This window comes from Vigna unguiculata, chromosome 11 (genome assembly GCF_037176805.1).
Source record: "Vigna unguiculata cultivar grain cowpea cultivar isolate G323 ecotype 2 chromosome 11, ASM3717680v1, whole genome shotgun sequence".
NCBI classification, from domain to species: Eukaryota; Viridiplantae; Streptophyta; class Magnoliopsida; order Fabales; family Fabaceae; genus Vigna; species Vigna unguiculata.
Genome location: NC_140802.1, coordinates 4,831,230 through 4,903,318, shown reverse-complemented (window position 1 = coordinate 4,903,318; position 72,089 = coordinate 4,831,230). Strand labels below are relative to the sequence as shown.

General features: G+C 31.4%; 3 protein-coding genes, 1 non-coding gene and 2 pseudogenes across 6 annotated transcripts in view; 4 read left to right on the top strand and 2 right to left on the bottom strand.

The window, feature by feature from the left end:
• The first annotated feature begins 18,489 nt into the window (after positions 1 to 18,489).
• On the top strand, positions 18,490 to 18,573 carry TRNAL-CAA (transfer RNA leucine (anticodon CAA)). The gene has a single exon. It is a non-coding gene; the product is annotated as a tRNA-Leu (tRNA).
• A 2,623-nt stretch (positions 18,574 to 21,196) lies between these two features.
• Positions 21,197 to 39,847, top strand: ABO6 (DEA(D/H)-box RNA helicase family protein). The gene is made up of 19 exons (XM_028054492.2): positions 21,197 to 21,507; positions 21,911 to 22,065; positions 22,207 to 22,294; positions 22,394 to 22,630; positions 23,644 to 23,739; positions 24,505 to 24,693; positions 24,885 to 25,044; positions 25,153 to 25,283; positions 26,434 to 26,604; positions 27,803 to 28,075; positions 29,808 to 30,002; positions 30,477 to 30,680; positions 35,692 to 35,761; positions 35,865 to 36,013; positions 37,460 to 37,768; positions 37,882 to 37,941; positions 38,394 to 38,546; positions 38,651 to 38,761; positions 38,941 to 39,847. Exons 1-19 carry the CDS (start codon positions 21,268 to 21,270, stop codon positions 39,409 to 39,411), a joined length of 3,462 nt encoding a protein of 1,153 aa, XP_027910293.2. The 5' UTR covers positions 21,197 to 21,267; the 3' UTR covers positions 39,412 to 39,847.
• On the bottom strand, positions 31,711 to 32,694 carry LOC146880903 (secreted RxLR effector protein 161 pseudogene; annotated as a pseudogene).
• Positions 39,848 to 41,376: 1,529 nt separating the features above from the next.
• On the top strand, positions 41,377 to 48,399 carry NOL (NYC1-like protein). Of its 2 annotated transcripts, XM_028052958.2 has the most exons (13): positions 41,378 to 41,678; positions 42,375 to 42,443; positions 43,160 to 43,221; positions 43,323 to 43,409; positions 44,235 to 44,302; positions 44,377 to 44,425; positions 44,511 to 44,596; positions 45,131 to 45,188; positions 46,193 to 46,243; positions 47,208 to 47,258; positions 47,330 to 47,371; positions 47,838 to 47,948; positions 48,095 to 48,399. In XM_028052958.2, exons 1-13 carry the CDS (start codon positions 41,414 to 41,416, stop codon positions 48,140 to 48,142), a joined length of 1,047 nt encoding a protein of 348 aa, XP_027908759.1. In that variant the 5' UTR covers positions 41,378 to 41,413; the 3' UTR covers positions 48,143 to 48,399. The 2 variants fall into 2 exon arrangements, with proteins under 2 accessions (XP_085525586.1, XP_027908759.1); XM_085669460.1 differs by lacking the exon at positions 47,838 to 47,948 and having other exon boundaries at positions 41,377 to 41,678.
• Positions 48,400 to 50,312: 1,913 nt separating this feature from the next.
• Positions 50,313 to 56,862, bottom strand: LOC146880902 (uncharacterized; annotated as a pseudogene).
• An 11,585-nt stretch (positions 56,863 to 68,447) lies between these two features.
• The window catches only part of LOC114169569 (putative inactive leucine-rich repeat receptor-like protein kinase At3g03770), a 5,466-nt gene continuing 1,824 nt past the window's right edge, over positions 68,448 to 72,089 (top strand). The window contains exons 1-5 of one of the 2 annotated variants that reach the window (XM_085669139.1): positions 68,448 to 70,240; positions 70,563 to 70,693; positions 71,039 to 71,279; positions 71,496 to 71,698; positions 71,795 to 71,841. In XM_085669139.1, the coding sequence (XP_085525265.1) occupies positions 68,722 to 70,240; positions 70,563 to 70,693; positions 71,039 to 71,279; positions 71,496 to 71,698; positions 71,795 to 71,841 (2,141 nt within the window). In that variant the 5' untranslated portion in view covers positions 68,448 to 68,721. Of the gene's footprint in view, positions 70,241 to 70,562; positions 70,694 to 71,038; positions 71,280 to 71,495; positions 71,699 to 71,767; positions 71,842 to 72,089 lie in introns of both variants that reach the window. The other variant, XM_085669138.1, reaches the window with a different exon arrangement.

The window sequence follows — 72,089 nt, the reverse complement described above, 5'->3', positions numbered from 1 at the left end:
ACCTAGTTAAACTTTAAAATTATTATGGAAAAGAATATATAGAGTAGAAACGACATTTTATATGATTCACATGAGTCAAAAATCTTTTTCAATTTTTTTTTCAAAACTTTTGTCCATTCTAAATAACACAAAGATATCTTTAACACATTTGATTTCAATATTTCTATTTGCTATATTATAAATTCTATTTTCTTAAAAAAAAGCAATTTCTTTCAAGAATTTCATATCATATGAGTCTCATTTTAACATACGCAACAAAAAATTAGTTGTCATGGAAAAACCATTCCAACAAATTCTTCTAGAAATAAAATTTATCATGGTTGGATATGAACGATGTCCTTTATTTAGGCTAAAATCATATTTAGTTTCTTTAAACATGTCACTTTCCACTATATATCTCAAGTTTCCCAATTCTCTATCATCTTCAATTCATTAACTTCTTTCTTCGATATCATTTGAATATCTTCTTCTATATAACATTATCTAATTGTTCTTACTTGAATATCAGTATCTAAAATGATGATTAGAAAGCCAAAATCCAAATCCTTTGTGGATGAAGTTGCACCGTTCGTTCTAAAGTCTCATCATCAAAGACGATCAAGTTTTATCAAACTAGAGACCATTGCAGAAGATGAAAGACAAGAGTTTAATTCATTATCGAAAAGTATTTTTGTTTCTTTCCCTTTATTATTCTCTGGATTGTTATACATTTTGTTGTGCAGAGGAGTGCTTTGATTTGGTGTTCAATCAAATAAATGTAAAGAAATTTTTCAATATTATATGAAATAATAAAGACAAAAATTGTAAATGTAAGAAATACTTTGTTAATTGTGTTCATGATAGTATTGTTGCTTATTCAAATAATTTGTAACTAAAAGAAAAATTAATTAATGACAAATCTACTCATCATAAGCCATACTACATTTTGAAGAAAATTCATACAATGCAGGCAAAGTGGGTCAATCTGTCTCATCTTTGGTCTGTGCAGGATGTGCAACGTTCCTTAGACGGTGAATAATAAATTTCAATTATAACTTAGGATTATTAATGAAATTAAAATTTATATTTAAGTTAATAAAATTGATGTTTGTATTTAATTATAGGCCTAATATGTAAAATTATATTACTTGAAATATGAGTATGTTTTTGGTGATATTTTGTGTTGTACTTATTTATTATTATATGTCAATTGTAGTGGTATTGGTTCCGAGAGTGTTCCTAGACAAAGTGTTTAAGTGTTATTTTTTTATGGTATTGTTTTCCATTTAAATTTAATAGAATATATATATATATATATATATATATATATATATATATATATAAAGTGTATCTTTTAAAATGGGATAGAAACACACATTTTTTAGAGAAGAGAGAAGTGGGAGATATTTATGAATAAACCATATCATTCTGTTATTGTAACGAAGTTGAATAAAGGGTTATCACATTTCTTTAACATGTGGAGATAATTAAAAAAATAACAATCATATTACCATTTTAACAGAAAAAAAATTCGAGATAGAAATTTGATTAAAAAATATAAAATTTTAAACACTCAATACATTAAAAAAAAATTAAATAGGAACTCAATTATCAGTGGGGGATGTTTGTGGTAACAGGGCCGTGGCTCTCCCAAAATATTTTGTTTTTTTTTATATTCTAGGTATTTGATTATTTTTTATATTATAAATATTAGGTAATATATTATAAATTAATGATGATTAAATCAAATTTTTTATTTCTTTTATAAACATAATAATTAATGTTAATAAATAATAAAATATAAAATCAAACATAATAAATAATAAAGAATAAAAAGATTTATCAAGATATTTTTTATTATTTTTTTTCTATTATGGCTTGAGTTTCTCACACATTATTATCATCTCTCATTCTCATATATTTTCTTTTGTTTGTGAAGAGAAAAAGATCTATTTTTTTTGCCCTAATTTCTCCTTATTTTTTTATAACTGAATTTAAGTGTGGTTTGCTTATCATCGAATTTTCTTTTGGTATTTATCTCTCTCAATTTTTTATTAGATTATGATAAATTATTTTTTAGTCTTTTTTTAATAGGTATATTGATGAAGAATAAACGAATAGATTCATTTTTTTAAAAGTCATAGAAGGAAAGCTACCCATGAAGATGAAAACAGAACAAATTCAACTCTTTCAGATATTCATTTTTAGTCTTATTTCTATTTTAGTTATCGTTATACTAAATTATGTATTCATTTTTATTGTATTAGTGATAATAATTAAATGTATAAATTTTGGACGTATTATTTTGACTCCACCAACATTGTTGGTTAACATCCGCCATTGTCAATTAAAAATACTCATAGATAAAGAGAGATTTAAAACCTAGTTAAACTATAAAATCATTACAAAAAGGAATGTGTAGAGTAGAAATGACATTTCATATGGTTCACCGTATGATAGACTTTTTGCTAATTAAAAAAGGGTTAAATATGTTTTTGGTCCCTTAATTTTCAGTGAATTTTGGAATTAGTCCATTTTGAAACTTTGAACCAATTTAATCCTTCATCTTTTGAAATACGTGGATTTAGTCCTTTTAATCAAAATTTGTTAAGTTTATTTGACATTTCAAGCGCGTTTCACAATAGTATTTGACTTAACACTAAAGCAAAAATGTGTCAAACAGTATAAACAACTCAAATACAATCCTAAAATGCGTACGAAACATCAAATAAACCTACCAAAATTTGATTAAAAGGACTAAATTCACGTATTCCGAAAGATGAAGGACTAAATTGGTCCAAAGTTTCAAAATAGACTAATTCCAAAATTCATTGAAAGTTAAGGGACCAAAAACATATTTAACCCATTAAAAAAAAATGAGTCAAAATGCTTTTTCAAATTTTGTAGAAAAATTTTGTTCATTCAAACACAAAGATATCGTTAACATATTTGGTTTCAATATTTCTTTTCGCTATATTTTAAATTCATATTTTTTTCAAAAGCAATTTTTTTCAAGAATTTAATATCATATGAATCTCGTTTTCACATTTGCAACAAAAAATGTAAATGTCATGGAAAAATTATCCCAAAATATTCTTCTAGAAATAAAAATTATCATCGTTGGATATTAATGATATACCTTTTTTAGCCTAAAATTATATTTAGTTTCTTTAAACCTAAAGACGATCAAGTTTTGTCAAACCAAAGACTATTTACAAGAGTTTAATTCATTGTCAAAAAGTGTTTTTGTTTCTTTGCTTTTATTATTCTCTGGATTGTTATACATTTTGTTGTGCAGAAGAGTGGTTTGATTTGGTGTTCAATCAAACAACAATCAAACAAATGTAAAGAAATTTTGCAGTATTATTATGAAATAATAAAGACTAAAATTGTAAATTTAAAAATTGCTTTGTTAATTGTGTTACATATAGTATTGTTGTTTAATCAAATAGTTTGAAACTAAAAGAAAACTTAATTAATGACAAACCTACTCATCATAAGTCTTACTACATTTTGAAGAAAAATCATACAATGCGGGCAACGTGGGGTCAATTAGTCAGTTCTGTCGTTGGCCCGTGTAACGTTCCTTATAAGGTCAATAATAAACTTCTGTTATAATTTATGATTAATAATAATAAAAATTTGTATGTAAGCTAATAAAATTGATTTTTGTATTAGGTTATAGTTTTAATATGTAAAAATATATTACTTGAAATATGAGTATGTTCTTGGTGATATTTTGTGTTGTACTTATTTATTGTTATATGTCAGTTGTGGAGTTGTGGTGGCATTGGTTTTGGGAGTGTTTGATTTTAGTCAAAGTGTTTAAATTCATTAGAAATATATAAAGTGTATCTTTTTTAAAATGGAATAATCACTCATTTAAAAAAATTGGGAGATATATATATAAACCATGTGTTATTCGCCCAAAGGTCAATAAATGCAAGTCAAATAGATGATTATCACATTTCTTTAACATGTGGAAAATATTAAAAGAAATATAGGAGAATAAATTAGCAATCATATTACCATCTTAACATAAAAAATTTAAAGATAGAAATTTGATTGAAAATTATAAAATTTTAAACACTCAATAGATCGAAAAAATTTAATAAGAACTCAATTGGAATTACTCATAGATAAAGAGAGATCTAAGACCTAATTAAACTTTAAAATTATTACAAAAAAAGAATTCGTAGAGTAGAAACAACTTTTGTTGTAATTCACCATATGAGGCAACAAAAATTTTCAAATTTTGTAGAAAAACTTTGTTCATTCTGCAAAACACAAACATATCGTTAACATATTTGGTTTCAATATTTCTTTTCACTATATTTTAATTTCATTTTTTTCAAAAGAAATTTCTTTCAAAAATTTCATATCATATTATTCTCATTTTTTACATATGCAACATAAAAGGTAGGTGTCATGGAAAAACTATTCTAACAAATTCTTCTAGAAATAAAATTTATCATGGTTCAATATTAACGGTGTCCCTATTTTAGTCTAAAATTATATTTAGTTTCTTTATACCTATCACTCTCCACTACATATCTCAAGTTTACAAATTATGTATCATCTTCAATTGATTAACTTCTTTCTTCGATATCATTTTAATATCTTTTTCTATATAACATTCTTTCAGTGTTCTTACTTCTATATGCCAAAAAGCATTTTTGGTTCTTTCCCTTTATTATTCTCTAGACTGTTATACATTCTATTGTGTAAAGGAGTGGTATGATTTGGTGTTCAATCAAACAATTGTTAAGAAATTTTGCAGAATTATATTGGAAAAATAAAGTCCAAAATTGTAAATTTAAAAAATACTTTGTTAATTGTGTTACATACTCTTGCTTATTCAAATAGTTTGTAACTGAAAGAAAACTTAATTAATGAGAAATGTACTCATCATAAGCCATAGTACATTTTGAAGAAATTCATACAATGCGGATGGGTTAGTCTATGAGTTTTGTTGTTGACCCTTGCAGGATGCGCGGCGTTCCTTTTAGGGTGAATAATAAATTTATGTTATAATGTAAGATTAATTATAAAATAAAAATTGGTGTTTAATTTAATAAATTGATGTTTGTATTTGATTATAGTTTTAATATGTAAAAATATATAAATTATATGTGGATATTTTTTTAGTAATATTTTGTGTTACACTTATTTATTTTTATATGTCAAATATGGTGGGATTAGGTATGGGAGTGTTCGACCATAAACAAAGTGTTTAAACGTTATTATTTAAGTGTCATGTTTTCAATGGTATTGTTTATCATTTAAATTCAATAGAAATATATATAAAATGAGTCTTGTTAAGTGGAATAAAGTCAACCATTTTTTTAGAAAAATGGAATATATTTATATATATATATATATATATATATATATATATATATATATATAAAAGCCTTGTCGTTGTGTTATTGGACCAAAGTTGAATAAATGCAAGTCGAATAAATGATTCTTTAAGATGTGGAGACAATTTAAAAAATAACAGAACAACTAATAATCATATTACCATCTTAATAGAAAAAATTTAACGATAGAAATTTGATTAAAAATTTTAAAATTTTAAAGATTGAACAAATTTAATAGGAACTCATGTTAAGAATTTAAGTTTGAGTCTAAGTCCCACATTGGTTAGAAATGAGAAAGTAGAGTACTATATAAGAATAAAGACCCATAAACCCATTGTCTTAAGATTTTGGGTTGAGAGTGGTGTCAATACCTTATGTGGTTGGACTTAGGTCTCAAATAGAAATACTCATAGATCAACATAGATTTAAAACCTAGTTAGACTTTAAAACTATTACAAAAAATAATATGCAGAGTAGAAAAGCCCTTTGTTGTGATTCACCACCACATGGGTCAACAAGCTTTTACAAATTTTGTAGAAAAACATTGTTCATTCTACAAAACACAAAGATATTGTTAACATATCTTGTTTCATTAATTTTTACATTATAATTTTATTTAATTTTTTTCAAAAGGAATTTCTTTCAAGAATTTCATATCACGTGAGTTTGATTTTGACATATGCAACAAAAAAATTGAAGGTGTAATGGAAAAACAATCCCAATAAATTCTTCTAGAAATAAAACTTATCATGGTTGTATTTTAATGGTGTCCCTATTTTAGTCTAAAATTATAATTAGATTCTTTAAACATAACCCTCTCCACTATATATCTCAAGTTTCCCATTTTTCTACCATCTTCATTTTTTTAACTTCTTTCTTCCATATCATTTGAATACCTTCATCTATATAACATTATCTAATTGTTCTTATTTGAATATCATTATCTAAAATGATGATGAGTATGCGAATATCCAAATGCTTTGTGGATGAAGTTGAACCGTTCATTCTAAAGTCTCATCATCAAACACGACCAAGTTTTATCAAATTAGAGACCATTATAGAATATGAAAGACAAGAGCCTAATTCATTTTCGAAAAATATTTTTGTTTCTTTCCCCTTTATTATTCTCTGGAATGTTATACATTATGTTGTTCAAAAGAGTGGTTTGAGTTGGTGTTCAATGAAACAAATGTAAAGAAATTTTGTAGTATTATTATGAAATAATAAAGACTATTGTAAATTTAAAAAATACTTTGTTAATTATGTTACGTATAATATTGTTGTTTATTCATGTTCCTGCAGAGAACAAATAAGATGAGTTAGGCACGAGTGTCACCTTACCATGTAGTCCGCTATCTCTTCAATTGGTCTCTTCCCGGTTGGTACATGTCAGCTTGAACCCAGGAGGGGTTACCTGCAGAAGAGTCTACGAAGCTCAAGTAAGTCAAAGCTCTCAGAGAGTCAAACTAGTGATTAATGAATGCGTACCTTTAATTATTGGGGTTCACGTGTATTTATAGAGCATTAATGATGTCTGATTACCTCATGGGTCGGGCCTTAACTTGGGCTTTGGCTTGGGCCATGAGTGGGCTTGGGTCCTAACCCAGGCCCTTAGGACCTATTGAATGCGGGGGCTTCTATTTTCACTAAGTTTATTGGAGTTGTCGGCCTGGGCTCTAATCTTATCGGGTCTGCTGGAGTAGCCGGCTTGGACCGATTACTTACCTTGACGACTTACATTGGTTATATGAGGTGTAGGTTATTCTTCTAGATATATAGGTTGAAACCGGTACAAGTTAGTCTAACTCAGCCTAGGCTGAATACTTGGCTGCCTTGATATATGCATTGTTTGCTTATTTGGTTGAGTTTGGCTAGGTGTGTGTGTGTGTTTATTTTATTAGCTCACCCTATCTGCTTGTGTTTGGCGACGATCGTGTTCGTTGTACCCGGGAGCAAATGATGTTGCAGGTGGATCTCGTGAGGCTTAGCAGTGGAGTGGGGAAAAAAATCATGGGAACAATTTATAGGGTTTTATCATTTATGGTTTTAAAATAAAGTTGTAAAATTATTATAAGACGGTCTTGGTATTTTATTGACTTTTGAGAAGATTGGAACTTAGAGTTATCTTTATTATGAAATAAATTCATTGAAATTTACCGCATTTTTGGGAAATGGATTTAAATGTGATTTTATTTTCTTATTTTATTTTATATTACTTAAACTTGTAATATCCGGTTGGGATGTTACACCATCGTTGGCCATGCAGGATGTGCGATGTTCCTGGGAGGATCTGTAATAAATTTCTATTATAATTTAGGATAAATTACAAAATTAAAATTATTATGTAAAATTGATGTTTGTATTTGATTATAGTTTTAATATGTAAAATTGTATTACTTGAAATATGAATATTTTTTAGTGATATTTTGTGTTGTACTTATTTATTGTTATATATCAAATGTGGTGATATTTGGTCCGGAAGTGTTCGATGTTGGACAATGTATTTAAATGTTGTTATTTAAGTTTTATGTTTTCAATCGTATTGTGTCCCATTTAATTTCAATAGAAAAATATATGCAAATTGAATAAATAGTTATTACATTTCTTTAACATGCAGAGACAATTAAAAAAAAATAACAAGACAAAATAACAATCATATTACAACGTTAAAGAAAAAAAATCAACTACAGAAATTTGATTGAAAATAAAAAAATTTTAAGCACTCAATGGACTAAAAAAATTTAATTTGAACTCAATCAGAAATACTATTAGATAAAAGAGACATTTAAAACCTTGTTAAACTTTAAAATTATTATAAAAAAGAATGTGTAGATTACAAATGACATTTGATATGATTCACCATATGAGCCCACAAGCTTTTTCAAATTTTGTAGAAAAACTTTCTTGATTCTGCAAATATAACATATTTGCTTTCAGTATTTATTTTCACAATATTTTAATTTTATTTTTTTTCAAATGGAATGTCTTCCTAGAATTTCATATCATATGAGTCTTATTTTGACATATGCAACAGAAAATGTAGGTGTCATGAAAAAACTATCTTAACAAATTCTTCTAGTAATAAAATTTATCATGGTTGGATTTTAACGGTGTCCCTTTTTTAGTCTAAAATTATATTTAGATTCATTTCACCTAACACCATCCACTGTATATCTCAAGTTTCCCAATTCTTTACTATCTTCAATTCATTAACTTCTTTCTTCAATATCATTTGAATACCTTCTTCTATATAACATTCTCTAATTGTTCTTACTTGAATATCATTATATCCAAAATGATGATGAGAATGCCAAAATCCAAATGCTATGCGGATGAAGTTGCACCGTGCGTTCTAAAGTCTTATTATGAAAGACGATCAAGTTTTGTCAAACTAGAGACCATTATAGAAGATGAAAGACAAGACTTTAATTCATTGTTGAAAACTGCTTTTGTTTCTCTTCCTTTATTATTCTCTGGACTATTATATATCTTCTTATGTAGAGGAGTGGTTTGATTTGTTGTTCAATGAAACAAATGTAAAGAATTTTTGTAGCATTATTGTGAAATATTAAAGACTAAAGTTATAAATTTTAAAAAATACTTTGTTTATTGTTGTTCAAATAATATGTAACTAAAAGAAAACTTAATTAATGACAAACCTACTCATCATAAACTATACTACATTTTGAAGAATAATTCATACAATGCGAACAATGTAGGTTAGTCCATCATGTCCCGTCGTTGGCCCGTGCAGGATGTGCGGCGTTCCTGGGAGGGTCTGTAATAAATTTCTATTATAATTTAGGATTAATAAGAAAATTAAAACTAGTATTTAAGTTAATAAAATTGATGTTTGTATTTGATTAAAGTTTTAATATGTAAAATTATATTACTTGAAATATGAGTATGTTTTTAGTGATATTTTTGTGTTGTACTTATTTATTGTTATGTGTCAAATGTTGTGGTATTTGGTTCGAGATTGTTCAACCTAAACAATGTGTTTAAACCTTGTTATTTAAGGCATTACCATTTATAATGAATTAAGTTATATGACGTAACATTTGACTAGCTTCTTACGATTAGAGATGACAAATAAACTCGTCCCCGTGGGTATTGTCCGAATCCGTCCCCGTTTTGACGGGGAATCTCCACATTGACCGGGTATGGGTATGGGTATGAGGAATCCCCAATATTTTCAATTGGGTATGGGGATGGGGATGAATATATCCCCACCATAATACCTGTCCCCGCCATATCTCCATCCTCATTTAAATTATTAAAATATTCACAATTAATTAAGTAACCCTATATATATATATATATATATATATATATATATATATATATATATATATATATTCTTTCTATTTTTTATTTCTTCAAAATATTTGGTTTATCATGAAACTCATTCGCATCTCCAATATATTTTTTATCTTATCATAACCTTTGTGTAGTTATCTTAAAATGATGTATGTCAATTAAAAAAATTTTATGTCTAACATTTGAATATTTTTATTATTTTTTAATATTTTTATTTATTGTATATTTTAAAATGATGTATGTCAATTAAAAAAATTATATCTAACATTTGAATATTTTTATTATTTTTTAATATTTTTATTTATTGTATATTTTCCTTTCACATGAAAATGTTTAATACTCTCAATTTAAGTGTTTAATAGCATAAACATTTCATTTACTAGGTAATATAAAAAAAAATTACTTATTATTATTAATTTTTGTTTCATTTGAAGAATTTTTTTATTTCGCTAAAACAATTTTTGTTATTTCTCAACCATTGAGTATGTATGTTGATATTTGAAAAGTTTTCTTAGATATTTAAGATATTTTTCGTCTTATCATAACCTTAATTATACATTTGTTTTTCTTTGTGCAATTCCTTCCAATAGTCTCCAAATTGTTTATAAGACACACATTTGTTAATATTTTAATATTTTTATTTTTGTTTATTTTCATCATGTAGAATACTATTTCGATAAATTTTATCTAATTATTTTTTATTTTCTAACTCATTACAATCATACTTTAATTTTTCACTATAATTGTATAAATAATTTTTATTTACTACAATATAAAAATTTAATGTAATTGCCATGAATATTTTTTTTTATCACCATCCAACATATATTGGAGTTTAAAAGATACAAGATCTATGATAAAATTTTATTATGTTTATTATTTGTTCTTTGCGTCATTTTTTTATCAACCATTGAGTATATATGTTGATATTTGAAAAGTTTTCTTAAATCTCTAAGATATTTTTCATCTTATCATACCCTTAATTATATATTTGTTTTCCTTTGTGTGATTCCTTCTAATAGTCTCCAAATTGTTTATAAGACACACATTTGTTAATTTTTTAATATTTTTATTTTTTGTTTATTTTCATCATGTAGAATACTATTTCGATAAATTTTATCTAATTATTATTTTTTAACTCATTACAATCATACTTTAATTTTTTCACTATAATTGTATAAATAATTTTTATTTACTACAATGTAAAAATTTAATGTAATTGCCATGAATATTTTTTTACCACCATCCAACATATATTGTGGTTCAAAAAATACAAGATCTATGTTAAAATTTCATTATTATGTTTATTATTTGTTCTTTGCGTCATTTTGATCAAGTGATATATTATAACTTTTATTAGTGTATAAAAAATATATTCATTATAATTTAAAATATTTAAGTAAACAAACATTTAAAATATATTTTAATTTAAATATTTTTTTTATATTTTTTTAAAAATATTTTTTTCCTTTTATATTTTTTTAAAATTATTTTTGAAATTTATCAACTAGGTTTCATTAATGTTTGCAAATTTAATAGATGTTTTGGTTCTTATTAAATTTTATTTAGTATTCTAATCTAAAATGTAAACAATTATAATTTATTTCAAAGTATTTGATATCGAATAAACAACCATACTTCTAATATTGAATATTTGATAATATTATGTTTCCTTTGCCGTAATTTTTTATTATCTTATAAAAATTAATTAAAATTAATATTAAAGTAGTAAGAAAACGGGTACGAAGATGCGTACGAGATTATACCTGTTATCCGGTGGGGATGGGGATGAGATAAAAATTTGATACCCGTTGGATTTGGGTATGGGGATGAGGATGAATTTTTTTTACGAAAATGAGTATGAGATAGTGAAATCTGTCCCGCCCCGCCTCGTTGTCATTCCTACTTACGACGACTGATTCACTTTATTTTGACTAATCTTATATTTGATCAGCAAAAGACATGTTGGTCTGGTCTGATTCGCATAAAAAATACAGGTTAAGTTCTATTATGTAACATTTGTCCCACATAAAGAATTATTTGATTTTGTACTTTTCTTCCTCATGTAAAATACCAAGATTTTAATAAACTTACTTTTATTTTAGTAAATTAGGAGAAATAATAAATTATATAAATCTATTACTTAAAATAAGTACTATTCACAAATTTATTTAGTTAACAGAAAAATTAAATGATAAAAGTTCAATTAAAAAATCTATTTTTTTTAAGTGTTTAATGTATACAAAATTATAGTGAAAATATTCAAATTTAGAATAGATTTAAAATTTAATCAAACTTTATTAATTGATTAAAGGCTTAAATAGTAGTTTGGTCCTAGTTTTCGTTCGATTTTTTCAATGTGGTCCTATTTTTAGTTTTTTTTTTTCAATTTGGTCCTAATATTGGTAAATTTTTTCAATTTGATCCTTTTCGCTAACATGGTTAAAATAGTTAACGGATGTGAACAGTAATCGCCACGTGTCATTTTGTAATTTTTTAAAATTTTAAAATTTTTTTATAAATTTTTTTAAAATTTTTAAAATTTTTAATTTTTTTTATTTAAAAAAAATGTACAAATGCAAGGTCATATCATGCCACGTGTCATTTTTGTGATTATTTATTTATTTTAATTTAATTTTTTTAATTTAAAAAAAAAATTCATGTGTCAAGCTAATATCATGTCACGTGTCAAAGTCAGTTTTTTATATTCAATTTGGTCCCAATATTCGTTAATTGTTTTCAATTTGGTCCTAATTCTTTTTTTTTTTAATTTAACATTTTTGTTCCTCTCCAAATTGAGACAAAATTTAATTTGTATATATTAAAATGCATATTTTTGTTAAATATTTTTAATTTAGAATTAGAGTTAGTTTAAAATTAAAACGAAAAAAAAAACAATAACACCATTAGTTTAAAATTTTAAGAGGTTAAAAATATTTAATTTTAAACCAATTCTAATTTTAAATTAAAAATATTTAATAAAAATATGTATTTTAATAAGAATATCCATATAACATTTATATACAAATTATATTTTGTCTTTGGAGAAGAACAAAAATACTAAATTGAAAAAAAAACTAGGACCAAATTGAAAACAAATAACGAATATTTGGACCAAATTGAATATAAAAATCTGATTTTGACACGTGACATGATATTAGCTTGACACGTGAATTTTTTTTAATTAAAAAAAAAATTAAAGAAAAAATTTAAAATTTAAAAAATAAAAAATCACAAAAATGACACATGACATGATATGAGCTTGAAACGTGTACTTTTTTTTTAAATAAAAAAATTAAAAAAAAATTAAAAAAAAATCAAAAAAATCAAAAAATCACAAAATGACACGTGACATTTATTGTTCACATCCGTTAACTATTTTAACGGTGTTAGCGAAAAGGACCAAATTGAAAAAAAATTTACCAATATTAGGACCAAATTGAAAAAAAAAACAAAAGTATGACCTATTAAAAAAACCGAACGAAAACTAGGACCAAACTATTATTTAACCCTTGATTAAAAGAATCTAAATAATTATAATACTAAACCATATAGTCGCGCTAAGATTAAACAAAAATTCTAATATTCTTGTAATGCAGTAAAGATTCAACTTAGATGTCAATCCAAATAGCAAATTGAATATATTGAAGATTGATTTCTCAACAAAATAAGAATTAGGGTTCTAATGTATAAACACAGAAAATACAAAATCTAAAAGCAAGAGCTAAAAACCGAAAACTAACTACTGAATTTAAGTTGTGAAATTTGAAAAAAGTAGTAAAAACAATAAAAAATATGCAAACATTGTGAAGCTTAATTTATAGACGCAAGAAGAATATTTGATAGAGGATAAATATTTTATTTTAATTTATCTTTTATAAATATTTATATTTATATATATTTGATTAACTCTAGATTGTACTTTTGTATCGATATAAACTTTGTACGAATTCTGCGATGAATCTATAACAATATATAAAGAGGATTTACTTTTTTATGTCCACATTTCATAATATCAATTCTACCCTTTACAATATAATTATTTATTAAATTTTTTAAAATTAATGGTTATTTTTACCTATTTCTATAAAACTATTTATCTTTTTTAATAAATATAAATTTATTTTCTATAAATTTATCATCAACAATTAATTTCTCTATTCATTTCACTTTATTTTTAATAAATATAAATTTATTTTATATATTAATTTAATAACATTACACTATTATCACCTATTGATATACTATCATCTCATATTTAAAAAATTGCGTACACACATGTGCTACGCTAGTAGCATTAATAACAATAAATATAATAACAATATCAACTGTAAGATCCACTTTTATTGAGTGCCCTAATGTTAAGGGCTGCCACATTGTTAGGCCTAAAGGGTTGGCCCATAGGGTGCCAAGGCCCCTAAAGCAGCCAAGGTCCCTCAATTGCAAGTCATTCTGAAAAATCAATGCCCTACCTCACCCATTTTCTCTCCACAAAACTTCTGCTAGGGTTTGGAGATCTACCCAAGTTCAAGTGAGCTCAACCTCCGTCTCCCGTTCACGTAAGTTAGTTCTCGAACCTAGCCTTTCTAAGTTATTTTCGTGGTTTATGTCGGGACTCACTGTGTGAATCCAATCTCCTTTGTCGTGCCACTATCTCAGTTCATAGATTTGTCCTTGGAGCTATTGGTTTCGTTGGCTTAAGAGTCGAAGTCCAATATTAGCCCTTTTTCAGGTAAGGGAAGCTAGGTTCTTTTTCGTGTTTTTGAAATATGTGATTTGTTTTCGTTTCTGTTTTATGCTTAAATGATTGGAAAACGTTAGTTTTGGTATATTTCTGAGTTAGGAGTTCCAATATTCATGAAACTGTGATGTTTGATGTCTTTTCTCGTATTCTGATGCGTCGCACAGTCGCTGGGCGAGTTCCTTGGCTCGTTGGGCGACGGTGTATTTTTATGATATGCGCAGTTTTAGTAAAATTGACTTTCCCGATTCATTAATCGTTGGATTGAGCTCAAATTTTGACCTGTGGTTCATAACATGCTATTTTATGGTTTGACCGGTCGGATCATCGATTAGATGTGTGTAACTCGAGAAATGTGTCACGCAATACTGCAATGATTTTGGTTTCGTGATAATAAATTTTCTTGGGAATTTTGGTGTAAGAATTATGGTTGTAGGTTGTGCTTGATTGTATGGAATTGCAAGTACTTAAACATTGACACTCATTTATTTGGGATGAATATTATTTTGTGATATATGTATTTTTTGGTATGCATTTATAAAGTATGAGATGAATGAATCTGCATGAGTGATGTGATTCATGGATTGTGAATGATGAACTTGGATAAATCTTGGCATGCGATTTCAATGAAATGGTTGGTTATATATGTGGTCATGAATTCGGTATGAACAATAATGTTACATTGATAGCATGGTATTGGTATGAGGTGAAGTTCTATATCCCCGAATTGGGAAGAATGGGATGGTATGAAATCAAGATGGAATATGAATGAGGATGGGTTACAAAGGATGGCGTGAGGTGTTAAATGCATGATCAATATTATTTGTTTGTTTGGAATGTGATTGGTATGTTGTCAGTACGTAAATCCACGAGTCTCTAGGTGAGACTTCCTGGTCGTGCTTCAGTGATCGGGACGTAATTCCATGACCCCTATTAGTGGGTGTCCATGGTGGTGCCCCATCTATATAACTTGGTAAGGATTCAAGGTAAGGATTGCATCTTGACACTCTAAGGAGTCAGTTAGTCTCACTTAGAGCAGACTGACTCTTGTGGTGAGAGTAGCAGGAGGCCTGAAACTCATCAAGGGCTAACCTTGTGTGTGAGGGAATTGATTCATTGTAACACTTGTAACACATAGCTCGGGGGTGAGCAGAGGTATCCACCACAAGTGCAAGCATCTGTTGAATCCGACCAGGTTATATGTATCCGGATGAGTCGAGTCGAGTCTTACTGTATTGATTTGAATGTCATAACATGCTTGGATGATCTGTGTATATTGGACTGTGAAAGTATATCTAATTGCATGATGAAATCTTTTTGGCTCTAGCTTACCCTTTGCTTGTTTGATTGCCTTGTATGTTGTTCTTCTACCTTTGCGATGATCATCAATTTATTGATGGGAGCAGATGCGAGAGGTACTCGTGGTCAATAAGGGAGAGATGATTCCGCTGCATAGTCTACTTGTGATGGACTTCACGTTTTATTTGGGTTTTTCTTTAGGGCTAAGGCCCGTGTATTGTATTATCCCTGAGACTTTATTTCGAATACTGGCTATCTCTTACTCCTTTTGGGTTGTAGGCATTGTAGTGAGCTATAGTATTTTCTTTTAAGTACCTTGGATAACGGTAAGGAGTGACCTTATACTCCGCAACTATGCTCTTTATATTATCTGGTGTAATATTTCATTTAATTATGTTATTATTTAAATGAGATGTTACATCAACAAAGTTAATAGTAATATTATTATTAAATGTAACGATATTATTAATATTAATTATGCTATTAATTAAAATAATACTACTAATAATCATAATAAAAAATAATAATGCTAATAAATAAATAAAATATTAATAATAATCGTAACAAAAATAGTAAATGTAATAATAAGAAGTATAATAATAATAAATATAATAATACTATTATTATAATAAGAAGTAATACAATAATACTATTATTATAATAAGAACAGTACTAATGATAATGATGATAATAATAAATATAATAATACTATTATTAATTAAAATAATAATAGTTAAAAGTTAAGCCTACTTTGATTTTTAATGAAGAACATAAAGATCACAAAAAACTCAATCCATTTTTGGGCTTGTTTTGAATATGGTCATGATCTCTTTAATTATTTATTAATTTATGGTGTAGTGTCCGGTAACATCTATAATAATGTATGATGTTAATTCTTACTTTGCATCTTTCTTCTCATATACAAATACCGGAGATTGTCTTAATAGATATTTTTTTCTATTTTAGATATTTATAATTTCATAAGAGAATAAAAGGTAAATAATTCAAGCACATTCTTCATTAATCACTTTTCAAGTTTTAATAACTTATTACTCTCTTTCGCATTTAAGTGACATAGAATTCATTTAAGTGACTAACATTTTTGTAACAAATTTTCCCATCATAATTAACGATAACACATAATGTTTTTCTTTTGGATTATGTTCGTTAGAGAAAAAAAAAAGATTTATAACAATATGTACGATGTTACAATTTCGATGATGTCATATTTTTTATCATGAAATTCCTCTCCAAACTTTAGGTGGCGATATTTTCAAGTACTATGTGATGAATGATCTTTTGTCAAAAAATAAAAAATTCTTTAACGTCTAAGCAATTTCTATACCATAAAATCAAGACAATCATTTCAAAATGTAAGAATATATATGTTAAATATCAACCTCAATGAGTAAATATTTATAAAAATTATATCTTAATCACATTATTTTAATATATTCTGAATCATATATATATATATATATATATATATATATATATAATTGAAATTTTTATTGGCTTTGCACCAAATTATGAAAACATTTAATTAATCTTCTTTTATGTGGAGAGTCAGCTGAGTATCGAAGAAGATAATCACACTTTCTTTCATCAAAATGTCATTTCAGATTATTCATATCTTTTTTTAATGGCAAACATCGTTTCAACCTAGGTATTATAAGCAAGTACTACATCACCTTAGTAGGTGGACCATCTACGTCTTCCAAACCACTATTTCCATCAATTTTTATTTTTAAACGGTGATAAACCACATGTTGGATACGCCTTCAGTGACGCAAACTCTTTTCTATAAGTATCTCCTTCAACAACTCCAACAATTTTGTGAAAACTTTTATCGGTCCATCAATTTCTTGCTTTTAAACTGAACAATTTCAAAGTTGCTAACAGTTGTGTAAATTTAACACATCTTGCGAATAACTCTTCCTCTAAATCACAATTAAGAGAATCATATAAATGATCTCTTCCAATTTTGTTTTCGCCAACATCACGTATCATGTCCTATAAATGACCACTCATCCATTTGTCTTCATAATTTGTTCCTAGTGACATCGTAGACTAGTGTAATACTTCTCCATGCCAATTCCAAACTGTAAAACTCCTCACTATACCAAAGATTAATAGATGATTACACATTATGCCTAAGTCTTAACGTATTTGATTAAGACAATGAATACAAAGACAAAAATATATCTCATTCACATAAATTGTATGTTCTTGAGCATATATTGTGTTCACAAAGATTCATCCAACTTTGATCGATATTTGTAACAAACTCCATCAGTCTCAAAATTTTAACTCTACCCATTAATATATATATATATATATATATATATATATATATATATTTCTTTCTTCTTCTTCATAATTTGCTAACATGTATACGAAGAAGTTTAACATAAAAATTTTGATAAAATTTTGGAAACATTTTGCATTGGTCTCTGAAGTACACCAAATGAAAGTGACTACTCATGACCATAATCAAGTATTCGGAGAACAACACAAAATGGTATGAATCGAAATATTATCAAATTTATGTATAAACTTCAATGTACACATTTTAGCTAATTATGAAAAATAATTTTTTCAAACTATCTTATCGGACAATTTAAAATTTAATACAAATGATTAAAGTTTAATCATTTGTATTTAATCTCAAACGAAAACTAATATTTGTTTAATGTTTAGCTATAATGCACTTAATTTATAAATTCTTCCAACATATATGATAATGAACTACAAGTTTATTTTAGGATTCACAACCTTATCATAGGTGTCAGGATGGCCGAGTGGTCTAAGGTGCCAGACTCAAGTTCTGGTTTTCGAAAGAGGGTGTGGGTTCAAATCCCACTTTTGACATTTTTGTTTAGACCGATTGGCTCAGAATATTTTAGCCATAAGTTCAAATAAAAATACAATGCATAACATTCATAAATCCTACACAAAGTGCAAATAGCCTATTTAAATAGTATTGAATGACAATTTATAAAGAAATGAAGACTTATTTAAAACTAATTTAGTCAAAATTGATGTTTTAATGTTTTAATCATTTTTTTCAATTTAAAATAAAGTGTAGCAGATACGGGTATCCACGGATACATATACTATGATACCCGTTCCGATAACATGCGGATATAAAAAATACCCGTTATCCATGGGTATTCATTTACAATATTTATTTTCTATCCATTATGGGTTTTATCCACAAATACCCGCAATTAAAGATTTTTTGACATTTATAGCTTGAACCTTCACCTTTTTGTATTTTAGTAAAGCTGATTTGTGGAAGGATGTAAAGGAGGGAAAGTGTGAAGTTATTACTTTTTCATGATCAGGTCTTTCTTTTTCAAGTCCCACATTAGACAGTTAATGGAGGATCTTATTGTTTATAAACCTCTGACAATCTATGTGGATTGTCAAGTTAGGTAGCATTGGCTTGTAACCATAATGGGGGCATTAAGGTGCTGAGACATGCTAGTTTATAGTATAAAAAATATAAAGAGTGCTTGATTTTTCTTGTTTAATGGTTAATGAGAATGAAGACATATTACTTTCTCAAAAGTTGCAAAAATGTTTTACTAGTATGGAACGTGTGGATTGAGGGAACTTATTTAGATGGATGAGGTGCCACCAGTTAAAACTTTGGTTCTTTGAAAATTGTTGTATGGTCATTTACATATTGATTTAGAAGTTAAAAAAGGAGTGATTTTATGCTCAATGTGTTCTTTGTGTGGTAATAATGTTGAATATTTTTCTCATTTGTATTTTAATTGTTTTATTGTTATTATGGGAATGGTTGAAGGAAGTTTTTTAAGATTTGCAGTTTTCTTCTTTGGATTTGGTTGTTCAATTTATGAAGTGTCATTGTAGTCATGTGCTCACAGTGATGAAAGTGACTGCCATATCACTACAATTATTTGGAAGTTTTGGAGGATGAGAAATCATAGATTTCAGGATCTAATTCCAACACTACTACAAATTCTCATATTACATGGGAATTTTCTTGCAAATTTGTTAAAAAAATTTGCAAGAAAAGGTTTTTTTCTGCTATTTTTTCTAAGAATTTTAATTGGCAGGTAATTCCTTCGTGGGTAATTATTTCCTACAAAATTATAAAATTCGTAAGTATTTCTTACAATTCTTTTTGCAAAAAGTGTTTTATACAAAATATTTTGTAAAAAAATTGGCAGCAATTTCCTACAATTTTTTTTTCATAACAAAATTTATAAGTATTTTCTACAAAAAAATTTTCAAAACAAAATTGGCAGGAAATATGAGTTTTTTTAGTAGTGCAATTCCTTTTACTATTTTTTCAAATTAAGGAGTTAAAGTCTATGGCTATTAAAAAAAAATATAAAAAGCATATGAGTAATATTGTCTCTAATTTTTTGGTGCTGAAATTTTTCAATATTCAAATTGGGAAAGATATGGTGGTTTCATTTATGGAAGTAATATGGTACGTTCCATCTGCCAATTGGCTTAAGGTGAATACTAATAATGTAGTTAAGAGTTGTCTTGGTTTGGCTTCATGTATTGGTAGTTTTTAAAGGAAGTCGGAGTGAATATTGGGTAGTTTTCAGTATTTTTAGGATACAAACTTCTATTTTTGTGCCGAATTTATGAAGGTTATTTATGCATTGGAGCATGCTTGGAGGTAGGTGTTAAAGGCTTTGGTTAGTAAGTAATTATTTTTCAATGTGTCATGTTTTTTGGATCAATGAGTGGTTCCTTGGAGTATTAGAGGAAGATGACCCCGGTGCTTGCATTTTTGTAAGCATATCCAGTTCAAAGTTTCTCATGTTTTTCGTGAAGAAAATCATTGTGCCGATAAGTTAGTTCATTTAGCTTTGATTCATATAGAACAATATAAGTGATTTAATGTTGTACCTTTATGTATTCATTTAAAGTTTTGTCATAATAGGTCTAGTTTGTCTATGTTTGTAATTTTTATCATAAGTTTGATACATGTTTTGTATTCTTTTTAATAAATTTACATGTGATGACAAATGATTGTTTGAAGTGTCAACTAACATAACTAAGATATGAAAGTTAATAATATGATCTTATTTGGAGAACACAAATTCACTATGGAAGATTTGCCCCAAAACAAAAAACATAATTCTAAACACTTATTTATTTTAATAAATTCAATAAAAAATTACATTAGTTATTATTTGTAGGTATTTTGACTTGTTGCAACTAATCAAACATTCTATTAAAAATAAAGAAAAGTAAGAAAACTAAGTTTTTATTTATAAAACTAATTGAAATTGATAAATTTAATTAAAGGATGTATTCTATATTAATAAATTAATCTACTTATTTAAATATAATTTTTCTTAAGTTTACCTAATTGCATTAAAAAAAAACCTTTTTTCATTCTATAATCTCGCTCGGGTAGTCCGACCCAACCCTAAAACAACCCAAAACTTAAAACGGTTCGGGTTGATAGAGTCCGACCGGACGAATCTCTCTTCTTCACATTTCAAACTCCATTGCGACACTCTTGCGTTTGAAGAGGTATCAAAGCAACACCGCAATGCCTCTGCAACGATGCGCAATTCAAAGTTTGCAGTGTCTCTGCTCATAGCACGTGCCAAGTCCCTTCAACTTCACCACCACACGTGCCAATGCGTCGCTTCTTCTTCTCCAACCTCAACGCCACTCTTCAGGTTTTTCCCTTCTTCCATACGAAGCGCGAATTCCGTCGCCACCACCCGCCTCTTCTCCAGCTACTATTCCCTCGAACAGTTCTCCGATGATGAATACGACGGTGACTTTGAGAACCAGCAGGTTCTTCTTTTCTCTCTGTCTGTTTTTTCTTTCAAATTTTGTTGTTTATTTGATATGCTTAGATGTTTCACGTGTGGTTTTGGTGAAAATGATTTTATTTTTGTTCAGGTATTTTAAGCTCGCCTTGTCTGGTTATGTTAGTATGTTTTGATAGCATGGATTAAATTGAAAAATAGTACAGTTGCATTTGAAGATATTTTAATGCCTATGAACTGGTTGCGGATATGTTTTCTACAAATATTTTTGTTACAAATGCTGAGGCTTTTCAATCGAAGATGGAATTTGATTAAGGTTCAATTTGGATAAAATGGAATCTATTTTTTTGTATTCAGTAGGTTCTGAAAATCATGGTCAGCTCTGGTACAGGGCCACTATTTCTGAGAAAATGTAATGGTTATTGTAGGTATCGTCTACGGTGGCCAATGTGGACGAGTGGAAATGGAAACTCAGCATGCTGTTACGCAGCGAAAAGGACCAGGAGATTGTATCAAGAGATAAAAAAGATAGGAGGGACTATGAACAGATAGCTAACCTTGCCAAAAGAATGGGGCTATACAGGTAAAATAATACACGTTTATTCATGCCTTTTGAAATGAGAGAAAAAGAAAGACTCATTGACTTTAAAAGATATTCAGACTTTTTAAAGAATCTGTGTCTTTTGTTTTCAATTAATGATTCGTGTTGGTTATCATAATACAGTGAGTTGTTTGGAAAAGTGGTCGTTGCAAGCAAGGTGCCTCTTCCCAACTACCGTCCAGATTTGGATGACAAACGTCCTCAAAGAGAGGTAATAACTTGGCTAAGGACCGGTGGGTAGAAAACTTCAATTTGTACTAGGATTGTTTGTGTCCTAGAAAAATAATTCTCGTACATTCCGCTGTCACAGGTGGTGATTCCACTAAGCTTGCAAAGGAGGGTTGAGGGTTTGCTGCAGGAGTACCTTGATAGACTTCAGTTAAATTCTGCAAAGACAACTGACAGCCTGGATGATGGGAACTCCACCAATCAAGTTAAAGAAATAGACATTGACGAAAATGTTGATTCTTTTGTGGATGAATCTGTCATGGAAAAGGTTCTCCAGAAGAGGAGTTTGAGGATGCGCAATATGCAAAGAACTTGGCAGGTCTTGTTTGATTTCTAGAATTTTCCTGTTAGATTTTGTTTGGTATCACACATGCATGAATTAATCACAATTAAGAGTCTGTGACTGTTGGGTTTACTTTTGTAATTTATTAATTTTCTTTTCTGTTCTAATTTCATAGCGAAATTATTAGTTTGTCTATGTGGTCATTCTAACTTAAAATGAAAATATATGTTTGTCCTTGCATAGATTATATCTTATACACAATTACACACTGAAGATTAAATGGTACGAGGAGGCTAGGTTCCAATTTTTTAGCTTGGCCCACAAGCACTGTTATGTTCTTTGTTGTACAGTCCTTTCTGTAGCATGTTATTTGTCTGCCTTTGCTTTGTTGTATGAGAGAAAAGTAAAAATTTTACTTTTCTTTTGTGATACTAAATGATACTATTGCTGCCAGCTTCCTGGCTTGCAAGCTTGTGTATTGACCATGGAAGAACTTAAATATTAATTGCTATCCAAATTTGAATACTCATGATTTATCTGAAGGCTTACCAATCAGATATTTGCATGTTCTTAATAAAAGCTTGCAAATGAAGTTTGGAGTTGGTTGACGACACACAAGTTTTCTTTCAGCAATCTTACAAACAAATAATTGTATTTTTGTTGTTTTTAAAAATGGCCTACTTCTATGAAAATAAGATATTTTCATGCCATTAAGCACTCTAGAGCCAGATAGTTAAAAAATGGATGTGTACAGATGCACACAGAGAGTCCAGATACAAGCTTGTAGTGTTGCATAGAGCTATGCTGATTCTAGGTATGAGTATGGTACATGTGGTTTCTGTATGTTTTATTGAGTCTGCTTAATGGGCGTCTTACATTATCCCTATATTTTAAGCGAACAAATATTTTTTAGTGAATTAAGATTCTAAAAAATACCATTTATTTTACTTGTGGCTTTTTCTTTGTATTCTTTTCAATGAATCAGAAGGTTCTTGAAATAATTTGCATACTTTTGGCTTTAAACTATATATATTGTACTTTGAGTACAGGAATCACCTGAAGGCAGGAAGATGCTGGAATTCCGGAAGTCTCTACCATCATTTATGGAAAAGCAAGGTTTACTTCAAGCTATAGCACACAATCAGGTATGCTTGCTAATCGTGTTTCAGTATATATGTGCGAGGTAAGCTATGAACACATCTTTAGTACTCTGAACTTCAAAAACCAAACACTGTATGGACTATCCATAATCCCACAAGGTTTTAGGACATCATTATAAAAAATAAACAGAGAACTGAAGAATGAAACTGGACTTTGACACTTAGTATTTTAGTTAGACTCTACCAAGCCGCCATTACCTGCATCTGAAAAGTATGTAAATTTAAGCTGAATTGGACTGAACCAACACTTAAAATACACTAATAGGTCTTTGAAATCTGCATTGCACCCTGTGGAAAAATTTGCAATGAAAGTCATATCAAAATTAGATTGCATTTTTCTTTTTTGGTATTTGAGTTTGTTTTATTTGTCTTTTCATGCCCTGTATCGAACATTTTTTAAAATTGATTTATAGTCTTTCCTTTGTCCCCTTCCTTGAATGATTAGTTTGGTATTTTCATTTGACTTAAAATTAATAGATGCTATGCACTTAATAAAATTTTTCAAAATGATGAGAAGGCTTGTGATGAGTGGCAGATTGCTTTTAACAGCTCTACAACCTTATAATTATGCCATTTTATTGAATTTTACTTGTTGAAATTCAACCCGTCCTTATTCAATCCGTTCTAGTAATTTTCAGATTAACTATGTTATCACTGTCTATGGTTTTCACTATGAATGAACTGAATGTATGAGCTCAGTTGAGGTTATGAATTCATAATTGATACCTTATTTGATGAATAATGATCTAGGTGATAGTTGTATCTGGAGAGACTGGCTGTGGTAAAACCACTCAAATTCCTCAATATGTATTAGAATCACAGATAGAGTCTGGCCGTGGAGCATTTTGTAACATTATTTGCACGCAGCCTCGAAGGATATCTGCCATGGCAGTTTCTGAGAGAGTGTCAGCTGAGCGTGGAGAGCCTCTTGGTGAAACAGTAAGCTCTGCTTTTCTGCAAATGGACCAAAACTCAGATACATGTAATTTTAAAGAAAACTTAGATGCACATATTATTATTCATGAAGAAAATATAGGATTCATAAACTACTCTTTTTCTTTTGAATGGGATTTTAAAATTGGGAATATCTTTGTTCTTGCTGCTATACCACAACAGAGGTTTTTTGATAGGTGGGCTTCAAAGTTCGATTAGAAGGAATGAAAGGGAAAAACACCCATCTGCTATTTTGTACCAGTGGTATATTACTTAGAAGGTTGCTGAGTGATCGTAATCTGAATGGTATAACCCATGTTTTTGTGGATGAAATTCATGAAAGAGGCATGAATGAAGGTAGTTTCCTCCTGGCTGACAATCTAATATCAGTTAATGCCTTATATAATGCCAAAGAAGTATTTAAGAAGACTTATGCTTTCGGCTGCTGGTTTGTGTTTGTTTCAGACTTCTTGTTGATTGTGCTAAAGGATCTGCTTCCACGGCGTAGGGATTTAAGGTTGGTTTTAATGAGTGCCACCTTGAATGCTGAGCTGTTTTCAAATTATTTTGGAGGTGCTCCTACATTTCGAATTCCGGTAAGATGATCCTCTAGTTATAGTTGAGCTTTTATTTGTGTTGACAGTTGAACTTCAATTATTCCAAATGATAGAAGCCCATGTATATGCAATTAAGTTTTAGTAATGTTGAAATTCAAATTGTTGTATGCTAGGCATGGTATGGTAGTGATTGGGTGGATGAGTGTGTACATGCAGTTTGTATGTTCAAATTTGTGCTTGACAGTTTTTAAGCTATATATTCCGTTGTTGAGGGAAGGTTTAGAGTGTGGTTAGGTTATCTTCCTATGACCACAAAGCAGTTATTAACATAACTTAGTGAATCACATCTAGGATGTTTTATCAATGTCTGAAATGTGAATGAATAGTAACACATAGTATGATTCAGAAATTGTCAATAAGAAGCTTAAATATACACTGTTCAACACTATACCCAGATAATACTCACAATTGTCAAATGCTGCTGAAATTTCACATACGACTAAGGAAAAGTAAACTCCAACTATACCATGCCAACATTTACCAATAGTCATTAGTGTTAATTCATTGGGTGCCTCTATCCTACTGAATGGTTCCTCAGCATGAGTGCAGTGCCCCACATTGTGGATCTTGGACCTTAATTTTTACTTTCTAATTGCCAAGGATACTAAAATGTCATTCTTAAAATGACCACATGAAACCTATATCTTAGAAGGACAATAAAGAGTAACTATAAGTTACTAACATGCTATATATTTTGAATGAGTGGGTTTGGAGCCTTGGTTCCAGAAGAAGGAAAATTAGAGCAATAGAATTGTCAGATATGGTATATATAGTGAGTGATTATATGAAGACCTGTTTAAGAAGAATGAAAGCAAATCACTAGAATAATCAAATAGGTTGCATTCAGAAAGGCTTCTGTAGTTCCTTTTCCTTTTAACAATGTTTTTTAGTTTCTATGACTCCCGTTTCTATGATGATAATTGATGAAAGAAAAAGAAAAAAACAACAAATTGCTGAAAGTTTTTTTGCAATGTTTATTAGATGCTAAATGATATACATGCAATGAGTCAACCATTTCATGCGATACATCTCTTATGTTGGAAGTTTTTTTTTTTTTTTTTTTTTCTGGTTTTTGCAATGTTTATTCATAGAACGAGGTGGTTTCAATTGTTTTGTTTTCATTGCCCAGGGTTTCACCTATCCTGTCAGAGCTCACTTTTTAGAAGATGTGTTGGAAATAACTGGATACAAGTTGACTTCCTTCAACCAAATTGATGATTATGGTCAAGAGAAACTGTGGAAAACACAAAAGCAATTAGCACCACGGAAGAGGAAAAATCAGATCACTTCTCTTGTTGAGGTGTGCTGCAACCTTAAAAATTTGCCTTTAATATGTACAAGTTCAATTGAAGCTTAAGAATCTCTCTTTATGATTTTTCTGTGCGATTGTGCAATCTTAGAAATTAGAAATATTTAGTCTGAAAATGTACTGGAAAATGTTTAGTAGACAGCTGGCACAACAAACTCATAACCACCCAATGTAAGGAAAGCGGGAAGCTGTTTACAATATATCATATACATGCTAAGGTTATTTTCAATTGATATTAGATCCTATCACCATGTCTGTCAACAACAAATGAGTGGTTTGGGTTGGGATGTTTTCATTCTCTTATACATTTAACTTATTGATGTGATAGAATTGTCACCGTTCTCTTCTTAACTTACTGATGTGAAAGCAAAGTTACCATTCTCTTCATTCTGGTTTGGTTTCCTCATCTATATTTCATTGCATTGGGAGGCTGGGAAGGAGATGGAAAAATCAAATAGATTAAGGAAGACAGAAAGATATAGTCTATCCTCCCACTTGAGAGGCTTAATCAGAAAGAAAGAGGATTTTTATCAATTTATTTATTTGAAATAGTACATCATCCTCTATATATAGAGAACTCTAACTCTAGAGTAATAATTACAAAGAGATATCTAGAACCTTCTAACAACTTCTAACAGCTTCTAGTAGTACACTTAATATCCTACTAACAACATTCCCAATTATTGCTTATTTTGGTGCCAAAACAAAGTTGTTTATTCTCAATCTTGCTACTAATATTTTTTATCACAACAGTGATGGCATAGAGTATTTATATTTTTAATTGCATCTATTTTTAACTTCTGTGTTGCCCAAAATAATGTAGATATTCTTTTTTTTTGGTCTGAGATTGACCTTCCACCCAGTATATTGATCTATTTATAATCAAAAGGGTTACACAGGTGATAAATAGCTTCAGCTATTTTCAAGAGAACAATTAAATTATCACAACTTCATAAGATACATTGAACGTGGTTAACTACTAGGAAAATAAGAAACATTGATTGTCCTATTTCCAACAGTAAGTGGTGTCTTTTATGCAATTTCCACCCCTATTTTTCTTGAGTAATATTTTACAGTTCTCTGTTATCTTTAAAATGAGATGATGTAACTAGATGTTCTTTGTTTGCCTTAGAAACTGAAACCGGATTATGTTGGAAAAATGATCTTTGATTTTCATATTGTTGAACAGGATGCTCTTTCAAAATCAAGCTTTGAGAACTACAGTTCCAGGGCACGTGATTCAGTGGCATCTTGGGCACCTGACTGCATAGGGTTTAATCTCATTGAGGCTGTTCTATGCCATATATGTAGGAAGGAACGTCCAGGTGCTGTCTTAGTGTTTATGACCGGATGGGAGGACATAAGTTCTTTAAGAGATCAACTTAAAGCACATCCTCTTTTAGGAGATCCCAATAGGATTCTACTTCTAACGTGTCATGGTTCAATGGCAACATCAGAACAGGTTGATTATTTCCTTAGTTGGATCCTTTGGGTGTATTGCATCTCCATTTACTCGTGAGCATTTATGTTTTCTCATTGTGGTATGGATTTGTGATTAACCTATCATGTCTTTTGGTTGGCAACACATTGAATTTAGTCATTTTATTGGATTATTTTATGTTTTTCTTTGAAATTTAATTATATGAAGTAATAAATAATTTGATTATTCTTTAAAAGTCGTTCTGTATATTCAATGGTAAATAATTGTTGTAGCTCAAAAGATAAACAGTAAATACTCAGAGAAGTCCTTGGAAGATTGGTGTGTTGGCTATCCGGTTCCCAAAATTTTTCTTTTTATGCGAATGGATCATTGAAATCTTCTGTACCATGCATTTAAGTTCTTCTATTAGTGGAACTCCTACCAAAAGGCTACATCAACAGTTGAATGCCATAGTGATACATTTCTCACTCCTACGTGGCTCATAGGTGTGAGACAGAATGGAATATGACCAGTGCATGCAAATGGTCCATGAATAATTCATCGTTTTGCATTTAATTCCTTCTGTCACACAAGAAATACTGTTCATGATTTTATTCAATACAACTCTTCCATGTTAGCGGAAATCAAGGAAGCAACATCAAAACATTAATGTAATGGAGAATGCACTTACGATTAGTAAAAGAGAAATATATTTTAGAGTGCTTCAATACACCTCTATTATGATCTCATATTTAAAATGCTAGAATTTTGATAAAACAAGAGGGAAGATCAAAGATCTAAAGTCTGAATTGGAAACCTAGGTAGAGCTCATAAGTAGTACTTCCAATACAACTACTTCCTACCGAGATTTGATACTTAACATTCCTTATCAAGTCGGAGCACAAAAATTGTATGTATCAAGCTTGGAACAAATAAACTCAATATGAGGTTCCCTTAAGGACTTGGTTAACACATCTACAAGTTTATCATTTGATTTGACAAACTTAGTACAAATTTCTTTAGACAACAACTTTTCCTGAATAAAATGACAGTCAATTTCTATGTGTGTAGTTCTCTCATGGAATACTGGATTGGAAGTAATGTGGAGAGCAACTTAGTTATTGCAATACATTTTCTTGGTCTGAATCTAACAGTTTTTGGATAGGATAATAAATTGTATTAAGGAAAAAAGAGAAAGTAGATCAGGAGGAGGCTGGATAGGAAGAAAACAGCAAAAATAACTAAATATGGATCCACTCATCATTTTGTATCTTGTTATATGATAGGCATATCACATTATTAGAATTTCTGGGTTCAAAACAAGTCTTGCTATGCATGTTTCTGGGAATGCCTTCTTAGACCCTGTCATTAATTTGCAATTCATTTTTCTTGCTCTCTTGTTTAGAAAGTTATCTGTTTTGATGTACTTTTTTCTTATTGTTGAGAAGAGAGAAACTGGGAAGGTGTATGATGAATTGTGTGTGTTTAAATTACAACTGAAGCATTCAATCTACTGGGGAGAGAACATAATAACGAAATATTCAGTTACTCTATTTTATACTATTAACATAAGTATAAAATCAATCTGATTAATCATAAATTAATTGATGGTAGATAGTACTGAGGTCTATGATGATGATAGAATATTTATTTCATGTTCAGTTTGTAAGTGCATTTTACTGATAATTGATTATCTTTTTTCCCTGTTAATTTGATTCTATCTCATTGTCTATTGTTAAATTATTTATAATCTTGTTTTATATATTCTTTGTAGAAACTCATATTTGAGAAACCACCTCCAAACATAAGGAAAGTAATACTTGCTACAAATATGGCTGAGGCAAGTATAACAATCAATGACATAGTTTTTGTGGTCGATTGTGGAAAAGCAAAAGAGACCACGTATGATGCTTTGAATAACACACCTTGTCTTCTACCTTCTTGGATATCACAAGCATCTGCACGTCAGGCAAGTATCTACATCTCTTGAGCATTCACTTTTGTTGCTATTATTTTAACTTTTGTAGTGTTCATGCTGCTACTGATGCTCCATCCCTTTTGTATTTACCCTTTGGGAGCCTTTTCTGTTTTTCTCCTGGTAAATATTTATATGTTGTTTAGTGAAAATAATATAGCCTTTGGTGGAGGAAGTGAATGGGAGAAAAGAATAAATGCAGAGTGATGGTAGGAGAGGATGAAGAAAGGGGGTTCATAAACAAAGTGAAATTAAGCTCTGATTCTCATGTCCCTTTAGGTCTTTATATTTTTGCTTTACTATATTTTTTCTGGTTGCAAGATTCATCCTTTTTCTTGTCATTTGTCTTTTAAATTCTGAAAGATGGGGGATGTTTTTTATGCTGCATGTTCATAATCGTTATTGTTTTTGCATACAGTCAAACATGCAGCTAATTGTCTTATTTTTTGTTGGCCTCTTTGGTTGCAGAGAAGGGGTAGGGCTGGTCGTGTGCAGCCAGGAGAATGCTACCACCTTTACCCCAAATGTGTTTATGAAGCCTTTTCTGAATATCAACTTCCTGAACTACTGAGAACACCTTTGAACTCTCTTTGCTTGCAAATAAAAAGTTTGCAGGTTGAGAGCATTGGAGAGTTCTTATCAGCAGCTTTACAGGCACCGGAGCCACGAGCTGTAAGTACTGTCATTGCTCTTTAGTTGTAATGTATATTCTTTGTATTCTTTTATCTCTTACATTTATTTCTCTCTCTTCATACCCTCTCCTATTGTCAACTTCTTTGAGGTTGTTTAAATCATATGTAAAAGTTACTTAAATTACACCTTCACTAAGTTTTTATACAATGCAAATTTAACCAATCTAACCGTGGGATTTCATGATATTATCTTAAAGATCATGTATAAAAGTTTTCACATAATTTTAATTTATATAGATATGTTACCCAATAATGAATATTTATATATTTAAGTATCATATTATATATTATAGTTAACTGACGTGATAAATTTGTAAATAATTTTGAAATTGTGCATGCATGATATAATTAATTACAATATGAAATTCAACTGTTGGATTAATTAAATTTGCTTTCTATAAAAAGTTTTTAAAGGTGTAATTAACTGACTTTTACACACGGTGTAAACGGATCTTAACCCATATACGTAAACTCATATATATAAAATATAGGAGAGATAAAATGACACCAATTTAAGCTACACTAGTACTATGACCTTTTTAATAACTTTTAGGTAATTTATTTTCAAAACTGAGTTTTGGATTGAAAGTTTCTGATGGTTAGATCGTATCTACAAAAAATTGCATTAGTCTAAAATTATTTGGTACTTTATTTATATCCATCAAAATTGATATAGTTTATAGAATATAATTCTTAGCCTATATCCAAATATTGACTTGTTGGTTACCATTTTATTATTCACAATGAAGGTAATATGTAATTATGATCAAGGACAAATTATAAAAGCTAAAAATATACATTTTATAGAAAGTTATTGAAGGTGTCAGTTGTGTAGCTTAAGCTGGTATTATTTGATCTTTGTGCTGATTATTTACACATACATCTCTCTATCTATCTCTCTCTCTCTCTATATATATATATATATATATATATATATATTGGATATAGTAAAAATTAAATTACTCTTAAAGAGATTTCAGATAAATGAAACAGTGAAAAACTTATCACTGTTACTGTTTTACTACTGTTTATATAAGAAAATAATAAGCAGAATACAAAGAGTCAAGGCCCAGTCCTAACCCTAACCCTAAAGAAGGGATCCCATACATGATAAATAAAATATTACATCTCAACACTCCCCCTCAAGCTGGAGCATATAGATCATATGCTCCAAGCTTGGAACATATAAATTGAATTCTAGGCCCTCTTAAAGATTTAGTCAGAATGTCTGCAAGTTGTTCATTAGAGCCGACAAACTCTGTAACAAGATCCTTGGATAGTAATTTCTCTCTAACAAAATGACAATCAATTTCTATATGCTTTGTTCTCTCATGAAACACCGGATTGGAGGCAATGTGAAGGGCTGCTTGGTTGTCACAATATAACTTCATCTGCTCATTTTCACAAAATTTCAACTCTTGAAGGAGTTGTTTAATCCATACTAGTTCACATGTAGCTAGAGCCATAGATCGATATTCCGCCTCTGCACTAGATCGAGCAACAACACTTTGTTTCTTACTTTTCCAAGATACAAGGTTCCCTCCAAGGAATACACAATACCCTGTGGTAGATCTTCTATCAATTGGACAACCAACCCAATCTGCATCGCAATACGCTTCAACTTGAGTACTTCCCTTGTTCTCACACAACAATCCTTGTCCTGGGTTCCCTTTTACATATCTGAGAATGCGAATCACAGCATTCCAATGATCAATGTGGGGATTTTGCATAAATTGACTAACAACTCCCACTGGATAAGAAAGATCAGGTCTTGTTATAGTAAGGTAGATGAGTTTTCCAACCAACCTTCTATATCTCTCTGGATCTGAGACAAGTTCACCTTGATCTCTTGTTAATTTTTGATTTGAGTCCATAGGGCTATCAATGGGCTTGCAATTTGTCAGACCTGTTTCTTCCAAAATATCAAGAGCATATTTTCTCTGTGCAATGATGACACCTTCTTTTGATTGCGCCACTTCAATACCAAGAAAATATTTAAGATGACCCAAATCTTTGGTCTGAAAGTGGCTAAACAAATGGTTCTTCAATTGAGCAATTCTAGTGATATCATTTCCTATGATAACAATATCATCAACATAAACCATAAGATAAACACATTTGTCAGGAGAAGTATAACCATAAAATACTGAATGATCCGCTTCACAACGTTTCAATCCAAAATTCTGCACAACACGACTAAATTTACCAAACCAAGCTCGAGGAGATTGCTTCAAGCCATAGAGAGAACGATGCAACTTACAAACTAACCCAGACTCCCCCTGAGCAACAAACCCAGGAGGTTGCTCCATGTAGATCTCCTCTTCCAGATCACCATGAAGAAAGGCATTTTTAATGTCCAACTGATACAGAGGCCATTGGCGAATGGCAGCCATAGCAAGGAAAAGACGAACAGAACTTATTTTAGCCACAGGAGAAAAAGTATCACAATAGTCAAGGCCGTAAACCTGAGTATACCCCTTAGCGACGAGACGGGCTTTGAGTCGGTCTACAGCGCCAGTCGGACCAACCTTAATAGCATAGACCCATCTACAGCCCACAGACTTCTTACCAGGAGGAAGAGAGACAAGTTCCCAAGTCCCACTGTGTTCAAGTGCCTGCATTTCATCAATCATGGCTTGTCGCCATCCAGGATGACCAAGTGCCTCATCAACATTCTTAGGAACCTTAATGGTAGACAAGGAGGAAACAAAAGAGAAATATGGAGGAGACAAACGATGATAACTCAAAAAATTATAAATAGGATGTGGATTACGAGTAGAGCGAATACCTTTCCGAAGGACAATAGGCCAAGTGTGATTGGAGTCAAGAGAAGATGAAGAGGATGAAGGATCCATGATTCGAGAATCTGGTGGAGAAGGATTTGAGTCACAGGGGTCTTCAGGCAAGGAAGGAGTCACTGGAGTGCGACGCTGATATGTGAGAAGAGGTGGTTGAACAATGTCATTGGCATTTTGAGGTTGAGTTTCAGGAAGAACCAAGGGATCACAGGATGGTAAAGGAAGGACTTGTTGAATAGATGAACTCTCCTCCATGGAGGACAAGAAAAAAGGTGTGTCCTCAAAGAATGTAACATTAGCAGACATATAATACCTTTTGGTTGAGGGAGAATAACATTTATACCCTTTCTGAAGGCGAGAATATCCCAAAAAGACACACTTAATAGCCTTTGCAGAAAGTTTATCGAGACCTGGAGAGACATTATGAACAAAACAAGTACATCCAAACACACGTGGAGAGACACGATACAAAGGATCATTTGGAAAAATTATCGAGTGAGGAATTTTATTTTCAATAGAAGAAGAAGGCATCTTATTGATTAGAAAACAAGCAGTGAGGACTGCATCTCCCCAATGATGAATAGGAACATTGGTATTCAACATGAGAGAGCGTGCAGTTTCGATAAGGTGTCTATTCTTTCTTTCGGCTATGCCATTTTGTTGTGGAGTATGAGGACATGTTGACTGATGTAAAATTCCTTGGGAAGATAAAAATGAGGAAAACGCAGCAGAAAAATATTCCTTAGCATTATCACTTCTGAGAATTTTAATTGTCTTCCCAAATTGGTTCTTAATTTCATTAAAGAAGGACACAAATATGGATAAAAGTTCCGATCTTTCTTTCATCAGATAAACCCAAGTACATCGAGAGAATTCATCAATGAACGTTACAAAATAGTTAAAACCAAAAGAAGTGACACGACTTGGTCCCCAAACATCAGAATGAACAGTAGAAAAAGCAAAATTACATCGTGTCTCAGACTTTTTAGGGAAGGAAGATCTAACATGCTTTCCTAACTGACACGATTCACAATCTAAGGCTTGAATGTGTTTGAGACTCGGAACCATCATCTTCAGCTTGGACAAACTTGGGTGACCTAAACGATCATGCAAAAGTTTTGGGGATGAAGTTGCAAAAGAAGATACTGAGGAGCTTGGTTTTAGGAAATAAAGTCCCCGTGACTCATGTCCTTCTCCAATCAGACGACCCGTACCATGTTCCTGTATAGCAAAGGAATTAGCAATAAAGGTTACAGAACAATTTAAGGAACGAGTCAATTGACTCAAAGAGATTAAATTGTAAGGACAATGAGGAATGTACAAAACAGAGTTTAAATTTAGTGAAGGTGATAAAGAAACTTTGCCAATTCCTTGAGATGCCACTTTGGATCCACTTGCAACACTAATAAAATGAGGACTTTTGGGAGAGGAAATGGAGGAAAATGAGGAAATGTTACCAGAGACATGATCTGAGGCACCTGAGTCAAGAATCCATGAACTAAGACCTTCCACAGATTGAGAGATGCATGCAGTTGACATTGAAGAGGATGGGCCAGGATTGTTGGATTTCTCAGATTTGTACCTCAAGAATTCTTGGTACTCTTCATCAGAAATTCTAGATTCTGAATGATCAGACTTGGACACATGAGCAGCTTTATCGAGAAAACCATGTAAGGAATAACACTTGTCTTGGGTATGGCCTATTCTATTACAATATGAGCATTGAGGACGCCCACTTCGACCACCACGTCCTCCACGGTTGCTCCGACCTCCTCCTCTTCCTCGTGGTGCTACCATTGCTGATGTTTCAAAAACATCAGTTGAACTTTCATCTTTGACCAATGTAGGTACACGAAGAAGTCTAGTAACTAAGTTGTCCATCGAAGGGATTTGATCACCAGCTAAAACTTGATCACGCACATGATCAAAAGTCGAGTGTAGGTTCCTCAGAATTAAGACCAAATTGAAAATTTAAATCATTTATTGCAACAAAACATTTTGAAAATATAGCGAATTTAAATGAAAGCAATTCAACTTTAAACCTTTGTTTTCCAGTATGAAAATAATGATATTGGTTTGGAGATAGGCGCTTATTAATGTCTGAAAGGTTTTATGGTGTTGAGAAATTGAATATGAAAATGGCGAATTATGTGATTCTGTGTGATACCAAGTTTTTACCATTTAATGGAACAGGTTCAAAATGCTATTGATTTTCTCAAGATGATTGGAGCACTAGATGAAAAAGAAAATCTTACAAATCTCGGTGAGTCTTTTTTCTATCCTATTTTCTTGGTTTATCATGTGCCTATAAATATGTTTCATGGTTATTAGTAATTCCTTTGTTTCCATTTTTTTTTTTCAATCAGGGAGTTTTCTCTCTATACTTCCTGTAGATCCCAAGCTCGGCAAAATGTTAATAATGGGAGCTATATTTCGATGCTTTGATCCTGTTCTTACAATTGTAGCTGGCCTTAGTGTCAGGGATCCTTTCCTTTTGCCACAAGACAAGAGGGATGTAAGTCAGCTCATTACCTTTTTTGTGCACAATTGATTCTAATAACCTTTGCATTTGTATGAATTTGGCTATATAGCAAAACAATGAATGCAAACTTGTGCTTCAATATTTTATGACTAATTTCGGTAATATTTCATGAACCAAAATTCCAAAACTTAATTTGTTAGGTCTACACATGATGAATAATTTATGCTATATCCCTGTATGTGATTAAGCAAACATTTACTGGAAACGGATAATCTCATATTTAGCGTGGTGAACTTGACCACAATAGTGTTAGATCTGTGAACAGTGCTAATGTGATGGTGAATATGTTGAAAATCTGGAAATACAATAGATTATTGTAATAAATATAGTTTATAGGCATATTATCTGTGATCCAGAGGAAATTGTCTACCCTCCGTTCATGTGTATTTATTGTACAGATCTATATAAACCTTTACCCGTGCTGTATTCAGACACAGTTTCAACCTATCTATGTCTCTTTTGTTTGTTCTAACAAAATAAATTACTGAAATGTCTTCTCATCCTACTTTTAACCGAGTCTAATGGTGCATGCAATTCATGTAGCTGACTTCACCAAGTGGGATAAGACGTTTATATTATTGTTGTCCTTCTGCCGGGCTTCACATGAATCTTGCAAACCCTCTTATTAATAAAATCTTTCCTTTCACAGTGATCAGAAACTGGTACAAGAATACTGTTTAATTGGAATACAATACTGAATGATTACTGTAAATCGTATTCTCATCGTGCACTGATTTCCCACTGTTGAATTGATCTGTGCAAAATAAATACTACAAAAAACACTCACTGAGATAAAGGTGAATGTCGGAGACCGAGACACCGTAGACTCTTTGAATACTCAGTTACCTCCCAATTTGTACTGAAACCTTCTTCCGTGCTCCCTTACAACCGGCTTCCGTCCCCCCACCTGCCTCATGTGCAGGTCGTTACAATGCCATTTCCTGGGTTGATTACCAATCACATTCCCTTCATTCTTCACAGGAACCTTCAGTCCCCTCTACCCTTTCCCTTCCTTTTTCTCCACACCTTAGTGATCGTTGTCTACTTAACATAGTGACAATTAACTATGGGATGAATTAGAAGGTGCTCTCACTACTGTTGTTGAACTAAATTTGGACTTTCAGCTTAGAACTTGCACATTTCTTTCTTTGGTTGGCTGTGCATAAGCCAATTTGCATTAGTTATCACCTCACCCTACACTTAATATCCCCTTCATCTTGGTATCTGATGTTGTGATTCCCATGTTCTATAATAGTAATAATATGATATAAGGTGGTCCATATTAATTAGTCTTTGAACCTTTTCATTTTTTCTGTTATATGCCAATTGCTTTTCTTATTCTCACATATTATTATTTTGACCAGAAAGGTTAAGTTTACACTTAAAATAACTAAGTATAGCTTTTGCCTTTGTTTTCAGTTAGCTGGGACAGCAAAGTCTAGGTTTTCTGCCAAAGATTACAGTGATCATATGGCTCTTGTTCGAGCATATGAAGGATGGAAAGATGCAGAAAGAGAAGGATCGTCTTATGAATACTGCTGGAGAAATTTTCTCTCTGCCCAAACTCTTCAGGCTATTCATTCACTTCGGAAGCAGTTTAGCTTCATCTTGAAAGATGCTGGCTTGCTAGATACAGATGCAAGCATGATTAACAAATTGAGTCACAATCAGTCTCTTGTGCGTGCAGTCATTTGTTCTGGACTCTTTCCTGGCATAGCATCAGTGGTGGTGAGTTATTGGTTTCTTATAATTTCTTTTTTTCTCCATAGTAAGTTGCTCACCTGGCTTACAAGTTGAGCTTTTACTGGTTTATTTATTTAGTTAATTTTTCCTCTGTGCAGCACAGGGAGACATCCATGTCATTTAAAACAATGGATGATGGCCAGGTTTTATTATATGCTGTAAGTGACAGACCAATTTAAATTTTTCCTATCATCTTAAATGAATAAATTGATGTTGTGTATAATGGTTCATATTCAATTGAATATCCTTTTAGCAATTGACAAAACTTAGATATATTATGTTACGACCATTGTTGGACACCAATTAAAATTAAAATTTCATCTTGGTAACTGCGGCCTTCATCTCAGATATTTAAATCGGCAGTAATAATTACTGAGATGAAAAGCAAATTTAATTGAAAAATAATACGAATATTACCTGTGGTGTTATATATAAGTTTTGCCCCTTCTCAATCTAAATTGTTGTTGAGTGTTGCTTTTAAGAAAACATTGTTTTGTTTTCATTTCTTGTTTTTAGCTTTTACATACAATAACAAGTACGTCTCCTTCTTGAATGTGGTTTGAGCATAGTATTCTTGTTCTCCTGATGGTTAGTTTTATCTTTTGGCCAGAATTCTGTGAATGCACGGTACCAGACCATTCCATACCCATGGTTGCTTTTTGGTGAGAAAGTTAAGGTCAATGCTGTTTTCATCCGTGATTCCACTGGTGTATCTGATTCAATACTGATCCTTTTTGGTGGTGCTCTAAGTAATGGGATACAGGTGATTAGTTATTTGATTAACATGTTTCTTCCAGTAGACCATCTCTATGGATTTCAATACAGTAACATCATCCTTTTCTTTCTTCTCTTCTCTCATGGGTTTAGGCTGGGCATCTAAAAATGTTAGATGGATATGTTGACTTCTTCATGGATCCTAATTTAGCTGACTGCTATTTGAAGGTTAAGGAAGAGCTCAATAAGCTTATCCAGAAGAAGGTTAGTAGATATTTTTCCTTGCAATATAACATTCTTTGTTTACTCAACAAATATGAGAGGTTGGTGCATGACATGAGTTTTAACTTTTTCTAATAATGTTATTTTTGAATTAATATAATGTTAATCTGTTATGTTGGTTGAAGATAAATAAAATGATAATGGGTTTGTACTAAATGCAGCTTGAAGATCCTAGCATTGACATTCACAAGGAAGGGAAGTACTTGATGCTTGCGGTTCAGGAGCTGGTTTCAGGGGATCAATGCGAAGGAAGATTTGTGTTTGGCCGTGAAAGCCGGAAGCCAAGGCCCTCTAATGATGAAAATAAATTCACAAAAGATGGGACAAATCCCAAGAGCTTGCTGCAAACACTGTTGATGCGAGCAGGACACTCCCCACCAAAATACAAAACCAAACATCTCAAGACGAATGAGTTTAGGGCACTGGTGGAGTTCAAGGGAATGCAATTTGTTGGCAAACCGAAGAGAAACAAGCAACTTGCAGAAAGGGATGCTGCTATAGAGGCATTGGCTTGGTTGACTCATACTTCTGACAATAATCAGCCTGAAGATGATAAGTCTCCTCCCGATGTCACTGATAACATGCTAAAACTCCTCGGGAAGCGGAGAAAATCAAAACGACGCCATGATTGACATGTCTCCATAGATGGTTTTGGGTTAGTTGTTCCTATCCTTTTCAACTTTTATCAGTAGCTCAGCACCATGCAACTTGTTGCATGATTGTGAATGGAAGGGATTTAGGAGACCTGGTATGTGGTCCTGTGAAGCATTTTTTTGAGTGGAATATAATTTGTGATATTAGGCTCTTTGATTTCTCATTTCTCGTTTTGGAGGGGTTGATATTGACTTAGGGTAAAATAGTTAATATAAGATGCTCGGCCATGGCAGTTTTCTGGCACTTAGAGGCTCATTGTATATTTAGCCCACCAAATTTTGGTATCATTGTGTACACCAATATTTAAATGTATCTTGTGTCCAAGACCAAGATACACAAAGTTGTATTAGTTATTTTAGGAATGGCATGCCCTGCAACTTCTGATAGCAACATTCAATAAAATCTATATTTATATTTTGGTGCTTGTTCTTCCCGGTGAAAGCACTCTGATGTCCTGGTAAATTATTTAAACTAGGAGAATGCTAACCAGTGTCCTTAGGACACTGGTTAAGGAATCATTAATGTGCATTGGTACTATAATTTTTACATTGAAAATTGAAATAATTAAATACATTAATTAAAATAGTATAAATGCATATTAAATTTTTTTTAAAGACAAAAATATCCTTTTAATTTTTAGACAATATGTTTTTGATACAATTAGGACTTTGGAATTTTTTAAAATCTCTACTCAAAATTGATACTTTAATTGTTTTTTTTTATAATTTTAGATGTTCAACACTATTTTTTTTTAATTTCAACTTTTTTATGTTTAATTATATTTAAACATTAAAATACATTTATTTTATTATTTTTATTAATAAATATTAAATAAAATATTAAATACATATGTACATCACTTATGGGTATTTTTGTCCTTTAATTAAAATAAAATTGCATTAATAGTTTTTAGGTCAGATTTTAATTAATATCACACTTAACTATATACTTTTGTAAAATTTTGTGTATATTAATTATTCTTAACCCGTGCCCTGATACTGGTTAGCAAGACCCTTTAAACTATACTAATTGTTGTACCCTTTTTGAGTTTGAGACCCTTTAAACTATACCAGCTGTGAAATGATTCATTTCTCTTTATTTTCTTCTCTTCATCCTCTTCCTCTTTTACCAGCACACTCCTCTCTCCCCTTCTTCCTTTACAGGTACACCCTTTTCTTTCATTCATCATTTTCTTCTTTCTTCATTGGCACCCTTCAACTTCTACCTAAAAATACATTATGAACAATACAAAATGTTATTTCGAATTGTCCTAAAATATATTTTATATTTTATATTTTAGAATATATAATTTGAAATATAAAATTTATATTTCAAATTGCATATTTTAAAACGTAAAATTTGAAAATAAAAGTTAAAATACAAATTTTAAAAAATATGAGAATGCAGATGTAATTATAGGATAAAGGAAGAATCAGCCCTGGTATCAGCATTTATTGCGTACACGTTGGTACTTGTCTAAAACGGTTTTATATATTTTGTCCTCATGTACTGATCGAAAAGAAGTTATTAGGGAAGTGTATCTATTTTAATCAAGTTAAAATCATCTCAATCAAAGTATAAAAAATGAGTTAAAGGAAAAAATACAAAAATGATAAAATATAAATTTGAGAAATAAAAAATTGGATTCTTAATTAAATGGAATTTATTTTTTTTAAAATACTTTGGTTATTTTATTAAATTATAAAATTTTAATCTTTCTAAAATAGACGATTATCATAAAATATTTAAACTATTTACAAAAATAAATTTATGACGCAATAAATTAGTTTAATTAAATATTAAATTATATTTACTCATTAGTTTATAAATTAGATTAAAATTTTTAAATTGATTTAACTAGACCACGTAGTGATCAAGTGAATGCCACACGAAGACGCGTGGTGTGCCACGTGAACTATCTGTCGTGCTTAAAATCTATTTTCACATATTTTTTTCTCATTCCAATTTCGCATCAAATCAATGGCAGCAACTACCACTCTCTCCTTCTTCCACTTTCCATATCCAAAGCTCTCTTCGCACTCTCAATTTTCCCTCTCTTCACCTTCTTCCCGCTTCATACCCTACACTGTTGCTTCCCGCCACAATCTCTGCATCTCCACCACAGCCACCCTCTCTCTCTTGGCTTTCCGAAACTCAAACTCTCCGACGTGTCTCGCAACGGCTTCTAGGAACACTCAGCCCATGCTCCCTCCTTACAACGTTTTGATTACTGGCTCAACCAAAGGTTAACACAATATACACTCTTCCACTGTGAATTACAATAATAAATAAAAAAAATACATAGTTACTGTTTGAAAAATGACTCTTCAATTTTCATTTTCTACGTCTTAAAATATCTTACTGGTTTTTTTTGAAGTAAATTTAAGTCTATTACTGGTTTCATTTATTCTAAGACAACAGTAGAGTCAATTATAATTAAACCTTCTGAATTCTTTTTCGTTTTTGTTAAGATGTATTTCAGGCACTATATGTAATATTAGCCAAAATATCTTATTCGTGTCTAATTAATTTTTTTAATTGAATACTGTTTTTCAGCTTAAAATAATCTGATATCATAATAAATAAAGCATACATTATAAATTTTAAATATAATTTATGTATTTTAAGTATTTATTTATTATGAATTTGAAAAATATTTATCCCATGCTGAAATACTAATTAATTTTTTGTTTCTACTTGGAGCAGACTTTCTTCCATTTAAGAATTTAGCTGAAAATATAATTTTTTTGGACTTTTATTGTGAGTATCGGATGAAATCAAGAGATTCAAATTAATTGGAACTTGGATAAGTAGACTTTGTTTGTCACAAGTAAATGCATGCACAAGGGCACCACCACATCATAATTTTTGTTTTTTGTTTTTTGGATATTTTCTAATTTATTTTCCATTTATACTTTTTATATGATATGATATGATTCAGGAATAGGGTATGCATTGGCGAAAGAGTTTTTAAAAGCTGGTGACAACGTCCTGATTTGCTCAAGATCAGGTGTGCAAAAATTATTGGTGTTTCAATGTGTTTCATACATGCACTCTGTTTACTTTTGTGATTTTTTATATACTTATTCAATGTCTTTCAAAATTTTATATCACTTTTGTTGATTCAATGGTGATCACGTTTTTTTTTTTTTTTTCACTTAGCTCCCTTTAATTATGTTAGTAGAGGTTGAAAAAAAAAATCGTTTGAACTCTCTGCAAAACTTAATCTACTTTGGCTACAAGAAACATATTTACATGCTATTTTTTTTTTTCTCTAAGGCTTGATTTTGTTGTCGAAAAGTTTCTTCAATCACAAAATTATAACAGTTAATATATGTTCGCCTTCAGGCCCTGGAAACTTGTGTTTTGTTATTGCTCTTGGAAAGTAAAATTGTGAACCCATGACACAGTATGGTCTTAGGTTAAAGTTCCACTATATGCAAGTAATACTTTCAGCTCTAATCATAATTTTACTTTTTTTTAGCTCTTGGAGATTGAACATTGGAGTAAATCAGTTATTCTCTTACATTGCTTTTAAAATATTTGTTGTATCAGATAATCATTTATGGACACCTGTTTACTTTCTATTAGTCCCAGTTCTTGTTATCTGTTCTTCTCTTGAAATTTTAATTCACGTTACAAATTATTTCTGAATGCCTGGGATTTTACAGTCTTATTTATCTGAATTTTTTTGTCTTTCTCTGTATCTTTATTTTCATTTAATAGATGAAAGGGTAGAGGCTGCTGTCCAGAGCTTGAGAGTAGAATTTGGGGAGCAGTATGTGTGGGTACCTCCTCCTGAACTTCTTTGTTAATAGTAATCCTACTATGACAAATACATAGTTGGTTTGCATGTGTGTTCTTACGTATTTGCTTTTGTTTCATGCAGGGAGCTAAATGTGATGTGAGAAATGCAGAGGATGTGAAGAATTTAGTTTCATTTGCTCAAGAAAAACTGAAATATATTGATATATGGGTATTAGTGTTTGATTTCTTTTCCTGTTGTGATTGTTGATTTTGCATATATTGGTGGGAAAATATTTCTAAGATTTCATTTTAATTAGTTCTTATTATTGAAGTCATGGTCTGACCATTTAAGCTGCTGTTCTTGTGACTTTAGAAATGATTTTTTAAACTACTTTCTGTAGTACCAGATTTCATATGATAAGTTCAATGACATTATAACATGTTCTACTCGGATCCTTTTTTATTTTGAAGTGGCATGTGTTTTCTTTTCTGCAAATAAACAATTCTGAGTGCAGTTATATCTACAAATTAAAGAATTAGCAGTGTCTTGCCTATAATCTGCTACTGTGCTAACTTCATGAAAAGTATGCTTAAGCGTGCAGTTTATATATACACTAGATTTTAGCAAATGACCAATTTAGAAGTTGGATAGTTTATATTACTAGCCACACCGTTATTTACTTGGTACTTCCTTATTGTGGAACTTGAACCAGAGACCTGACTGTAGTAAATGTTTGCCATTAGTACCTGGAAGCTTGTGTTTTCTTAATTACTTCTTGTGTCAGTTTGCTCTTGTTAGACTCTTTGGAGTCAACACTTTAGATAGCACTTGACAAATAAGCTTTGTATAATTCTTTAATCATCTTGTTCCATACATCTCATTTACGGTCAGCTGTCTTTTACAGCTAGCAACATGCATTTCCCTTCCACTCTCCTCCTTAGAGGAATACTGACTTTTTTTTATCAATTTTATTATTAGTTCCAGCCTTTCATTCAATATGTTTCCAATTACACTAATTCTAATTTTTTTAACTTTATTTTGAGAATTATGTAGATCAACAATGCTGGATCAAATGCGTATAGCTATAAGCCACTTGTTGAGGCTTCAGATGAAGATCTTATGTGAGTGTGCGATGCACCTTCTACTCTAAATGTCAAATTTTTAAATTATAGCATTTTTTATTCTCTGCTTGCAGTGAGGTGGTTACAACAAATACACTTGGCTTGATGATATGTTGTCGAGAGGTAAAATATATTCTCATCTAAGAGGCACATGAAATATAAACAAAGTGAGTGCACTATTATGCATAGATATTTAGTTTCCATTTAGGCAATCAAGATGATGGTGGACCAACCTCGAGGAGGTCATATTTTCAATATTGATGGAGCAGGTTCGGATGGGAGGCCAACTCCTAGGTACCTTTTTGGATTTACTGGAGTATTTCATCCATGGTTTTGGTGCAATGCTTATTAGGCATGGTTGCTTAGTGATGCATACTGCTTCCTGGGTTCTATAAATCTAGAAAGCTTGTCTTATATAGCGATCCCCTGGGCAGAAGTCTTGTATGATTTATTTGCAACATAACAAAAATATTTATGATGGTCATTAATCATTAATCAGTTGCTATTTAACATACCAAATCAGTTATTGTTAACCATTTGTTAATTATATAGCATCTCACTTGGTCACATTTTGATGAAAGTGATAGATTATGTGTACTTTTAAGTTTATTATAGTTTCTTCACTTTAGTAAGTCTTATATTTCTGCAATACTTGCAAAGGCAGCAAAGCCTAGGAGTTACATATAATCGGTGGTGTCAGTTGAATTTAGTTTTTGAATTAAATCCAAGAAAGCACTGTAGATTCCAGTTGAAATTGTCAACTTACAAAGTTATCACCAGTCCTATATGCCATGGTGACAATTCACGAATTCTACCTCTATTTCTTAGGTTTGCTGCATATGGAGCAACAAAGAGAAGTGTGGTGCACTTAACAAAGTCATTACAGGTTATTGTTTTGCATTTTAAAATTGTTATTTCTGTTCATGTACCTTGAGTATCTATGATTCTATTTATTTGTAGTCCATTTGTGGTTTTTATCGATTCTTCCTTTCTTTGATTCCTAGCTCTTCTAATAAATAAGAGACGTGTATTACTAAATTACCAGCTTTATTTTGTTTTAAAAAAAAAAAAAAACTATGGTTCTTATCTACTATCTACAAAAGAAAAGATGAACCAGACCAATAAAAAATCTACCAAAACATATTTTGTATTGTCATTCTAAATTTTTTGACAAGATAGGTTTACTAGCAAGGGTAAGAATGTTGCGGGAATGAATAGACATGCTAGGCAAGATGGAATTAGAAATGCATTGCAGAGAAAGTTTGGAGCACTTTTTGTAGAAATCTTGGCTTAGGGGGTTTAAGCTTGTGGAGGAGACTTGTGGAGGCCCTAGTCAAGATTGCAACTAAGAAAAACTATGGATGAAACCTTCAAGAAGGGTTTAAAAGTCAAGGATTTGTCTATATACTTGATTTTACAGTATAATGTTTTGATACAACTTGATTCATCTAGATGAAACGCATTTCCTTGATAAGTCGTAGATTTTATTGTCATTCTCTTGATGCAATTCTTGGTGTTAAAAAATAAATGAGCATATCACATACTATTGGTAAATAATCAGCGAAACTAGACAATATTTAAAATTAAAGTATGTGTTGGGCTCCTGCATTGACAAACAATGCCTTGATCTATCTAGTAGAATTGTAAGTTAAATTATTCAGCCAAAATGCTTTAGCTGCTTACAACATGGTGTTTTGACGTTTGTAGCTATTTTTTCCGTTTTAAGCTGGTAAAGTTTTTCTCTATTCTTCCGTTAGACATATTAGATACAAATTTTCTCCTTTCTCTTCTTCCTTCATTGTTCTAATAGATTTCTTTGAATAAGAATTACAATTATGGCTACGGAGATACATGTCTATGTATATAATACGTCTTCTTGACATTTCACAGGCAGAATTGAAGATGCAAGATGTTAAAAATGTCCTAGTGCATAATCTTTCGGTAGGTTTTTTCTTTTTTATATCCTATGAAATATATTATGGGCATGGATACAAAAGCTTGCATGTTTCTCCAATTTAAGTGTTGTCGTGTCATTGTTATTAATTTATAATAAAGGAAAAAAAGGTTTTATTTTTTGTATACTTTCGACCAAAGGTAGTGAAAACTTACAGTATTTTTATATTGATTAATTTGATCTCCAAACCTTAAAAGCATATGGATTTAGTCTTTTCCCTTGAGAATTCATCATGTTTTAAGATGTTAGGAAGGAACCAAGTCACATGCTTTTTATAGTTTAAGGAGTAAAAACTTATTAATATATGCAAGGACCTTGGCCACATTTAACAGAGTATAGAGATTAAAAACACTTTTTTTTTTTCATATAATAAATTAGCAACTCTTCCATAAAAAAAAATAATAATAATATTACATGCTTTTTCATTTGCAGAGTCATTCCAGTTCCCTTTATTGTGTTACTAGAACTGAGAATCCCTTTACTTTTAGAGCCTCATTTACTAGAGGAGGCTTGAATGTGCTCAAGAACATACAAATATTTATTACCTTGTACACTGTGATGGAACTTGGTGGTGAGGAACTTGTAGCAAAGTTATGTTAGTCTTACAACAACAACAACAATAACTCCCTTGCTCATCCACTAGGTTAAATAATGTTGTTAGCCTTAGTAAAAAAAAAATAATAATAATTTACCTATTCTATTACCTATCAGACAAACTTATGGTATAATGAATTATTTATAGTTTCAATATGAATTCTCTAGTTTGGACTATGTGCAATTTGATCTCCCAAGATTTTGTGTGTCAATTAAGTCCTTTAGAAACTAAGCAAAATTAGTGTTAATTTCTCTTTGTTTATTATTATGCTGGACTCCTCCTAAAGTTTTAATGTTTGGTTTTCACATCCATGTTTATAGCAGTTGTTGTTTTTCTTTCCTTTTTCAATGTTGCAGCCAGGAATGGTTACGACGGATCTTCTCATGTCTGGTGTTAACACAAAGCAGGTAGATTTGCAACCAAGTTATATTATTATATTTTTCATTGTGTTTTGTACTGACTTCTTTGTTATGTGCAGGCAAAGTTTTTCATTAATGTCTTGGCAGAGCCGGCTGAAGTGGTAAGATTTTCACAGCAGGGAATGGTGATACATAAGCTAGTTTTTTACTCTGTAATCTACCATCGTTATTCTCACCTGATATACATTAGAACTATTTGCTCATTCATGCTGCAAAATTTTCCTGGTTTTTGTGACTATGATAAGCACCAAACACTTGGAAAACCTACTCTCATAAGCTAGCCGTTACTATAAGAGAACTAAACACTCGAATACTCTATCCAATATTCTATTCTACTTTATTTGAGAATTAAAAATCTCGTACTAGCCAAGTCTATCAGACGAACAACGTGTAAACAAACTCAAGTAAGAGTAATATATTGCAAGTAAAAAATCCTTCATGATTACTTTCGTAGACCCAAAAGATTAACCTATTAGATTAAGGACTGTCAAACGATGTGATTTCTATTTTATGTGTTGGATGACATGACATATGCAGCTCATTGATCAAACGATGTGGTGTTGACAGGTTGCAGAATACTTAGTTCCAAACATTAGATCCATCCCTGCAAACGGATCAAAGAAACCAACATACATTCGATTCCTCACCGGTTTGAAAGCCTATTCCCAGATATTTTCAGTTAAGAGATAAAGCCTAATCTATAGTAGTCAACTTCGTTGCATGCGTTATCGTTAGTTTCACCTATGCACATTTCCATTCCATAGCATAATCTAGCATTTCAATCTTGTTTATAACTTCATGCCTCATTTCCTGTAACTTTACAGAGATTGGCATTCGGGGCAAGAAGGAACCGATACATTCTTGAAGATTGAACTTCATAAAAGTTTGTGCAATGTGCTACTTTTATTTCTGTTTTAGATGTCTATTCACCCCCCCTCCATTTATTTTGAAATTCTGAGCCATTCTTTTCTATTATTATTCTCAGTGAAACTAGAATTTACATGTTTTAAGGGTAGATATAGGTGATAAACTACCTTTGGGCAATGAGAAAGAAGTATTAAATGAATCGTGAAAGCATTTCTTAATGTAATGATTTTCAATAAGAACGTTTTCTTTATTTCTTTCTTAATGTGAAACTCATTAGTAATATTATTATTGCCATATAGAATTATTGTGGGAATTGCTATTTGCCGAGACAAAATTCTGTTGACTTGACAAACTTCTGCACTCATTCGTGTATATTATCATTTTAATTCTTGTAAATATATGGTACATGTTTTTTTATTTACAGTTATTTAATTATATAAATTAAGACATTTAGTATATTTTTTTTGGTTAATTTTATCAATGTAGAATATAAAATGACATTTAATTTATTTAGTTAGTGTTTTGTATTAATTTAAAATACACAACAAAAACATTTTTTCTTGTGAATTTTTTAATTGTGATAACGTTTTTTTAGTAATATACATTTGTCTTTTTTGTTTCTTTTCTAGGATACCCTTCCTATTCAGAAATTTACATAACAACTATACATTGACACCCTCTAATATGTTTGAAAAATATTGCTTACATCCTTATATATATATATATATATTTTGTAACGTTCCATTTTAATAGATAAATCTATTTAAATAAAACATTACATAAATTAAATATCAGAATGACACAAGGTTTAAGGTATAAGTATCTTACAGTCATCCAAACATACCGAAAATAAAACTAAAGCACACCGTGATGCCAATAATAAAATAGAAAGTAAAAGTTTGACAATTAACCAAAGACCTAGACAATAGTGTTTACAGGTGGTACTTGAAGGAATGAGATCTAACCACAAGTCGGGCTACACAATGGAAATTCCATCACTCTGATGAACACTAGGGGTTTCCACATCTGCTCACATCATTGAATTGATGATCATTGCAAAACGCAAAAGGAAAAAATCACACATAGAACACACAAGCAAGTAGAAAGGGTAAGCTAGAAAAAAACGTTTTATCATACAATTGCATACATTCTCATAGTTCGAGATACATACATCAACCAATCATGTGATGACTCGCCAACAATACACTAAGACTCAAGACACGACTTATCCACATAAGTATAATTAGTCTGATTCATTGGATGCTTGCACTTGTGGTAGTCTCTACTGCTCTACTGAGCTAATTGCCAATGAGTTTTATCCAACCACGCACAAGGTTAGCCTTAAAGTGTTGTGTTTCAAGCCTCCTGCTACTCTCACCACTTGAGTCAGTACGCTCTACGTGAGACTAACTGACTCTTTAGAGCGTCAAGATGCAATCCTTACCTTGAATCCTTACTAAATTATATAATGAGGCACCACCATGAAACTCCCATTAACAGGGGTCATGGAATTACGTCCGATGAATGAGGCACCACCACACAACCATTGAGACACCACTATGAGATCTTACCTAGAGATTCATGGAATCAAATAGGATCTCTCCCATGGAATCTCCTATATTCTCACACAAGCATTTGAAGACACATTAAAATCATACAACATATTTCTCTCTTGAAAAATAACTAATTCTTATAATTTTTATTCAATCAAACTTAACAACACATTATGCAAACGATTTTGGGATTTTAGAAATAAAACTGCAGCTTGTGTAAAGCTCCAAAAATTTTGTATTTATATTCAAATTAAATATGATTGAATCAAGAACAAAATGAAACAAGAATCAACTTAATTGAATAACTATAAAGAAGGTTATGCACCAAACAAGCAACAAAGGTCAATGTTGTCAACAATCAAACTACAGTGATCTTGTGATAAAAACTGCTCTCACTAAGAGCTCCAATTCAAGATCCGACAAGTCAAAGTCAAGAACTATGTGTTAAGGATCAGCTATTAAAATTTCAGCTCGATCTAACGGTTAACAAAGTAGGAACCTTCATTTTACGAAAAGTGTACAGTGTTGTTAACAACCAAATTACAGTGACCTTGCGATAAAATCTGCTATCACTACAAATCTCTGATTCAAGATCCGATCAGTCAAAGTCAAGAACTATGTGTTAAGGATCAACTTTTAAAATTTCAGCTTGATCCAAACGAAGTAGAAACCTTCATTTTACAAAAAGTGTGCAGTGTAGAAAAAAAAGTAGCGCCACATCAATCAAACATACTCATTCTAAAACGAAAATAAGTATGTATTTCAAAGAAAAAGCAGTTCTAGCTTACCTTACCTGGAAAATGCTAGCAAAACCGTGCCAACACTCGAAGGAGAGCACCACGGAACGTGGCAGCTTGCGAACTGGAAAAACAACCAAGGAGGACGAAACTGAGATTCCCAGCTAAGGTCACAGCGGAAACAGAGTTTCCAAACAGAATAGGAAACGTAAAAGGAACAAAGGTCTAGAGTTCTACTTACCCGAAAGTAGAGTTCGATCACCCAACGGAGGAACTAACTCAAACCCTAACAGAGCTTTGAAAAGATAGAAAAGTGTATAAGGAGAAGGGATTGTCTTGCGAAACGGGGCAGAATGAGAGGGTTATGACTGATTTAGGGGTTTTGAACACCCTATGTACCAACCTTAGGTCCAACAGATTGAGCTAGGCTCTTAAACTTTTAGGACAAAAATAAGTGGGTCTTTATATATATTATAAAAGGTTGTTTGATAGATGTTGAAGTGGTCGAAGGTAGCTCATGACTTCAACTGTTTATTATAATAAAACTTATCGTACAATTAACATATATCGTACTAATTAATAAGATTAGAATCATAAATACACTGATTAGTCTTTAAATAAATGGGTCATTGAATAATTATATAAAACAGTAAAGATTTGTTGTTGAAGTTTTACTAGGTTAAAAAGTAGATAGAAATATTAGGGTTCGAATAATTTGTGTATGGAAAGTTTTGTAACCAGAAGAAAGATGTAGAAGATGTAGTGGAAACTAACAATAAAAGGATTATGCTAGATAAGAGGATGAATAAAGTTGTGAAAGTAATATAGTATAAAACATTATATTATTATTTAGCTTTTATTTTAAAAAAAAATATATAAATAGGATAGTAGGGTAGTTCATCTTTATAAAATTGATTTCTCTCTATTATAATTATTTATGTGGCAACATATGAGGCTGGTTCCACAAAAGTAAAAGGAAACAAGTCTTATACACCAATATAATCTCCTTAGTATGAAATCAAATGAAAACTTGATGGGTCATACCTCCAACTACAATAATCAAATCTTTATTTATCATAAATTTTATTTCAATATTAAATTATAATAAATAAATAAATAAATAGATAGGATTAATGAATAATTAAAATAAATATAAATAAATAAAAAGGACCAATACGTAATTGGAGATAAATATAAATAAATAAATGAAAGTAAATATAAATTGAATAAATAGGACCAGTGCACAACTGAAGATGAATATAAATAAATAAATAGGAACGAGAACTAAATATAAATTAGAATGAAGTTAGGGACACCTCACTCAAGGTAAATATAAAAATAAAAGTAATTATAAACAGATAAAAAAAATAATCAAAGTAAAAAGATAAAATGATAGATGTCTCCTTGCCTTACCTTATTTATCGTGAAAATTATACCAATGTTGTACTAAGACTTCGATGATATTTTTTTTTCCTCTTTCTTCCTTCTCACACGCACAACTTCTTCTTCTGTTCCTTTTTTCTTCTTCTTTCGTTCTCCATATCTCTCCTCTCTTCCTATTCATCATATTTATACTCTTATTTGTAATGATTACATTAGTTCAAATTTAACCCCATTTCCTATGATTTTGCTAATTACGTTTCAATTGAATTATTGGTTCGCAGATTTAAAGTAACATGATAGAATGACATTTGTTGTTACTTTATCCTTTCATATTTTATTTTTTTAATAGCTTTTACGCGTTATCTACTTGTCACCCTTTTATTCTTTTTTTGTGCTTTAATAGAATTACCTTATACGGTAATAATTTAATATTAATTCCAATTTATTAAATCTTATAGTTTAATTTGAAAATATATATTTCATATATAAGCGATTTAAAAAAAAATCTAATTAATCTTATTAGGATATATTTTAAATTTGTCCTCAATAATTCTTGAATTATATGAAAAAGATAATTATAATTTCATAAAATAATCTTACTAAAAAAAATTATATCTCTTTTATTTTATATATATATATATATATATATATATATATATATATATATATATTTATATTGGATGTTACAATTTTCCTCTACTTATAGAAATTTCGTCCTCGAATTTTGTTTTTTATTGACTAAAATAAATGAGGATAAATTCCTCTTATTTTTTCTTCTAATTCCCATGTAATATCTCCATTAGCTTCATTCCACATGACCTTCACTAGAGGGATCTGTCTGCATCTCAATTCTTTGACCTTCTTGTCGACATTGCGTCAAATGTAAGGTTATTCTTTAATTGTACTGTATCAGGTCTTATTACATGAGTTGGATCAAAAATATATTTTCTTAATTGAGACACATGAAAGACATTATGAAGGTCGGAAAGAAACGGAGGTAAGCAAATTTGATAAGCATCAAGACCTATTTTTCTAAGAATTTGGTAAGGGCCAATAAACCGGGAAGTGAGTTTCTTTGATTTCATCACTCTACCAATTCTAGTGGTTGGTGTAACTTTCAAGAATACATGATCACCTTTTTTAAATTCAGGAGGTCGTCTTTTTCTTGTTAGCATAACTTTTTTGTCTACTCTGAGTTGTTCTCAATTTTTCCCTAATCATTTTGATTTTCTCGGTTGTATGTTGAATCATGTCAAGACCTAATACTGAATTCTCACCGATCTCAAACTAACACAAAGGTGTTCTACATTTCCTTCCATATAATGCCTCATAGGGTGCCATACTTATGCTAGAATAGAAGCTATTGTTATAAGTGAACTCAATCAAGGGCAGGCATCGATCCCAACTATCAGAATTTTCTAACACACAAGCTCTCAGCAAATCTTCCAAAGATTGAATGGTTCTTTTAGATTGTCCATCAGTTTGGGGATGATAAGCTGAGCTAAGGTGAAGCTTGGTACCTAAGGCTTGATGTAAACTTCCCCAAAATTTTGAAGTAAATCTAGGGTCCCTATCAGATATAATACTTATTGGAACTCCATGTAACCTGACAATTTCTTTTATGTATAATTCAGTCAAATTTTCCAATGAATACCTAATTTTAATGGGTAAGAAATGAGCATATTTTGTTAACCTATCCACGATAACCCATATGGAATCAAATTTTTGAATGGTTCGTGGGAGGCCAACTACAAAATCCATTGTTATACTATCCCATTTCCATTCAGGTATATCTAAGGATTGTAGCATTCCTGCTAGCTTTTGGTGTTCTATTTTAGCTTTTTGACAAACTAGACATTTTGCTACATATTATGCCATTTCCTTTTTCATTTTGGGCCACCAAAACATTTTCTTGAGATCTTGATACATTTTTGTTGTGCCCGAATGTATGCTTAATTTGTTTTTATGTGCTTCTTCTAGAATCATTTCCTTAATTTCCTCATTATTGGGTACACACATTTTGTCCTTAAATCTCAAAATTCCAGTTTTATCTATGCCAAAATTCTCCCCACCCCTTTGACCTATCAATTTCTTTTTCTTATTAATTAACTCATCACTTTCTTGTGCCTCATGGATTTGCTTTTGTAAATTGTTAGTGATATGAATGGAGTTTAATTGCATTTTATCATGGCTTAGGGTGACAGACAAATTCATGTCTCTAAATTTTTCTAACAAACTCATTTCATGAATCATTAGTGAAAAGACATGTAAAGATTTTCTGCTTAAAGCATCTGCCACTATATTTGCCTTTCCTGGATGGTAATGTAATTCAAAATCATAGTCTTTTAGAAATTCCATCCATCTCCTTTGTCTCATATTTAATTCCTTTTGGTCAAACAAGTATTTAAGACTCTTATGATCACTAAAAACTTCAAACTTACCACCATAAACATAATGTCTCCATATCTTAAGTGTAAAAACAATGGCAGCTAGTTCTAGATCATGGGTTGGGTAATTTTTCTCATGTGTTCTTAGTTGCCTAGAATTATATGTCACTACCCTTCTATCTTGCATAAGAACACAACCTAATCTCATTTTGGAAGCATCACAAAATATAACAAAGTGTCCAGTAGGATCAGGTAATGCTAAAACAAGAGAAGTGGTTAATCTTTTCTTGAGTTCTTGAAAACTATTTTCACATTTTTCTATCCACACAAAAGCTTGGCCCTTTTTGGTGAGTTGGGTTAAAGGCAAAGCTATTTTAGAAAATCCCTCAATGAATCTCCTATAATATCCTGCCAAACCGAGAAAACTGTGAATCTCAATCACTGTTTGTGGTGGTTCCCATTATAAAACTGCTTGTACTTTGGTCGGATCCACTGACACTCCCTTATTGGAAATCACATGTCCTAAGAATTTTACTTCCTCTAACTAGAATTCACACTTAGACAATTTAGCATACAATTTCTTTTCTCTCAAAATTTGCAAGACAATTTGAAGGTGTTCCTCATGTTCCTCAAGAGTCTTAGAATAAATAAGAATGGCATCTATAAAACAACCTCAAATTGATCTAAAAAAGGATGGAAAATCCTATTCATATAATCCATAAATATTGCAGGAGCATTGGTCACACCAAAAGGCATCACTTGATATTCATAATGACCATACCTAGTTCTGAAAGCAGTTTTTTGTATGTCTTCCGCTTTTACTCTAATTTGATGATATTCTGACCTTAAATTTATCTTAGAAAATACAGAGGCTCATCTCAATTGGTCCATCAAGTCATCTATTCTAGGAAGAGGGTATTTATTCTTTATGGTGAATTTATTTAATTGACGGTAATCTACGGACAACCTAAAACTTCCATCTTTCTTTTTAACTAACAAAACAAGGGCTCCCCAAGGTGACACACTAGGACGAATGAACTATTTTTCAAGTAACTCTTCTAATTGTTTCTTCAATTCTGCCAACTCAGAGGGTGACATCCTATATGGTGCCATAGAGATTGGTCCAACTCCAGGCATAAGATCTATGGAAAATTCAATTTCTCTGTTAGGTGGTAAACCAGGAATAACATTGGGAAAGACTTCAGGAAAATTTTGAACAACTGCTATATTTTTCAACTCAACTTCCTCTTTTATTTCCATAGAAGATAATAACAAGTACCCTTGAATTTCATTCCTTAAAGGCTCACTTTTTGAATTGGTAGGTGATTTTAGAAGATTCTTAGAGTTTGGAAATATCATTGTCTTCTTAACACAATTCAAAAGGACTTGATTGGAAGATAACCAGTCCATACCTAAGATTACATCTAATTGAGATAAAGGTAGACATATTAAATTTACAAGGAATTTTCTATTCTCAATGAACAGTGGACAGTCTAAACAAACTTTATTGGTAATTACTGAGTCATTTGTGGGAGTTGAAACAACCAAACTAGTTTTTAGAAAAGAGGTCGACATATTAAGATGTTGAACACAATGATTGGAAATGAATGAGTGAGTTGCACCTGAGTCATATAGTACATTTAAAGTTTTTCCCTTAATAAAACACATATCTTGAATTAGATCATGGTGTTTAGCAGCTTCAGCTCCAGTCATGGTGTACACTCTTCCTGTTGTGGTAGGTCTTGTCTTGGTTACGGCTGGATTGAAATGTGGCTTCTGTTGTCCACACTCAGAGAATATGTGACCAGGTTTCCCACACTTGAAACAGACTGATCCTTTAAGATGACAATCTTTAGCAAGATGACCTTGTCCGCATTTAAAGCATCTGATATGATCATATACAGGTCTACTAGAATTTCCTGATGAAGATTGGTTGGATTGGGTCCTCCATTGTGGGCGATTGTAAGGTTTTCCCTCAATATGTTTATTTTTATTTGTCTGGGGTCCAAAATATTTTGGTTTGATATTTTGGTTGTTCTCAAAATCTTCCAAAAATCTACACTTGTGAATAAGTGTAGGAAAATCAGCAATTTCTAGTATTCCTATTGCTTTTCTCAATTCATCCCTAAGTCCATTTTCAAATTTTATACATTTCATCCTTTCCTCTGGGTGATAAAAGAAAGTAGAGTATTTTCCTAATTCTTCAAACTTGGAAGCATATTCCCCTACTGTCATACTTCCTTGCTTCAACTGAATAAACTCTATTTCTTTTGTTCTCCTCACATCATTAGGGAAATATTTTTTCTAAAAACTTTGTTCTAAATACATCCCAGGTAATAATTATTCTTCCTCCTTCAAGTAATCTCCTGGTACCATCCCACCAATATTCAGCTTCTCCTATTAACATAAACACAGCATAATTCACCTTTTGGTTGTCAGCACAGTTCATAACTCGAAATATTTTTTCTATCTCCTTAATCCATAATTCAACTTTTTCTGGACCATATCCTCCAAAAAATTGTGGGGGTTTGTTTCTCCTAAATTCAGCTAAGCCTTGTGATTTAGGGTTTCCTTCAGGTCTTTGATTCCTCATTAGAGCAACAACCATGTCTCGGATAGCTTGCATTGCTTCAGTTAATTCATTGTTCCTCTTAATGTTTGCCATCTAGAATTGTATGAGTTAGTAAAAAAAATATAGTGAGCACATTTCACAGATCTCACATGAAACGTCGGTATGATACCATCTAATGTGACGATAAAATTATTTTTTTTCTTTTTCTAATTATTATTATTTTCTACAATATACTTATAAAAATTTAGAGGCAAAATTATACACTGATATATAATTATATTTAAAATATTCACATTTATATATGTATATTTACAATATTGTATGCATCTTATATTTACACCGTTTAGTACATCTTTTATTTCCTATACTACAAGGGGAAAAAGTATTAATTATTTACAGTTTTTCCCTCATATACTTGCTTTCAAACATGTGGAGGGAAAAGGTTATGGATAGGGTTCACTTGGACTGTTGGGGATAAATAAAAGGTAACTCCGATTTGTCCTTCGATGACAATCGACGCATTCGGAGTAGAGAGAAAAGTAATGGTAGAGTTTCCTGTTCCCTGAAATGTTACAAAATTGTTTACTGCATTGGTTTGCCATGCATTCCCAGGGAAAACAGCTACAATGTCGGCGAAGAAGGGATCAGGCATGTTTGGAGCAGACATCTATGATAATGTTATAAAATTTTGTTTTTCACACACAATCATAAAATAGGGAAGTGAGACAAATATCACAAAAAAAATAGCATATCATAATAAAATAAAATGAAATGAAAGTTCTCCCAAATCCATAAAACTGGATTTTTATTATACTTTTATAAAGATATTGATTAATTTTGTAGTGACTAGTCAGGATAAATGAGCTCTGGCCAACAAAGTAACTCAAGAACATATCAACTTGAGTAATACTAACTTGTTTAAATCCCCAAGGTCATACCTCCAACTACAATAATCAAATCTTTATTTATCATAAATTTTATTTCAATATTAAACTATAATAAATAAATAAATAGATAGGATCAATGAATAATTAAAATAAATATAAATAAATAAAAAGGACCGGTACGTAACTGGAGATAAATATAAATAAGTAAATGAGAGTAAATATAAATTGAATAAATAGGACCAGTGCACAACTAGAGATGAATATAAATAAATCAGAACAAGAACTAAATATAAATTAGAATGAGGTTAGGGACACCTCACTTAAGGTAAATATAAAGATAAAAGTAATTATAAACAAAGAAAAAAAATAATCAAAGTAAAAAGATAAAATGATAAATGTCTCCTTCTCTTACCTTATTTATTGTGGAAATTATATCAAGGTTGTACTAAGACTTCGATGATATTTTTTTTCCTCTTTCTTCCGTCTCACACGCACGGCTTCTTCTTCTGTTCCTTTTTTTTTTCTTCTTTTGTAATATCTCTCCTCTCTTCCTATTCATCATATTTATACTCTTATTTGTAATGATTACATTAGTTCAAATTTAACCTCATTTCCTATGGTTTTGCTAATTTCGTCTCAATTCAATTACTGGTTGTAAATTGTTTTTTCCTTCACATTAACATGATAGAATGACATTTATTGTTACTTTATCCTTTCATATTTTATTTTTTTTATAGCTTTTACGCGTTATCTACTTGTCACCCTTTTATTTTTATTTTTTGCATTAATGGAATTACCTTATATGGTAATAATTTAATATTAATTCCAATATATAAAATCTTATAGTTTAATTTGAAAATATATATTTCAAATATAAGTTATTTAAAAAAATCTAATTAATCTTATTAGGATATATTTTAAATTTGTCCTCAATAATTCTTGAATTATACGAAAAAGATAATTATAATTTCATAAAATACTCTTACTAAAAAAATGTATCTTTTATTTTATTTATATATATATATATATATATATATATATATTTTGGATGTTGCAGTATGCTTAATTGGTATCAAGCCATACTAAATACTAAATAAGGTCAGATCTCTTAGAAAAATGATGATGTGATCATATTAATAAGATTTTATGGTTTACCCAATTTGTAGAGACTCTATGTAACAATTCTCGAGACATCCAAGAGTTTGGAGATCTCATGTCCCTAAAAAATATCATTGAAATATTGAAGATACATGAATTGAAATTGGAATAAGGTAAAATGATTAAGAAAGAAAAGACCATCACTCTCAAAGCTTACCACTCCAAATTACGGGTGGCAATGCGGGCCGGCCCGCCCCGCATAAGGCCTGCGCACCGCGGGCCGGCTCGCCCCGCCCCGCATATTTTATGCGGGCCGCATACTCTGGCCCGCCCCGCATATATGTTGGCCCGCGGGCCCGCGGGCTGGCCCGCTTTTTTTTTTTTTAATTTTTTATTTATTTATTTTTTTATGATAAAACTTTCAATGTTTAAAAATTGGGAAACTTTAAGAAGTTCACAAAATTAAGTAAAGACTTTGGGGAATTAGATGATAAATTGATAATTCAACATTTTCATCATATTTATACTATGACATACACAATGTATTCTTTACATTTTAGCACATTAAAAATTACATAATACTTGTCTTTTCCAGTTATATAAGAATTTGAAATGTTAATGCAAGAGTCCATAAAAGAAGTAATTAATATACACAAGTGCAAGTTTTTTTTTTTTAATTTTATGCGGGCTTGCGGGCCGGCCCGCGCGGGCCTATGCGGGCTCATTATCCTGGCCCGCCCCGCATTTTTTCTGCGGGCCGAGCCCGCGGGCCAGGCCCTAATTGCCATCCCTACTCCAAATTTATACCCACCAAGATGCTTAAGGTGGAAGTTCCTGGGAAGAATCTTCATGTGGAACAAACTTCAAAGTAGATGATGAAATCTCCTTCATCTCTTGAAATATCCACCAAATGTCGAAGAAGAAGGAAGATTTCAGAGGGAAAATTGCTTAATTGTAACAAATATGGGTCCAAAGATAGGAAAACCCAAGTCGTCTACTATGAGTACAAAAATCCTACACAATTTACATCAAAATGTCTAAAGGCTAGCAAAAGTTGAGAGGAACAACGAAGTGCCTTCAAAAAGGACGTGAACAAGGTTCTAATGCCAACAATGGGAAGACTTGGACGGATCAGAAAGCTTATTACAAATCAAAGAGATAAATAAAAAATTGACAAAGCATGTCGATATCTTGAAAACTAAACCTATTGTTTTAGAATACTCTTCTTTGAAAACTAACCTCACTAAAGAAAATGTAGAATTATTTCTTTTAGGTTAAAATACATATTTGGTCTATATTTTTGTTAAGTTTTGTCAAATTAATCCTAATTTTTTTTGTTCAAATAGATCTCAATTTTTTTTCCAATTTGATTCAATTAAGTCTTAATTGGATAACGTTATTTAAATTCTTAACATTGGACTATACAGTTGGCATTTTTGTGTTACGTAGAATATTTGCAATCTTACTTGGTCTGATTTAAGTGTAATTACATGTTTAAAGAACTTTTTTATATATAAATCGAAAGGAATTAGGGTTAAAAATATAAAAACATAAACAAAATTTCTATTATTTAAAAATCACCAAATTAGGGTTTTAAGTGTTGAAGGTGGTTTGTATTTTCAGTGTTGAAAATCATTTGCGAAATTGGGGGGTTTAGGTTAATGGAGAAAGTTGTGATTGCAGGTGTGTGAGGTTCGTGATTGAAGAATTGTGGCTTTTTTTGTGATTGGGTTCAACACTGAGGTATCAAAGATTCAGGATGGTGTAGGTGAGTGTAAGGTTGAAGTTGAGATGGGGTGATGGTTTGAGTGAATGTGAAGTTGAGTCTTAGGTGAAGGTTGATGTACGTGAATCTAGGATTGAGGTGGGGTTCAATGCGAGGTTCAACATGATGGTGGGCTGAAGTATGTGAATTTGAGGTTGAAGTGAAGGGTCAGGTGGAGGGTGATGAACGTGAATCTGAGGTTGAGGTGAGGGGTCATGTGGGGGTGAATGTGAGGTTCAACATGAGAGGGGGGCTGAAGTACGTGAATCTAAGGTTGAGGTAAGGGGTGAATGTGAGGTAGGGCCTGATGTTGTGCTTGACCCTAAGTTTGATAGGGGAAGTCTAAGGGCAGTAGTAGTTGATGTTGAGATTAATATTGACAATGGTGTACAAAATATGTTTGAAGGTTCTGTGGAGGTTGAAGTTGGTGGAAATGATGTAGAGACTAAGGAAGATAATGTAAAATCAGGGAATGATTGGCAGTCTGAGGAACTGATTAGCCTTGAAGACACTGATAGGGACACATTAAGGGATGATTTACAATCAAAGGAACTGCTTAGCCTTAAAGACATAATAGTGACACATAAGGGGATGACTTGGGCAGTTGTGGTCCATTTGGGACATTTGTGATGCCAAAATCTATGGCTGAGCATAAATGGGATGTAGGCACAATTTTCATAGACAAGGATCACTTTACACATGCTCTGAGAACTTATGTTGTTCATTCTGGTATAAATATAAAATTTGTTAAAAATGATAAATAGAGAGTAAAAGAGTCAAATGCGTGCGGGCATAAGGAAGATGTGAGTGGTTAGCATATTGTCCGTATTTCCCTTCACACAAAAACTTGGCAGTTAAGGAAAGTGGTTAACAAGCATAGTTGTAGCAGGGAGTTCAAAATCAATATCAATATCATCAATGAAAAATGGTTGAGTAAGAATGTAGAGAAATTTTTAAGAGAAAATCCTAAATTCAAGACAAAGGATGTATGTGAGAAGGCTGTGAGGAAGTGGAATACAAATGTCACATTCTCTATGGCTCGTAAGGCTAAGGCATTAACATTAGACCAAGTGGAAAGCTCATTTGAAAAGTAATTTAAAATAATACATGGTTATGCATACGAATTATTGAGATGCATTCCTAGTTCCACAATGAAAGTCAAAGTTGAAGACATGCAAGAGGAATCCATATTTAGGACGTTTTACACATGTTTCAAGGCATGCAAGGATAGTTTTGTCATATGTCGTTCCATTATTGGGTTGGATGGTTGCTTCCTCAAAGGCAAGTGTAAGATCCGCGGAAATTAATTAATTAATTAAATAATTAATTAATAAATGCGGGTGAGTTGTGCATTTATGACATTAATTACTGTTATGTGTGACGTAGAAAAGTATTAGCTAATGTGGTTGAGAGTACTTTGATTGTGTGAGAGGACTTGGGTTCGAGTCTTATGTATGTCAATTATGTGTATTTTGTTATTAATGTTTTAATAATATGTTGGGCCACACTCAATATGAGATATTGCTTGAATTGTATATGTTAGCAAGAAACATGGGTTGGTATGATGGTTTAGAGTTGATTTAACTTTTGCATGGTGTGGGTTCGATTCGAACCTTGGTGGACTCAAATTTAACTTTCTTTTTTCTAAAATGTTAGTGTGGCTTGAATATGAAAGGGGTAGAGACAACCCGCCCCCAAAAGGGCTGAAAAATAACCAAAATAATGGGCCTTGATTAACAATGAAACTCACACTTAAACCAAATTTCGTTTTTACCAACCACATTAAGGGACTCTTAAAAGGTAAAATTTGAGAAGGAAAGAGGGTTTTGGAGGCTGTTTTCTGAGAAGCTTAGAAGGAGTGCGAAAATTGAGAGTGAATAGTGAGGTCTGAAGCGATCGAGAGCCATTTGGGAGAGAAGCTAAGAGAGGGAATTGGTGTTCCGGGAAAAGCTCCCAAAATCAAGTTTTAAGCAAAGGATTTTTCAGGTTAGGGGAGCTGAACCTATAAATTGTATGTTTGGTAAATTTTGCATGATTGTGATGATACTATGCCATGAATTTTCGTGCTCCCTATGTGGTGAATTGGGGGTTTAGGTGTTTGGGTGCTATTTTATTGGGATTTTACCTAATTACATGAATAGGAGGGGTATTCTATATTTGAGGGTGTTGTTGTTGTGCAAGTTTGGGATTTTGGGTTTCTAATGTGTATAAAGAATGCTGTTCTGATGGTGCAATGTGATCAAATTGGATTGGTATATTTTGGGAGGGTAATTGGGTTCTGTTGCAATGTGTATGCGTGTGAATCATTGCCAGAACCTGCAATTCTCGCTCAGGCGAGACATGCAGGGGCGTGTGTTCTCTATTTTGCTCGTGTATCTCGCCCAGGCGATGTGGTTTGGTCTTGGGCAATAGGTCATCTCGCTTAGGCGAGTATACCTCGCCCAAGCGAGAATTCGTGGGTGTTTTAGGTGGTTGATTGGACATCTCGCATAGGCGAGATAAAATGTTGTTCTGAGCGGAATGGCGTCTCGCTCAGGCGAGCACCCCTCGCCTAAGCGAGATCTCGAGGGAAGATTGGTGGTTATTGTTGAACTCGTCGCCTAGACGGGGTATATTAATTTTGGGCGAGTGGGAGTCTCGCCCAGGCGAGAATGATCTCGCTTAAGCGAGATAGGCTGGACAAGTTACACAACAAAGTTTATTTTAAGGGAGTGAGGGTGATGGGAAACTCCCAAGGCAGGTGTTATTGCTATCTTATTGGGATGAAGTGGAAATTGTAAAGCATGGTCTATAAGGCTTCTAAGAATATCTCTTTGGTGGGCTTGGTGTTCCAAGGGTTGTGGCCCGGAACGTATCCTTGAGTTGTGGCTCAGGATAGGGGTTAAGCACGTGGCATTCTATGGGTTGTGGCCCGGAATGACTTTCCTTGAGTTGTGGGCTCGGGATAGTGGATGAACACGAGGGACCTTGAGTTGTGGCTCGGGTTGGCGAGTGTGTCGGTGTGAGTGTGCTGGTTGTGGCCAGTACGGATGGGTCCATATGGATTGTCCTCCTCAGTGGTTGCTGACGAGTTTGGTAGTTCTGGGACGTTACGGACTATGTTCGTACTTGGAAACTCCACCTGGCGTTACGGTGTGTGATCCGTAGCATGGTTTCCGCACGTGCTCTATCGGTTGTGGCCGATAGGTGTGGCAGCAAGGCACCTGGAGATACTCAATAGAAGATAGAGAACACTGCTCGCATGGTTGTGGCCATGAGAAGAACTCGAACGAGGTTTCCTGATGTACTTATTATGCATGGTGGTGGCCATGTGGAAGGAAGGTAACGTGACTTCCATTAGGTGCATCGGGGTACTTGGTGGTGGCCATGTGATGGAATTAGAGCAAGATTCTGTGGGAAAAGAAAGGATACTTGATATGGTTGTGGCCATGCAGTATAAAGAAAGAATTTGTGTTGTTGTTATGTATTTGTACTGGTTAAACATGTATATGTATATTTGATATATATTTTTGTATGTTTTAACTGTTAGCTCACCCTATCTGCTTGTGTTTGGCGATGATCGTGTATGCGGTACACGTGAGCAGGTGATGATGCAGGTGGAGCTGGTGAGGCTTAGCTACGGAGAGAGGCTAATTATGGGAATTTTTATGTTCATGTTTTTTTTTTGTCACTCTATTTTTAATATATGATGTAAAGGCTCATGGCCTACTTGACTAAACTCACCGTTTTGTATTCATGGACTTGTTGGTACTTCAATGAAGTTTTATATTTCCTGTGTTTTGGGATATGAGGCATTATTATTAAATGAGTTTTTGCATAAATGATGCTGATGTATTATTTCTGTTTTATTTTGTTAAATTCGTAATATCCGGACGGGATGTTACAGCAAGTATAGGGGAGAGTTGCTAACTGCAATTGTTTGGGTTGCTAACGACCAAATGTTGCCTCCAGCATATGCCATTGTTGAAGTAGAGAATAAAGAAACTTTTTATCCACATTTTTAGGAGTTTTTGTTATTCTCATAACTGCAACTTCTCCACAATCGCAAATGGGTGTTAACTCAAAACCTTACACCCACCACCATGAGACAAGATACCACTTCACTACACACAATTATTATAGTATGATGAAGAAGATTGGGTTTGAGACATAGATCCCTCATAAATGCTCAACAATCAACAATGCGAAGGAGAAGATTGTCCACTTCGTCTTTTATAAACAACAAATCCTACGACACCTTTTCCATCTCCTCTTGATTTATATATAAGCAAAGTTGTTTAAACATGTAATTACACTTAAAACGGTCCACATAAGATTACAAATATTCCACGTAACACAAATATGTTAATTGTACGGTACGACATGAAGAATTTTAATGGTGTTATCCAATTAAAATTTAATTGAATCAAATTAACAAAAAATTGAAACTTATTTAAATAAAATAATAAAATTTGGACTAATTTTATAAAATTTGACAAAATAGGGATTAAATGTATATTTTAACTTCTTTTACGACCTTGTTATTAAATTCGATGAATAATTATCGTTAAAGAAATAGTTTTTCAATGGTTTTTTGAAACTATTATTTTTATTCTAAAAGAAGAGAATGGATTAAGTAAGAGTCATTTTACTTATCTACGACATCTGTTTTGAAAGGAGAAAGTGAAAAAAAAAAATAATAAATAAAGGGAAATTCATGTGAAATGTTTATAAGTGTGAAGTATCTCTCTTCATTTATGAGTAGTGTTTATTTCTGAACATGACTACTTTTCAGGGCACTCTCCTTCCCTGTTATATCTTTTCTATCTATAAAATCTAAAAATTTACTTAGAATCTAGACAGTTCAACTGCACCAACATAATGAACTACAAATACATTATCCAAAACTCTTTTTCCAACCACCATACATTTCTGCAACATGGCTATATCGACAGTGTTATTAAATCCTAAGTAAATTTAAAAGAAATTAAATATATTTTTATCTCTTAACTTTCGCGAATTTTAGAATTAGTGTATTTTAAAATTTTGGACTAATTTAGTCATTCATCTTTCGAAATACATGGATTTAGTTCTTTTAATCAAATTTTATTAGGTTTATTTGATGTTTCGTACGTATTTCAGGATTGGATTTGAGTTGTTTATACTGTTTGATACATTTTTACTTTAATGTTAAATCAAATATTATTATGTGACGTGTTTGAAATGTCAAATAAATTTAACAAAATATGATTAAAAGAATTAAATTTACGTATTTTAGAAAATAAATGACTAAATTAGTCGATGGACTAATTTTAAAATTTATTAAAAATTAAAAGACTAAAAATATATTTAAAAAAAAAAACTATTTAACCGGTGTTTGCATGAGGAGGGTGTGATTGAGAAGGGTGTCTGTCACGAGAGGGACAGGAAAAGCAGACCCGTGAAGTATGGTCCCACCACCACTTGTCTCTTTCACTTCTTCTTTGCCTTCAAATGTCTGTCACGAGCTCAACAATTTACATAAACATATTCTCTTACTCTGTTACTTCATTTTCTTATTCTCACATCAACATATTCAAACAATTCTTCCAATTTCTCACTTATTCTCCTCACATATCAACTCACCAATCTTTACAAGGATATGATTCACAAGAATTATAAGTTGATTAATGATATTCAGGGATAAATATATTTTTCTTTCATTAATTTTCGATAAAAATTTAAATCAGTCTTAAAATTTTATTTAATTTAATCTTTTTATTTTATAGATACGTAAATTTAATTTTTTTAACTAAATTTTATTTAATTTATTCGGCTAATATTAAAATCAAAATATTATTATAAAATATATTTAAAAAATCAAATAAATATAATTAAATTTAGTTAAAAAGACGAAAAATCACACACACATATATATATATATATATATATATATATATATGAGTTATGATATGTTAACAAAATATTTTTGAGACAATAATTTCAAATTTTTCTAAAAATTAAATGATAAAAAATATATTTAATCCTAATATTTAATAAGTATTTTAAAATAATGTTTTAAAGTTTCTACTATCTAAATTACACATTTCTTAAACGACTTATTTTAAATTTTATTAAAAATTAATTATTTTAATATTTTCAGTATTTATAATGTTGTTGTTTTATACTTTTATTAAAATCTAAATAAGTTAGAAATAAGAAAGTATATAATATAATTTTTTTATAAACTCATTATTTTAAATTTTAAGTTGGAATAGTCTCGATCTTTAATATAAGTTAAACTGAAATCAGTATTTTAAATATTTAATATGATAGATTAAAGTAATTAATAATTTATTACATGATATTATAAAAAATTAAATTTAAAAGTAAATGAAAAATTAATTTAATTAATATTCATTATAATATCTAATTCAGGTATAAAATAGCTTCTTTAAATAAAAAGAATTGATCAATACTCTTAAAAGGATAATAGAAATGGTGAAAACTATACTAAAAGTTTAATTATTTTAAAAAATCTAAAATAATAATAGTAATTATTATATAATATTATTTTTAGTAAAAATCATACATTTGTTTTATTTGGTGAAACTTATATAATTATGTTTTTATGTCATTTAACTTTTATTAACAAAAATATTAATTAAGTTATTACATATTTTTAATTCAATATAATACTTTACTAGCTTAAAATTTCATTAGTCTTCACAAACATAATCTTTTCTAATCTTATATTTGAAATAACTTTTTAGGGTTTGTGTGTGCAATTTCCTATGTAAAACGACAAACTACCTTTACATTTTGGTGTGCCCTTCACTGCTATGCTATGATATATTATTACCACAGGATTATTAATTTGTGTGCCTTGGGAATGCAGAATACCTATGTTGATGGGACGTTTTTCACTACTTAGGGTATCTTTATTTTTCTCCACAAAATTATTGTTGATGGAGTTTGGCACCATTATTTTAACAGAAAAAAAATAAAATAACAGATTGAAACCAAGAACAATTATTGTTTTACATTGTCTTATTCTAGAACAATTATTGTTTTCAATTCATAGTATATACATGGATAGATAGAGAAGAAGAAAGTAGTGAGACCTATAACATCAAATAACTGATTTAGTATGTGTTAAAAAAATTAGTGAAGTTTGAAAGAAAGTAACAAACTATCATATGTATGAAACTCTGGTTTCTATAGACAGAGCAGTAATTGTTCATGTATGCTATGTTTTGTAATTATAATTAGGTTAAATATGTTTTTGTCTCTTAACTTTCAATGAAAATTTGAATTAGTCTTTTTTTGAAATTTTGGTTTAATTTGTCTTTCAACTTCAAAATTGTATGGATTTAGTCCTTTTAATCATTGTTAAATTTATTTGACGTTTCAAATGCATTTCTTAATAGTTTCTTAGTTAATATTGAAGTAAAAATGTATCAAATGGTGTAAACATATCAAATGTTATCATGAAACACGTTTAAAACATTATATAAACTTAACAAAATTTGCTTAAAATGACTAAATTCACATAGTTCTAAAATTAGAGGACTAAATTAGACCAAAATTTCGAGAAGAAACTAATTCTAATTTTTATTGAAAATTGAGGGATAAAAACATATTTAAACCTTCCGATTATACCAACTTACCATTTCACAAAATATCAGATTAATAAAATTGAATTAAATTTAAAATTTATATCTTAATCATTATTATTATTATCACGTTATAAATTTATCAGAAAAGAAATGGTGAAAGAGGGACCATTATATTATGTCTTAGATGAAGCCAAGCCAAGGTACTGTGGCAGCAGCGCAAATTTCAGTAAGATACAGAACAAAAAGGGTTCACATTTTTATAGAATATAAAATTTTCCTTAGCCATTAGGTGACTTGCGTGTTGTCATATTATATCATGTGCAGCCAAACCAACACAAAAGCAAAAGCACATAGCATTTCATTGCAAAAATGGTTAACGGTTGAACTGAGAACATGGTCCACAGTAAAATGTTTCGTGTTTTGCTGTGTCTGGTGCTTGTTGTGTGCCAATACTTTTTTCTTAGTGCATTCCATTGAAGATCAGAAAGAACCAGAGTGAAACATAGTTGATTCATTTGTGTTGAGTATGAATGGCAGAAGCTTGTTCCTCCTAGAGGCCTAAACCAAAACCCCTCTTGTGTCTTTGTTCATCCAAGTGATCTCTCTCTGTTTGTTGAAAGGAGAGATGGCACAAAAACCAGTTTTCCTTTCTCTTTTACCCCTTTTAGTCTTCTTTCTTGCCACCATCCAACTTTCAGAGCAGTTAGAGTTTTCTCAGTCTCAGACACTTCTCAAGGTTCAGCAACTTCTTGGTTATCCATCAGCATTAAGTGCTCTCAGCAGCACCTCAGACTTTTGCAATATTGAGCCTACCACATATTTGACACTAGTCTGCTATGAAGATAGCTTGACACAGCTTCATGTTGTTGGCAACAATGATTATGCTTCACTGCCTCCAAACTTCTCCTCTGATACTCTTTTTACTACAATAGGAACTCTCTCAAGCTTGAAAGTCCTCTCTCTTGTTTCTCTTGGACTCTGGGGGCCCTTGCCTGAAAGCATTGCACAACTGTCTTCATTGGAAATACTTAACATTAGCTCAAACTACTTCAATGGAGCCATTCCATCTCAGCTTTCACAACTCAGGAACCTGCAGTCAGTGGTGCTTGATGATAACAACATCAATGGTGAAATTCCTAACTGGGTAGGCTCACTTCAAGGTTTGGCTGTGCTTAGTATGAAGAAAAACTGGCTTAGTGGGAGCCTTCCAACTTCACTGGATGCTCTTCAGACCTTGAGGGTGTTAGATCTGTCAAATAATCAGTTATCTGGGGAAGTTCCTCATCTTAAGAATTTGGCAAACCTTCAAGTTCTTAACTTGGAAAACAACACATTTGGACCTCATTTTCCTTCACTCTCCACCAAGTTAGTTTCTCTTGTGCTAAGAAATAACAGCTTCAGGCTGAGTGTCCCCTCTGGTTTAAATTCTTTCTATCTGCTCCAAAGGCTAGACCTTTCTTTGAATGGCTTTGTGGGGCCATTTCCACCATCATTATTGTCACTGCCATCCATAAATTACCTTGATATTTCCTCAAATAAATTCACTGGAATGCTTTTCAGTAACATGTCATGCAATGATGATCTCCGCTTTGTAAATTTGTCTTCAAATCTTCTGAAAGGGGAAGTTCCCTCTTGTTTGGAACCAAAGACCAGGGTTGTTCTGTATGATGGAAACTGCTTATCAAATAAGAACCAAGATCAGCACCCTTTACATTTCTGCAGCAATGAGGCTTTGGCAGTGAAAATCATACCCCCTCAACCAAAGCACAAGAGAACAACTGGTAAAGCAGTTCTTGTATCAAGTATGGGAGGTGTTGTAGGTGTAGTGTTGATTCTAGGAGTGGTTATCTTGGTTGTTAGCCGAGTTCACAAGAAACAGGTAGTGAAAATACCTTCAAAGTCCCCTTTGGAAAATGTCACTACCCAGTTACATAATGAAGAAGAAGTGAAAACTACTACAAGGTCCATAATGGAGCATATCATCAAAAGGGTTCCTGACAAACGTGCTGTGGAAACACTCACAAGATCCATAAAGGAGCATGTAATGAGCCGAGTTAAAAATAAGCGTGTTGTTAGGGCATCGACAAGGTCCATAATAGAACATGTATCATCAGTTAACACAGCAAAACTACTCACAGACGCAAGTAAATCCTCAAATCCTTTGCCTTATTGGTACATAATTTCTATTTTGAAAAATGATATTCTTGTTCTACATGTACATTGTTTAAGGGCTAAAAGAAAATTCTGGGAATATGTTCTTCTGTCCAGCTATGCATTTATCAATGTACGCCAAAACCATAGAATTAGAGTAAGGGAAATTTCTAGTTTCATTTCTTCTGTACATCTATTGTGCTGAAGGGTAGAATGTATCATTGAAATGTATGAGTTAGAGCATGTCATTCAGAACCTTTACTTCTATTAGTTATCACTAGTCACATATAGTCATTTTATATTATTTGTTTGCAGGGTATATATCAGAAACAATGAAGATGGGAGCCAGCCTTCCTCCTTATAGGACCTTTGCTTTGGATGAACTTAAGGAAGCTACAAATAATTTTGATTCATCATGTTTCATAAGTGAAGGCCAACATGGTCAGGTATGAACCTGAAGTTATCAATTTAGATGCTGGCTATGTGTAGTTTTATAGTCTTTAGATGAGGTACATTTGAATCTCTGGTCTTCCTTCAAATTATACCTAGAACAGGATAAGTTAAAGTGCAAATCTTCAGTTCTGCTACAGGCATCAAACATCAATCCACACATATTATACAGTTTTCATTCATACTCAAATTTATTACAGTTTCCCTTTGCAGTAATTGTACAGTTTTGTGTTGTTTAAGACAAGTAATTCACCATTCTGATTATGCATATATAATTTTGTGCAACTGTTCTCTATTATCTTTGACTTAACAAATTTAAATCTATTTAACTGTAATGACAGATTTATAAAGGGGTTCTCTCTGATGGGATGCACATTTCTATTAGAGGTTTGAAAATGAGGAAGAGACATAGCCCTCAAACTTACATGCACCATGTTGAGATGATTTCAAAACTAAGGCATTCACACTTGGTTAGTGCTCTTGGGCATGCTTTTGAGTGCAACCAGGATGATTCATGTGTGAACAGTGTATTTCTCATATTTGAGTTTGTTCCAAACAGAAGTTTACGAAGCTGCGTTTCTGGTAAGGAAAATTTTCCATCAAATTCTTCCTTCTAATATAACCACATACCATAAATTTCAGTGACAGTTTGTTTTCAATTTATTTCACATCTTCAAATGTTGTTTGAAAACAGATATTTGAAAAGCACTTCTCAAACCAAATAGGACCTAATATTTTCTAATGTTCTCACCACATACAAAGGAAATGGATTTTTCATCTGACATTTGCTTTCATTAGGATCTTCTGGGGAAAAGATTTCTTGGACTCAGAGAATAGCAGCTACAATTGGAGTGGTGAAAGGCATTCAATTTTTGCACACAGGGATAGTGCCTGGACTATATTCAAATAATCTCAAGATTACAGATATTCTTTTGGATAACAATCACAATGTTAAAATAAGCAGCTACAATCTGCCACTCTCTTCTGAAAATAAAAGAATGGTAAGTGGATTATTCCTTTTGTATGTCCCTGTTACTGCTATATCTTCACCCCGTTCTGATTTTTCTCAGCATAATTGTTTTCTGCTAAACTTTCAGATCAGCAATGGAACTTCCCCTGGACTCAAAGGAAATGTCCAAACAAGGTGAACAAAATATTAATCACTGATATTGTTATAGAATCTAATCTTGCAACTAAGAAAGTAAGAACATACAATCAACACATTCTTTTCCATATGTTCTTTATTATAAAGATGAAAGGGTACACAATCATTGAAATTTCTTATGAAATGCATTTTATCATATATGCTTTTAGTTGAAAATTGAACTACTAAATATACTAATAGCTGTATAGATAGTTAAATAGGAAAGAATTTTATTAGTTCTATCTCAA

Excerpts from the sequence above, each read along its gene's own strand:
- ABO6 (XM_028054492.2), top strand. The coding sequence starts at position 21,268 with ATGCGCAATTCAAAGTTTGCAGTGTCTCTGCTCATAGCACGTGCCAAG. Across the intron at positions 23,740-24,504 it reads AAGCTATAGCACACAATCAG|GTGATAGTTGTATCTGGAGA; the intron begins GTATGCTTGCTA and ends ATAATGATCTAG. Across the intron at positions 30,003-30,476 it reads CACAAGCATCTGCACGTCAG|AGAAGGGGTAGGGCTGGTCG; the intron begins GCAAGTATCTAC and ends CTTTGGTTGCAG.
- NOL (XM_028052958.2), top strand. The coding sequence starts at position 41,414 with ATGGCAGCAACTACCACTCTCTCCTTCTTCCACTTTCCATATCCAAAG. Across the intron at positions 42,444-43,159 it reads CCTGATTTGCTCAAGATCAG|ATGAAAGGGTAGAGGCTGCT; the intron begins GTGTGCAAAAAT and ends TTCATTTAATAG. Across the intron at positions 45,189-46,192 it reads ACTTAACAAAGTCATTACAG|GCAGAATTGAAGATGCAAGA; the intron begins GTTATTGTTTTG and ends GACATTTCACAG.